Source organism: Athene cunicularia (genome assembly GCF_003259725.1).
Source record: "Athene cunicularia isolate RWA chromosome 2 unlocalized genomic scaffold, athCun1 chr2_part2, whole genome shotgun sequence".
NCBI classification, from domain to species: domain Eukaryota; kingdom Metazoa; phylum Chordata; class Aves; order Strigiformes; family Strigidae; genus Athene; species Athene cunicularia.
The window spans coordinates 4,730,728-4,797,309 of NW_020799096.1; the positions used below are offsets into that span (position 1 = coordinate 4,730,728).

A 66,582-nucleotide genomic window follows, 5' to 3' on the forward strand; every position below is an offset into this window, starting at 1 on the left:
GGGGGGGGGGGGGGGAAAGTGTATTCATCTTCCATGTCAAATTATCTCTAAAATATGAATATTGCATATTTTACCGTCATCCCTCAGCACTAGCCGATTAGATTAACAGAGCGGGGGTATATCAGTCATCATTCCTGTAACCTCTATGGAGACTGCTGGGTAAGTTTTGCTCCTAGATGTGAGAATTACCACATGGAACACTGGAAAATCCAGGAAACAGAATAAAACTCCTGTGAATGGCAGCTACATGACAACTATTTAGACCAAGACATGCAGAGAAAATTGGATACAGACGAAACTCCAGTGGATGTTAAATATGGATGGGGTACCTTGAAAGAGAAGAAACAAGATGATGTGTCACAGTCTTAGAAAATACACTAGGTTGAAAGATTCACTGCTAGAAAAGAACGTGTGGTCCAGTACAATCAGACACTTGCTGCATTATCTTGTGAAACATAACTTGACGGTCCTTTGACAGATTTCAGGCAAGACCTATTCATTCCAAAAGGGTGAGGCCAAAAAAGGGAATAAAAAAACCCCCAACCTGGAGAGCTTTTTTTAGTGCTTGCCATTTCAGAATGATGACAGCTAATTATAGCAACTTCTCTCTTTATAGGTGACCTCTGCTCACAATGAGTGGTACCTTGTTATTGGAGTAAGTCAGGGAAATGAATTAAATCACTCAGTGTAACACCTCACCTCTTCAAAGCATAGCAGAATCTGGACCCTGCTCAGCTGTGCAGCCATCCTGTCTGCCCCCCCAGTTTCCTCTAGAAAGGACTTACTGCTGTAATGGAGAACACTGCAGCAGTACATCTCTGTGTGGGCTATATGTGACCTATCTGAGCCTAGAAAACTAAAAAAAAAAAAAAAAAAAAAAAAAAAAAAGACAAGACATAATCAACACACCTATAGTCTTATTTCACGTTACTCTCAGGGGTACACTCATAGCTGGTTTTCTACTAATGTGCTAATGCTTAAAGGAACGCCTGTATTCCTGACTTGTTTTCATCTCCATGAATTAATTCATGTCACAAACAGCTCTGTTAGCTGACTACTCAGACATCAAAGGAGACATGAAACTTTGAAGAAGGTGGGGAGGCAAGACATCAGGTGCGCAAGAGATATTTCTCTTGCATCTCTGCTAAATGGTCATGGAAATAAAATTAAATCAAGTTATCTCTTTTCTGGACAGAGGAGGAAAGTTTTTCCTCCCTTTCACTGAGTTACAGAATCAGAACCTTTCTATCATAGTGCCGTTTGCATATTCAAACACTTCTAAGAAAAAAAATTTCTTTTAAAGCCCAAAATATATTTTTTCTGAAGAAATGTTAAAAAGGTTATTTAGATGATGTGACATTTCTTTCTTGATTTTCTTCTATATAGAAATTTTTCATCTCTGACGCAATTTTTCTCCAGTTCATTTTGGCCTCCATTTTTTTACCCTAAGAATCTCCATTGAGCTCCAGGATTTACTTTCTTATTCTAAGCCAAACATTAATTGAATCACTGTAGCTCTTCTTCAGTATGGCAAAAGAACTATGATAAAGCTAAAGTAATTTGAATCCCATGCTACTGTACATCAAATTACTTTGCTAGAAGAGAGAGGAGTTGAAAGGCTGTTTTTTTTTTTTTTTTTTTTACAATTCATGAAATTGCTAAGAAGCTTTGTGCCATGCTCAATATCTGTATTCAGTGATAAAATAGTCAAATATGATGAGCACACATGAACTTTAAAGTAGTTTCAAAGCTTTCTCACTTAAAAGACCTTGTGGGCAAGCAAAGAGAAGGGTTAAAAACTCTGCTACTTTGACCAAAATGGGGAACAAGAATGCTTTTTTATTTATTGTGCTACACAACAAAGCAACGTGTTTTCTCTTCTAGAAAGGCTGAGAGCAATATGTTCAGAAAATATTAGCAATACTATCACCCTAAAAGGTTAAGAGAAGGATTTACTTATCTGTAATGATTTATGGAACTGACAAGTCAGTGTACAAATGGGTCTAGGAAACACAGGGGCAGAAAATCTTAGAAGGAAGTCATTGTGTCAGGGCACTGAGCAGATAGATCCTTTCAGTAATGAAACAAGTGTTCTAATGCATAAATCATGTTTGTCAGGAATAAATAAAAACAGAGTCAAAGTTGGTACCTTCTGTCTTTACCACACACTGAACAAATGGTTCTCTCCATGAAGCATAAGAGAAGAAGGAAGCATTATTTGTTGATCTGCTCCAGCAAGGCATGTCTGAGTGATGTTTTCCACCCTTCAAGTGTTGTTTGTGTGGTATATTATCAATATTGGCTGCTGATGCCAAGGTCCCAGTTGTCAGCTAAGTGCTCCGATGTGACCTGGGTTTTAAGCAGCAAATTGTGATTGTCCCTCCCAGAGATGGACACTGCAGTAAAACCTGTCATTTACTTTAATGGCCCAGATATCAAAGATAAGTATTTTCATGGCAGATGAAGCTGTTTGTTAATCTTCCCCCTCCGGACTGAGACCACTGGGATTGCCATGATTACCCATGTAACAGAACTCCCCACATAAATTAACCCAAGCAATTTCCCCAAGTGTAATAAATAAGCATCAACCTTTCACTGACGTTCACTGGAGGGCATTACAGATGAGACGTACCCAAGGACATATCATTTTGATTCAGCAAATTTCAGCCTTGGGGCAAGAGCAATACTTGACACAATGCAAGAACTGACAAAAAAATCTTCCCAGATACACCACTATTTGAGTGGCATACTCTTTATTGTAAGCTATAGCATTGATACAGTTTAAATCTTGGACAAGTGCTAGATATTCCCCTGCCATTAAAAGAGAGCAGCTGATAAATGACACTCCAAAAAGGTATCATCTCTCCTAACTTTTATGATCTAACATTTAGGCACCTACATTAAGGCAGTTATCTTGTTGCCCTCAATAACTGACACAGTTATCTCCACAGAACAGTTCATGTCGCCTGTTTTAGATACTTATCCCAGAATGTTCTTCAAAGGTGCCTCCCTTTTACCTTTAAGGAGGAAAAAAATTCACCCACGCTGTTTGAGGTGATTTAACATATCAATGTAACTGTGCACTTCAGTAACAGACACATTTTGTTTGCCTGAGACTGATAGTACTCTACAAGTCTTCAAACCAGAAGTGCAAACAACTATGCTGATGTTATTAAAAGTGAAAGAACCAAGATACTGGGTCAGACAGAAAGTGTAGCTAACATAATACCCTGAATCTAACAATGCCCCCAGGAGATGGTCAGGGAGACATGTAAAAAACCAGGACATAGTCTGATATTTCTCTGATTTCTCTAGCTAGCAACTAGCATAATTTTATCCTAAGTACAATCTTACCTCTCCAGATATTCTTTGTGTCACCAGAATTAAAGCAGTGACGTTTTAATCAAAGCATGTGCAGATTTTATGTATATCTAATTTATCAACAATATAATTTCTTGTCTATACAGGCCAGACCCTCAGTGCAGTTACACATTCAGGTAGGATCAAATGTGGTGTAGACATTTCTAAAGGGCCTTGCTTATGGAATAGGATTTTATTCATCTCCATGTCCTGACACAATGTAAAGGTTAAACAGATTAAGTATACACTAGACCTTAGGACAGTACCATGATCTCCTTACATTCAACATAATCAGCAGTGTGTAAATGGGAAACCAGTCCTGACAGAAAACATTAAAAAATGCAACTATCCTGCAGTGGACCTTGGTTTGGATGTAGACTCAAAGGTATTTTCACTCAAAGGATATTCACTGTGCATCAGTCTCACATGGGCTCACCTATTACAGGGAATTAAAAAAATAAGTCATTCAATGTGAATCTCAGCTTCCAACTGGGAAAATAATTGCATATCATGTGAGCCATAAGTAACAGGGGAGAGAGAGGTTTGCGCCATCAAGAATGACCCATTTTTGTAAACCTTGTGCCTTCACTGGATTTGTCACTCTAACTAGGGTTATACCTTTAAAGCCATAACTCTGCGGGTTTGTGCATGTATTGCATGCATTTCTGTGTAAGACAAAACTGAAGCAATGTTCCCCTTCATTGAAGGAAAACTTCACATTGACTCCTGTTAGCTTTGGGACAGGTCTGTCTGAGAAGTCACAGAAAATCCTGTGAACACATATAGATGTACACCTACCTTGAGCTGAAGGAGACAGTGCACCCTGACTTTGCTCAGAACATGCATATGTAGAAAAAGGGCCCACAGTTTGCTGCACCACAGGGACAGAAATAAATGTAAGGGGCTTAACAACGAGAGCTACTAGGGACTGACACTTTTACAGGCAAGAGACAGTAGGCAGAAGAGAAACCGGATCTTTGTAGAAGTATAGGCGTCCTTGGCCTAGACAGAGGAGACATTTGTAAATCAGGGCACCGTCTGCATGTTGTTTCAGCTTGCTTCCTCCAGTAGTGGTGACCCAGTTCACAGACCCCCTGATGCTCCCACGGATGATTTACTGAGCTGTTAGCAGACGGTGTCAACGCACACGCATTACACTAGTCGGTGCAGGACCAGCAGAGCCATTACAGAGAGCCATATCTGTCATCCTTCTGCTAGGCACAGAGCTGTGTGCTGCTCTTGCAGAGAGCAGGTGAGAGAAGTGAGGCTTTTATTCCCTTCCCTCTCTTCCTTAGGAGCTTCCAAGATTTACCAAAGTTTTTTATTTATTTATTTATTTATTTATTTATTACTGACTAATGCAAAGAAGCAGAAGTGCTTTTGGTTGACAGTGTGCAGGAATGCTCTTTATTAGTTCTGCTAATATGTCAGTTCCATTTTTTTCAGCTAAGAGAACTTTTTTTTTCCCACTTTTAAACTATTCTAAAAACCATTCCTTTCCCCAGGGCCACCAACACCACATTGGTCCATACCATACATCACTGCCTCTCAGTGGCCATTCCATTCCAAAGAACACAGGCCAGTTGCAAGGGTGACAGCTCAGTTAAAAATTCAACTCACGCTTAAAGTTATTACAATACTACACATTTCATTGGCATTTCAGAGCAAACTAAGTTGATTGATGGGGGAAAAGAAAGATTTGCCTGATGTATAATAGCATCTCTTTTCTACATTTCTTACATTTCCTACAATACTTTGTGTCTAGAGAACCCAAACTGCTTTTCAGATGTTAATAAATTATCTTTATTCATCCTAAATAATGTATCTTTCCCCATTTCGTAGAAACATGAAAACATCAAATGAGCTTGACTGATTTCCACTTCTGAAACAGCTAAGAACAAACTTGGACTATTCCAATTCTCAATCCCATCCTTGGGCCACATGGAAATATTTTTGAATAAAAATGCAATATAGGTTTAAACCCCTTTATATTACACCAGATCAAAATGAATCCTTCCTTGCATGTCAGGAGTAGGCTGAAAAATTCCTTTGTTCCTTCCTATCTATCTCACATGAAAGAACAAAGGAAGGATAGAAATTGCTTTGTCTAGGCTCAAGAAAATAGTTCCAGTTCCTCAGGCTCAACTGCACACTGACAACAATGGAGACAAAAAACTCTCTAGGTCCAAGATATTTGTTTTATTTCACTAATTTCGCTCCTATCCATGCATGTTATATATACAAGCAGAAAAGGGGAAAAAAAGGAATAAAACTGTTAAAGAAAAAAAAAACAACTCTTTTCAATCTAAGGAATGGAAAGCTTTAGAATTCAGTTCATAATGTTAAATTTACGCTGGTTTTTAGTACAGGCATGGTGGTTCATCCATTTCTAATCCTGCCTTGTGAACTAGCAGTGACAGAACTTCCTAGTTTTCCATCAATGGAAAGCAGGAATCAAATTAACAGCTGACAGTTTACATCTTATATGTGCTCTCCTTCCATTTTGTACTTGAACAATGGTAAATATATGATCTTTATGCGTGGTTCATCAGATAGAATCTATCTGTTTACCTCCTTCTGAATTAATTGAATAATTGGTTTTCCAATTTAAAAGCCAGTTCTGTCAGATACAAAAAAAAAGTACAGACTGCAAAAACATTAAGATGCCTCCAAATCTCCCCTTTTGGCAAGTGAATGAGGACCCTCTTCCTTCTTCAGAGGTTTCCAAAGACTTCACAGAGGAAAATTATATTGAATCAGGAAAGAAGATACTCATAGCCCATTTTTCCCTGATATCTTTTTCATCATTTGGCAAACACAAAGTTCTAGATGTGTATTTTTATGACTCAATCAAGGTAGTTCTCCACCAATACCTCCATATAAAAACCCATCCATAGTGCTGGAATAAAATAACAAACCCACTAACTGCACTGAAAAAACCCCCACAAAACAAAACACACGCACAAAAAAAAGGGCCAGAAAAAGCCCCTAAAAAATGTAAAAAGCAAACACGTTGTACTATTTGCATCTCTTTGTGGACAGCTCTAAGAAATTATGCTCTGTCCATCTTAAAGCTCACACAACTCTAGTATCATTGCAAAATACTAAGGAAACTATCATTTCTGTCAGAGATTCAGTTACTCCACTTACAGCCAGATGCCTTTATAGTTTTATATGTGATTTTACTTCCCAACCTGCTGGGACCAGTCAGTAATTGTCTCTGTCTATTGTCAAACTTAAGAGTCAACAGTATGAATTTGTCTAATTAAAGAGGACAAATGCTCAAAGGATATATACCCTTCAAAAGACCTCACATCTGTAAGTACCTTGAGAGTTGCTTTTTTAGATAAACTATGATGAATTGTCCTTGGTGACGAATGCTTTAAACGTTCCTCTAGTCCAATAGATTTCACCCCCACCTCATCTCAAAGCTTTCTCTTTCCTTTGGGCACCCTCCACCGGCAAACCCACAAAAAGGAAAGAAGGTAAGGAGCAGCCATATTAGACCCTCAATACACATTGTTCTGATTGGTGATGCACACATGTTGACAAAAACACAGCTGGAAGATAAATAACCTCCATGAGGGCTGCTAGTGTGGGGGAGTGCAGGGCAGCAGCTACTGGGGACAGCTGTTTGGGAAGGCTGAGCGACTGCATAGCTCCAAGGTTTGCACCTCCTCCTGGGAAATAAAGAGCCCAATGTGCAACAACCTCCTATAGCCTCACAGTCCCAAGGAGACTTGACTGCAAGCAAGGTGCATATGTAATCCATACATGTGTCAAACCCTAAAACAACACTGTGTGAAATGCCAGAGGTGATTAACCTCTACATTTGGCCATTGCTCGTGGATCCTCAATTTCCTGAAACCTTCACTTGCACCAGCTGTAACTGCAGCACCTCCCCAGCAATTCTCACTGCTCTAGAGTCCTTTCGTGCTAGTGCCAGGCATAGGGGAGGGTGGGCTTTAACCCTTCACATCACCAGCTGCAACCTGAGAGCCTCACATCTGTCAGTGAAGCATCCCTGCTAGTCGAGATAGTGAATTTTACCTGCTTCCCACACAAGGACTCCCAGATCAGAGATTCGGAAAGTGTTGGGTTCCTGTGTGGGAAGAGCAAGTTTCCACTATAAGAAAATGTTAAAAAAGTATTTATATTAAAGCTGGGGGAGGTGGGGGGTAGGCTGTGAGTTTCGGTTTTGGTTTTGTGTTTTTTAAACCTACTGAAATGTCACATGATGCCTGGGAGAAGCCGGACTTTGGATGCCTTGATCCTTATTATCTCCCAGAACTTGTGCTGTCTGGATCAAGCTACACTCCTATGGTTCCCTACAGTAGGTGAACTATGTCTGGTCAAGAGGGACTTGAGATCATAGCAATTATACAGCAGCTTTGGGAGACAGAGAACAACGGTGGTGCTGGAGAGGAGCTTGGAATGATGATGGCTCTAGTGTAGTGGTGTTCGAGACATGCTTTGACTTTAGGCTGAAGCATTTCAGTTTGGAAACAAAAAGTGCATGTGCATGGTTTTTAACTTTCAGTTACTCCATTTTCTGAGTGACATACATGGAACATTTCAGTCCAGAAGAGAGAAATATGTGCAACAAATCAATATTTTTTAAAAAAATGTACTTTTAAAAAAAAAAAAAAAAAAAAAAAAAAAAGAGAGATGACAGGGCAAGGCTACCTTGTAGCACCCTTTCACAAAGTGGATCATGCTCTTCCTCCTCCCTACTGCATCCAATTGCACCAGGAAATCATATCTGTTGTCGGAGTTAGAGTGACACAGCTATCATGCTTAAGAAACCAAAAGAGGAGGATATTTTCCTCAGCCTGATCCCTTCAGAGCTACTGCTGTGACTGAGCAAACATGCAGTGCTCCCACAGCTAATCCCTGGGAACACTAATCCTGGCTGCGAAGTTTTACCCAAGGAGTCTGTTGGTGAGTGATGGTGCCCCTTCATTACGGCTGGACAGGTAGTGTCATCCTGCTCTGCCCTCCACACAGCCCACTGCCTCCACCCATGGGGACCACTGGGTTTTTCAGGGGTATTGCTCACAACAATTTAAGAACCACACACTATGAAGCTTCATCATTGCTGATACATGAGTGCAATTACCTTGTTTGGTGTTTACACAACAGATCAGTGCTAAATCTGTCATTAAAACCTTGGAGTCCTGATGCTTGGCTCCCAGTCACCTGTGGTAGTGCTGCTCATTCCTATTGCAGAGCTCACCCATTAAAATGACACAATACTCTTTATTCCCCGTAGTTTTCATGACACAGAATGCAGTAAGATTACATTTAACACCAAACTTCCATTAGTAAATTGTTAAAATCACCTACAGATCTTCTAAAGACATGCTGTATCAGTAACATATCTGTTATTACTGCACAGTTATAAGGCAAGTTTACAAGCAACCCATTGAGCTACTAACTTTCATGCCAACTGACAATCTTATTAAATTATCACTTACTGACACTTCAGCAATGGGGCTTTCTGTGATGAAAAATTACCTGTTGGACACATGATTTATCGGGAAGAATTCTGGAAAATTTGTTAGCACAAAAGGAACAATAAAAGTTTAGAAAGGGTGATAAAAAAATTCTGGTTTAATGAAAATGATGTTGCCATCTGAAGGTTTCAATACTCAAAAATAATAGTTTCAATGAATATTTCATTGAAACTGGGCTTATTTTAGACAATCTAAAGGCCCTTCTGGCCTTCTAATCTGTGAATCAGAACTGATATTAACAAAGAAACTCACTGGAAAATCAGGAAAAATTTCAAATAAATGAAATTGTACAGCAGATTAGAAAGCACTATTCTCAGTTAAGGTTTTGAACAGTGATGCCATCATCTCCCATTTTTCCAACTAGCTAGGAAGCTAAAGTTTCAAAATATTAATACACACAGTAAAATTAAAACTGAACTGTCAGAAAATATCCAGGACACTGAAGGGAAGATTGTGATTGAAGCAAGTGGCTGAGCTCCCCCTGTGATTCCTGTGAAGGTACAGAAGCCACCAGAGAAAACCAAGACTAAAAATAATCACAGAATCAGATAGGTTGGAAAGGACCTTGAAGATCATCTAGTCCAGCTGTTAACCTAACACTGACAGTTCCCAACTACACCAGATCCCTCAGCACTATGTCAGCCCTACTCTTAAACCCCTCCAGGGATGTGGACTCCACCACTGCCCTGGGCAGCCCATTCCAACGCCCAACAATCCCTTCTGGAAAGAAATGCTTCCTAAGAGCCAGTCTAAACCTTCCCTGGTGCAACTTGAGGCCATTCCCTCTTGTCCTGTCACTTGTTACTTGATTCAAGAGACTCATCCCCAGCTCTCTGCACCCTCCTTTCAGGGAGCTGTAGAGGGCGATGAGGTCTCCCCTCAGCCTCCTCTTCTCCAGACTAAACACCCCCAGTTCCCTCAGCCGCTCCCCATCAGACCTGTGCTCCAGATCCTGCACCAGCTCCGTTGCCCTTCTCTGGACACGCTCGAGTCATTCAATGTCCTTTTTGTAGTGAGGGGCCCAAAACTGAACACAGGAATCGAGGGGCAGCCTCACCAGTGCCCAGTACAGGGGTCAGATCCCTTCCCTGTCCCTGCTGGCCACGCTATTGCTGACACAAGCCAGGATGCCATTGGCCTTCTTGGCCACCTGGGCACACTGCTGGCTCCTGTTCAGCCGGATGTCAATCAACACCCCGAGGTCCCTCTCTGACTGGCAGCTCTCCAGCCACTCCTCCCCAAGCCTGTAGCGCTGCTGGGGGTTGTTGTGGCCCAAGGTCAGCCCCCGGCATTTGGCCTTACGGAAACTCCTCCAGTTGGGCTCAGCCCATGGCTCCAGCCTGTCCAGGTCTCTCTGCAGAGCCTCCCTGCCCTCGAGCAGATCAACACTCCCACCCAACTTGGGGTCATCTGCAAACTGACTGAGGGTGAGCAGATCAACACTCCCACCCAACTGGGTGTCATCTGCAAACTGACTGAGGGTGCACTCGATCCCCTCGTCTAGATCATCAATAAAGATGTTAAACAGGAGTGGCCCCAACACCGAGCCCTGGGGGACACCACTCCTGACCGGCCACCAACTGGATTTAACTCCACTCACCACAACTCTCTGGGCCGGCCATCCAGAGAGTTTTTTACCCAGCAAAGTGTGTGATTGTCCAAACCTTGAGCAGCCAGTTTCGCCAGGAGAATGCTGTGGGAAATGGTGTCAAAAGCCTTGCTAAAGTCAAGGTAAACAACATCCACAGCCTTTCCCTCATCCAGTAAGAGGGTCACTCTGTTATAGAAGGAGATCAGGTTTGTCAGGCAGGACCTGCCTTTCATAAACCCATGTTGACTGGGCCTGAGCATCTGGTTGTCCCACATGTGTTGTATGATGGTGTTTAGGATGAGCTGCTCCATCAGCTTCCCAGGCACCGAAGTCAAGCTGACAGGCCTGTAATTTCCTGTATCATCCTTCTGACCTTTCTTATAGATGGGCATCACATTGGCCAATTTCCAATCAGTCGGGACCTCCCTGGTCAGCCAGGACTGCTGGTAAATGATGGAAAGCGGCTTGGTGAGCACCCAGCCAGCTCCTTCAACACCCTCGGGTGTATCCCATCTAGTCCCATAGACTTGTGTGTGTCTGTGTGACGCAGCAGGTCACTGACTGTCTCCTGGATTGTGGGGGGGTCGTTCTCCCAGTCTCTGTCTTCTGGCTGAGGAGGCTGGATTCCCTCAGTACAACTAGTCTTGTTATTAAAGACTGAGGCAAAGAAGGCATTAAGCACCTCAGCCTTTTCCTCATCACTTGTTACCAAATTTCCTCCTGCATCTAGCAGGGGATGGAGACTCTCCCTGGTCTTTATTTTGCTGCTCGCATACTTATAGAAACATTTATTGTTGTCATTGATTGCTGAAGCCAGATTAATTTCCAGCTGGATTACCTCTCCTGATTTCCACCCTGTACAGCCTCACAGCATCTTTGTAATTATTGTGAGTGGCTAGCCCCTTCTTCCAAAGGCTGTAAACTCTCTTTTTTCTCCTCGAGTTGCAGCCAAAGCTCCTTGTTCAGCCAGGGTGGTCTTCTCTGGCATCGGCTTCTCTTAGAGCACCTGGGGACCACCTGCTCCTGAGCCATTAACACTTCCTTATTAAAGAGCGACCAGCCTTCCTGGGCCCCTGTACCCTTCAGGAGAGTCTGCCAGGGGATTCTTTCAAGCAGGTGCCCAAACAAGACAAAGTCAATCCTTTGGAAGTCCAGGATGGCAGTTCTGCTGCCCCTTCTCCTGGCTTCTCTAAGAATAGAGAACTCTATTATTTCATGATCGCTGTGCCCTAGTCATCCTCCAACTGCCACACTGCACACCAGCCCTTCTCTGTTCACAAAGAGGAGATCCAGCAGGGCACCTTCTCTGGTTGGTTCTCTCACCAGCTGCATCATGAAGTTTTCTGCCACACATTTCATGAATCTCCGGGACTGGTCTCACTCTGCTGTGTTGTATTTCCAGCAGATGTCTGGGAAGTTAAAGTCACCCACAGAACAAGTGTCGTGAGATTTCACCTAAATACCTGTAGAATATTTCATCCACCTCCCTGTCCTCGTTAGATGGCCTATAGTAGACTCCTACTACAACATCTGCCCTGTTGGCCTTCACCCTGATTCTAACACAAAGACACTCCACCCTGTCTTCACTACACTTGTACTCAAAGCAATCATAACTGTCCTTAACATACAGCACCACACCGCCACCTCTCCTTCCTTGTCTGTCCCTCCTAAAGAGCTTGTAGCCATCAACTGGCACATTCCAGTCATGGGAGACATCCCACCATGTTTCTGTAAGAGCCACAACATCATAATTTTCCTGTTTCATCACAGCTTCAAGCTCCTTTTGTTTGTTACCCATGCTGTGTGAACTTCAGATGGGCCAATGTTTTTCCCCCTTCCCCCTTCAAATCTAGTTTAAAGCTCTGTCAATGATCCCAGCTAACTCCTGCCCCAAGATCTTCTTCCCCCTCTGGGACAGGTGCATCCCTTCTAATGCCAAAAGGTCTGGTGCCCTGTATATCAACCCATCAATGAAAAATCCGAAGCCCTGACGGTAACACCAGTCTTGGAGCCACAAGTTTATCTGCTGAGTTCTCCGGTATTCTTCTTCATCCATCCCCCCAAATGAAGGGATGGAGAACAACACAATTTGTGCCCCTGACCCCTTAATCATTTTCCCCAGAGGCTCAGCTCAGATTTAACAGAGCAGAGATTATTTTCTTGCTGAGCCCAGATACTACCAGCTGAGCAAACCATCCTGCTTTAAATGATCACACTTCTCTGGGGCCATGGGTATCATCACTGGACCTTGCATCATCTTGCACCTCAAGATCTTTGGATGCACCACACTGCACCAAGGATGGTGAAAGAGGTATGCAGCAGACTCAGTTGTAAAAACTACTTTACTCTTCTTGCTTGACCCACTTTTCCCCCCTTCTCTCTTTTGTGTGTGGTCAGTCCCTTTTTACTCCCCCCTCCCACACAGACCGCAGGGCGATGCCAGCCCCTCCCCACTCACAGTTTTCAGGGTAACACACCACCACTGCCTTCCACAGGGCAAACCTTTACTCTCGGGACTGAAGAACAAGGTAGGGAAAAACTACAGAAACTAAACACAAATTCTGATGGTCAAGGGTTGGAGCAGCCCTCAGACTTGTCTCGGTGGTTTTACTGTCTTGGTCCATTCAGATGAGTCTACCAGAGCCAAGGAAACCCAGGGCTGAACAAACACGAGCAAGGAAGCAATGACTGGAAATTTTCCCAAACATCAACAGAAATGCTTCAGCTTCTTAGGGAGAGAGACTTTGTTGCTCTGCAACCCATGAAGTAAATATGATTTTGCTGTTTAACACATGTGTAGAGAGCTTGCTGAGCACAGCACCTCTTTTGCTGGGCATGAATTAGGTCCTTCCAGAGTTTTTCTTTGTAATGTTTTGTGTTTGTTCAAATAATGAAAAAGGTTATAGCCTTCATAATAATTACCTCAAACAGAGGCATTAATGAATCATTCATCAAATGAAAGGGAACAAGTGTTATATAAAATGCTTTAGAAAACTTGCCTTTGTTCCAGTAATTCAGCAGCTGGCAGCTGCCTCATCTTCACGCGTACACACACACGGGGATTAAAACAACAAGAGAAAAATTGGGCTTAAAACTACCACAGCCAAAGGCTAGAGGGTAAAATTTTCAAAAGATTCAGTGTGGTTTATGTATTCATATCCTACCCCAGAGCACAAGTTTTAAATTTCCATGACACTTCTCCTCTTGCAAAACCATCATGCTGAAATCCAGTTCCCCTGCTGATGCTGCAGCCCCAAGGCACAAAGGCAAATGCACATCCCCACCCATAACCATACCACACTGGCACCTAGATGTGCTCCCCAGAAGGCTGGGCTCTTCTCAGGGACTGGTCTCTAGAGAGAGAAACCAGTACAACCAGAACAAATGCACTGTTATACCCTGTTCCCACTGCTGTTTCTCAAGGCTGAGGGTGGGAGCTCTCTTTTGTACACTCCATTCAAATACTGCAACTGAATCGTTCCTTCTGCCAAAGGGTCAAACCTGCCCACTTGGGCAGTCATATCTGCTTGCTTAATACATGTGCTTTATCATCTTTAGCTGCTTAAACAGAAGACAGATGGCTGCCACTGGGCAGGTTGGGGGATTTTCCATTTCCCTCCTTAGTGTGATGGGCAGTGTGTTATTGAATAAACAGACAAGACAGATCCTGGGAAAGGTCAGGATTCATTATGAGTAAGAGGAAACAACTTACCCCCATATGCATATAATTGGGCCTGATTTCCATTAACACGAGGCAAACAGACAGCTTCCGACTGGGCATCTCAAGGGACTGTTATAAAAATAGCTGCAGGCTCAACCAAGTTTAGCCAGATGGGAGTGAAGACTAACACAGTAGCCAACAGGGAATCACAAAGGAGATTAGAAAGAGACGCAGGTGACTACTTATCCCCCCGGACAAGTATGTTTCTCCATTAATTGTGAAGTTCCCCAAGTTAGTCTGGAAGGGACAAAACATGGAACCTTTCCAAGTATTTTCACTGCATCTTTTGTGGAGATCTGATACTAAAGCAACCCTTCTTCTTCTGGCTAATACTCACATGTTTTTGACATTATTCTTTCCCTGCTGCTAGTTTTCAGCCAGACAGAGTCTAACTTAGTAGTCATTATCTCAGGAGGATCGGCTGGTTGGATACCCGTTGGCTTTAGGAAGACAGGAGTATCAGCATGGTTGATGCTACAGCCAGCCTTCCACTCTGGTCAGATTGAATGCAATTGTAACCGATGTCTCAAAAAAGTTAACTGAAGTCTCGTGACAACCATGGAGAAGAAAGACAAGAGCACTGTTTCACCAGCACGTTTCTACTTTGAACTGAGACAACATACAGAGAAACTCGGGCACAAACTGTCACAGAGAGCCTGCACTGACATGCCCAAATCTGGTTCAGGTCAGGCTAATTGCACTGTTGTAACTCCCAGGACAAACAGCTGCCCCTGTTTAAGACGGCTAAATTTAAGTTTTCGTCTCAGCAGATGTTTCAACACAGTGCAAGCGCTCGGTGTAGGTCTTTGCACACAATCTGGCTCTGCAGCAACGCATCAGAACCGTTCTCGCACACAGAAGGTACGTCAGGCAGTGCAACCTGCCAGCCTTACTCTGCTGCTTCAGGAGCCACCACCAAGTGCTTGAAAACCAGGTGAGCAACCACCTCCTGTGCACAGCCACACTGGGCCTTCACCTCCCTGCAGCCACAGGGGCGGGGAAACCCAGCTAACCATCTGTCACCTCTCTGCACTTACGGGATGGAGCTATCTTTTGCCTTAAAGTGTCCTGAGATGTAGCTATCTTCAGTTTGCATCACCACATTTTTAAAAAGTAGATCAGACGTTTCAGTGAAGACCCACACCCAGATTTACTCGCATCTTGTGTAGTTTTTCATCCCTGTGCGAGGTGTAGGCCCTAGCACAGAAGCTAAAGACTGACTTAAGAAAAAAATAAAAACCCCTAATGTATGCAGTTTCACAAAATTCCATTTAAGAAAAAAGTGGAAGACAGACATGCTTAATGAAAAAACTCTAAACTCATTTCAGATGAGATGAATGAATAGAAATCAGTACTGAATGTAAAAAAACAGTGGCAATGCAGAGCAAGAAGTGGAAGTTCAACACACACTTGAATGGGGCACGGTGCAATTTTCAAATATGTAGAGGTTGCATCCCTCATTCAAACGTCACAAGGGGTAAGACCCTCCTGTCTTGCAAAATTAATGTTTTAATCTTCATTTAACCTTTACTATGAAAGAAAATATAAGGTCTTTGGAATATAGGTATATGATAATACACAATATTTCTCAGCAACTGCATGGTTAAAGCCCAGTAGACTCACTTCTTTCTTTTTTTTTTTTTTGCCACCCCAGGAGAGTTTAAATTTTTAGAACTTGATCTGGTGAGTCTGCAGATAACAGTCCCAAGTTTTAGCAATCCACATCTAATTGGAAGAATAGCAATGCAAAGCAACATAATTGATGTAACCTGCCTGTGTTGGACAGTGAAGAATCTGCCCGAAGAAATGAAAAATGTCTGCAGTAGTCACTCCCTTTGCTGACAGCTAGAATTTTTCAGATGGAAAATGCTTCCTTTTTGCTATTCCATACCCCTGAAATTATCATAGCCTATTAATATAAAAGCAGAAAATGGCACCATTCAGGAATGTATTCTTGTTACATAAAATGCCATAAATACACCATTAAAGTTAGGCTGTGCTTAAGCGTCATCTGTTTCAGTGCAGATTTGGGTGCTCTTTTGAATGGACACCTAAATATACTGTAAGTTTTGCAGGACACCTGTGTCCCCAGAGGAGGTCTGAGGTGGCCAGAAAAGCACAGCCTTCCTGCAGAGGGGCGGCTGCTTTCTCGCTTAGCCTGCGCACACTCTCAGGATGCTGCAGACATGACCCACGGGTCCAGCCTCAGCTGCCTGAGCCAGCATGCTCCATTAGGTACTAAACCACAGGCATCTAAGCAAGCCTGGCTTGTAGAGCCATGACGCCAGGAAAGAGCACAGCAGGCCAAACATCAGGTGTGGTTAATGAGGACGGCATGCAGATGCTCTCCACTGGTGGAAGGGGATGGAAATGGCAGTGACGTGTGACAAGGAAAATTAAGAGCTGCCTTTGATACATGATCATTAACTAGCACCTCCATGCAAGGTGCTAGTCTTTGACTTCCCTCCCAGGCATGTTACAAAGAAATTAAGGAGAACGTGCTACTGGTGCCTGGTGCTCCCGGGCACCGCTGTCATAGGAGGACAGGGGAACTCAGAGTCAAAGGCCTGGGCTTTTGCTGACGTTCTCCAAGGTTTTGTCTCTCCATTGACTTAATCTGGACAACGACAAATGAAGAAGGTTGGCTTTTACTCTGTGTGGGTCAGAGGCACTGCAGCCATAGTAGGATATTGTGGGAATTGCAGGTACTCCGAGCCTACCTGCTTCCCTGAGCATAGATGTGGCACCAAGGGAGAGCAGAGGCACTAATTAACTGGCAAGACTGGTTTGATAAAATGGGTGATAAAATGATGGAACTAAAGAACATCACTAGCAGTACTAGCACTTGTAACTGAGGTGAGCAATGTCATCCTAAATGATGATGGGTATGACTAGTCTGGTTTGGACAGGGAGGAAACATCATTTGCTCATTAAAGGGATTTCTGTATCTTTTCTGTAGTTCCTTGTGAACAATGTTGCTGATGTTTTCAAATGGATGGGAGCACCCCTAAAACACAGTAAAACTGACTGTTGGCTTAGCTACTACAGGGAATGTTCTCAACACTGAGAAACCCAGGTAAGAGTTTCCTGCAGGTCTCTCACTGACAACAAAACTGGTAGGAAAAAAAAAAAAAAAAAAAAAAAAAAAAAAGTATTTTTATATATATATATATCTGTCTTGAAAAACTGTCATAAGAAATGCAGCACAGTATTTTGCCAATGACAATTGATTAGAGACATTGCTCTACCCTCCAAAACACTTTGGCAACTTTCCCAAAAGAGATGTGATTTATTTTTTTTAATCTTTAATGACTCTCAAGTCATGTAACAGGCAGTTCACGTAATTCATTAAGCTACATTGCTGTTTTCCTTGCCAGCAGCAAGCAGAAAATCACAGACTTGCCCTTGCACCATTTCTGTGCCTATCGATTATATCATTAGGTAAGCAAATTGGTTACCTCACTTCAGACTCAGCGCTAAATTACAGTCACTAAGGTTTGTCATCACCTTAATAGGGTATCGACTGCCATGAAAAGAATATGTTGAAAATCTCTGTATCCCAAGAGAAGCAATCATGAAGGAACATTCCCAGCTCAGCTATAGTCGCAAGCATGACACACATTGTAATAAATTCTAATTTATAGCAAGGTCAAAATTCAAGCCATTGTATGCGCTGCAGGCACTCATTTTAACAGATCATATAGGCTACCCATCAAACACAGATTTCCCTAATAGTTAAATTGCTTTGTCAATGGACAGCAAACTGTCCTCCATGCAGACAGGATGTGTTAATGAAGGCTGAACTTCTTAGGGAACAGAAATGGGGCAGATTTACAGGATCTTCCCACGGCAGGGACGCTCATCTGGTCCTGTGGGTCCAACTCTTGCATTTCATCTCTGGCTTTGCCACTCCCTTTACTGAGGGTTTTGGGCTCTGCTCACCTTCTTCCTGGTGAGAAAAGGAGATTGTACTGCTTTTATCCGCCTGCAAAACAGTCCAGATGAGGGGAAAAATTGGTCAAAGAAGTGATGAAACCTCACGACATATAGGAGTAGCCTAATCCCTTGTCTGACTCTTTTTACTCACAGAGTGCATACTTTGAACAGGAACTACAGCCAGCAAATAACCTCCTCTTGCCTGCTCTCAGACCCACTTTATAGCGCAGACATAGTGAGAGCATTTTTTTTCTAGGCAGGTCAGCTTAAAATCCTCTAAGAGCCCCAGAAGGATATACCAGGACATATATCAGGGTTGACAGCACATCCTGACTTCAGCTGCAGGGAAAGCACATTATCACCGCTCTGAAAAATACCCCAGCCTGCATTAAAGGGGTAAAGTCAGAAGGCAAGTTTGTTTACGTCCTGAAAGCAGAAAGATGGTCAGAGATGGCTCTTGATGTGGTCAGGGAAGATATCAGATACCCCAGTGATAAGGTCTCCATTCCGCAGCAGCCCGTGAAAAGGTAGACCCTATTTCATCTGGGCTACTGACAAGTGAAAAAGTAGATAGAGTCTTCTGGAAGGACCCCTCTGTTAGTCACAGAAAATGTTCATTGATTTCCATCGGCTTTTAGATTAGGCTCTTAATTACTGTTAATTTAGGCTGGGGATTGCAAAGTAATTTAGCAGCAAAAAGGCTGGCAAATACCTGAACTGCTCAGTCACTCTGCCAAACACTGTGTTTAGGTTCACTTCAGGTTTGGGGTGGACATACAGGTTCTCACCTACTTAATCTAGAGAAAACAGTCTGCCTGGTTTTTGGTTTTATTCTGTAGCTCACGCATATCAGTATTCCTTCTGCACATCCATGTACACTTTTCATGGGGTTTTGCTAGAAAAGAGAGTTAGCCAGCAAGTTATTTGTGTTTCCTAAGAAGCACCATTAACAGTGTGTGACAACCCTGCCTGCAGCAGTATGATTAAAGTGCACCCCAGAAAGCTACGTAAGCAAATCACACAACATGAACCCCACAGCGGAAGGAGAGCAAGACACGGGAGGAGAGGAGGAGATAGAGAAGGATTCTGCACTGCTGCAGTGCTAGAGTTGGAGGAAAACAGCCCCTTTGCTGTTCACTAGGATCTCAGCTGTCATTTTACCTAAGAAATAAGTAGAGTTGTGCATTTTCCTCTGCAATGGAAAAAAATAGTGGAGGACAAAGCACAGGAGCTCCTGTCATGGGAGAGGCCACTGGTCCAAGTCAGGACAATGAAACATTGAGACCAGGGAGGTTTCTCATCCTCTGCAGGTTCCCTCTGAGCTCTGAACAGACATTATGAAAAACCATCATGAGGAAGGGCCTTATCACACCTACATAACACCCTTATAGTGCCAGAACAGTTCATTGAAGGATAAATATAGCCTTGGTGTACAGCTCTCTGGACCACAGCAGCTGGGTGATTTTAGTTAGGTTTCTTTGTAAAGATACTAAGGAAGCTTATCATCATCTCAGGCATTGAATTCAATGAAAGATTCACTCGAGCACACACAAAAGTCTAAGCAGTTCTGCGAAAAATAGATAACTTGGAAGGCCTGACCTGTACCACAGGAATTAAAGTTTGAGGCACATTTATTCATTAAATATATACTCCCTTAACAACAGCCTGGTGTTTATTGAACTGGTGTCTAAACAGCTTTATCAATACTGGGTCTATTTTATGTGTATCTTTTATGATTTCTCTAGAGCAGAAACATTAGTCTTCCATGCAAGGACCCATGGATACTCCGAGAGAACAGTGCTGTCTGGCGAGGTGACACATTCCCTGTCCTTTGAAATTGAAAGGAAATTCGGTTTTTATGCTACTCATTTTATTTGCTTCCATATTCCCAAGAAGTTGAAAAGTTTGGTGCTTTTTCTGGCAGGGCTTCCTCACCCCAGAGCAGGAAGAGCCTCCTGCACTCTCTTTAAAAAATAAAATGCAAACAAGCACACCTGCACAGGCAATCTGTAAACACTAACTCACTAACTTCTCTCTCAAAAATACACCAGGAGAGAGAAATTGTAAGAACAGCATTGCTGCCTGGCAACCTGATTATTTCTCGGGGTTCTTCATCCCTGAGCGTATGGTTTTGTAAGGAAGCCATCTAACTCACAGGTCTTTGCTGCATTGGAGTCGATGCAAGGACAGTCAACCCACTAACTGGGCACCAGCACAAGGAATCGATCCCAGCTGGGACATGGGTCAAGGCTCCTCCCTGTGTCCATGAGTGGTCGTTCCGCCACCTGAAAGGCCAGCGTTTGCCACGAGACATTGCTTGCAGCAAGACAACCCTTTCCCCAGCTCCAGCCACAGGACAATGCACATGGACACTATATAACTCTGCTAAGCCAAAACCAGCAGCAGAAGCAGCAGTGATCTGGCCATGCTGAGCTGTTCATCTTCTGAGGGGAACATACCTCTTCACACCCTATTGTAGGATGCTCTAGGATCCTATGTGTAGTACAGATGGATGGTCCTCTAGCTGAGACTATGAAACCTGAAACTGCACATTCCGCACAGACACTGGAGAGCTCACAGCATTTTTCACTCAAGGTGCTCTTTGCTGCAAGGGTCCTTAGAAAAAATCATAAGGCAGTTTTTCAATAGCACATTGGGAACCTCAGTCCCAGTTTCACAAAGTGACATGATTTGGTGTGTCTAAGCCATTCAGGTGCTTTAAAATACTCCATCAACAGATTATTTTTTTTTTTTTAAACTTCCAATTCCAGGAAGAAGCAGAATTTACAGCAACATGGGAGTACCTGCACCTGGAAAACAAGGCATGGTATGAGAGGGATACAGGAGTCAACAGTGCTTACAAATAAATACCTGAGACATCTGTGCTGAGAGGGTGCCTGTCCCAAAACTCACCTTGTCAGAAAGAAATTAACAATGACAAAATTAACCTAAAACAACAATTGGATGGATTAAGCAGAAACAGGTGGGGAATGCCCAAGAGATTTGAGAAAAGGCATCAGCTTGGAAACAAGTGTGAAAGATGCATAAAAATTTGCAGCAGGGGGGAGAAAAGTGGTAAGAGCAGCAAGGCAAACCCCGGTCCAGCACTGCCATAAGGTTAGGAAGGTTAGTTGTAAGAGGGAATTTAGGCATTTATAGGCATTAATTAACATTTTGTATCTAGTCCCATGGTTTATTGCTAATACTAATAAAACTGATATACAGTTCATCAATTGCCTGTTTATTAGATGCCCATAATGAATCATCAAAGTGCTTTGATCCTGGCTTGATTTAAAGCATGCTAGTCAAGAAGTTTTCCCTGCAACACACCAGAAAATTTCCTGCCTGCAGGGGAGAACATAAGAGGAGGATCAGGTTTAAGGATCCAAATCCCAAATCCTTCACTCACCTCTGAAAATATGACTCACCCAGCAGTAATGGTCCCCATCATCTGGAAGTTTAGAGCACCATTTCAGCTCTTCACGGAGTGCTCTGAGATACAAGATGCTATATAAAAATATTTTATGTTTAATACTTTTGCAGATGTGACATTCCATTTCATAAAGGATAATCAGAGATATATACAGGATAACACATTACAATTTTATCTTACGAATCAACCCCAACAGAGCTTAAGTGCTTATCCAGCAAATCAGAGAGAGAAAAACCAGAAATCACACCGAGGATTATTTTTTAAAACGTTATATTTGATTCCCTTTCAAACCCATTTTGTTGTATTATTTTAAGAGCTGAAAGAAGTCAGATTAGATATTTAAACTCAGGTGCCTTTTCAAATGGGAATAGATAAACTCAGAGCTCAACATTTAAAGTCTACATAAACCTTAGGGGTTTCTGTAGCTTCAAGCAGAACCATATTGCCATTTATGCTCCATTCAAGGCAAGATAGATGCAGTCCCTAACCTAAATATGCCTGGATAATAAAGACTGTTATAAGCCAGGCATTTTCTGAACTTGTGCAATCAGTTGATTCTCTAACACAGACTACTTGGCAGCCTTTATCTTTTCCCCCACAAGAGTTTTATATATACAGATTAAAGGACCCGATCCTGAGTTTTTATTCCTGTAAACTTCTGAGTATGGCTGATTTCAACCCTCATAATTATGTGCTGAGATTTTTTTTTCCCCTTCAGTAAGTTTCTTACACCCACTGTTTTTTGGGGGTTCTTTTTGGTTTTTTGGGTTGGTGGTTTGTTGGTTTGTTGGTTTGTTTGTTTGTTTTTTTCCCAGGGGATTTATAAAGCTAACATTAAAAAAAAAAGCGCAGAAAGAGAGAAATTTGTACACATAGGCCAGTGTATCAACTGAGTATCAACCAAGATTTGAAATATGATGGGAATCAGTAAGATTTGGTTGGGTTTCTTCTACATAGGAAATAAACTGCAGGAGAAACCTAGCTCAAAGCAGTGCCTGTGGCACAGGAACAGGGAGAGAGGAAGCAGAGTCATCTCTGGTTTATCTTATGAAACTTGTCTATGGTCTCCAGCAAAATTTGTTTATTCCCAAGGTTCTTTATTAGGCTAAGGAAAACTGTATAATCCCCAAAGCTCCTCAGTCTTGGAGGCACTTTTATAAAAAAAAAACAAACTGCCTCTCCAAAAGGCTTCCCTCATAAATACACTCCCTGTAAGCCTTTCAGTGCTGCACGTGGTCTATAAAGCAGGCTATCAAATCCACCTTTCAGTGGCCAACAAAAGGAGCAGACCACCTACTCTTCACAGATGATGTATGCACACAGATGCTCAACAAATCCCCATTTTTTATACAAAATCAAAACCCTGTGCCTTGTCCCTGAAACCTCAGCCCTGTCACAGGGATGTGCCTGACACCTGGCAGATACTAATGAACTTTCAGGTGCTGCAGTGACCTACTTTTAAATAAAATCTGCACAGCAGGTCTAGGAAATTCACCTTCCTCATTCTCTTGGCCTGAACATCCAAGACCAGGTAGCAACTGCCTGTAGCACAAACAAATATTTTCTTCATGGGTTCATGGAGTTCTGGCCACTTTTGCCTCAAGGTGTGCAAAGCAAATTCCATTTCATATGTAGCTTTTTTTCCTTAAGCTATGCATGTGAACAGCTCCCGTAACTCTTTCAAGAGCGTCAGCAGAACATCAGTTCTTATTAAAAGTATGTTCTAGACAGGAAATTTCTTTTAAAGCAAACTACTTACTAATGACTCGAATCAGCCCATTTAGTTTCCAGGCCATCAAATCAATGCAATTATGATTCTTTTCAGTACCCAAATGTCCTTTTACTTATGTCAGTACTACACTGATGTACCCCTCACCTGTGCTCATGTAGGTTTCTCAGACAACACCCTGTTTAGAAACCCCAAGACTTAAATCTTGTGCTTTTTACCAAGAAACAGTCAGCAATGACAAAGAGACAGAAAAGATGCTGTAGGACTCGCACCAGGGAAGACAAAGCAGTGCTAGCCCTGAACAAACCCCCCTGCCAGGTCAATGCCCACCTCCAGTGGGGGAAGCAGGGTCACCCCAAGGGTCTGGGGCATGAGCCCTCCCCAGTGTTACATTCACAGAATATCTTTTCCTCTTGTCTACATCTTATTTTTGTGATGAGCATTTTCACAAGAACAAGGACTACCTGCGAGGAGTTCATCAAGCCTTATGGCTCATGGTCCACCTCAGGTCACAAATCCCCACCTCTGACTTCATCACTCCCACAACAGCCCTGTGCAGGGTCTCCACCAGAAATGTTGATGGTTCAGGCTCTTGGGTCCTGCTTCCAGGCACCTGCTACAACTAGTAGCAAAGCACAAGGCAGAGATGCACAGAAAGAGCAAGCAGTATATGCAGAACTGTTTACAATCCAAACTAGTTTCAGCTGCCATGGAGCCAGCAACACTGTCGTTTTGATACTTCAAGATTTTAGGAATAAGACAAATATTTAAAATTAAATTTTTCGGTGCAACTGAACAGTACATTCAATCTCAAGAACTGGAAAGTCTTGATCTGCTAGAAGAGGATAGGGTCTACTAGATCCCACAACCTATTTGCTTTCCAAGCATTATCACTTTAATTTCATTTGATTTTAAAGTCTAAAAATTCTAATATATGTTGCTAAAAGGGATTGTGTATGAAAAGACCAGAGAGTGTACCAAACATGTTCTGTCTCACTCTGGTACCATTTTAGGTATCCAAAAATAAAATAAAAAATCTGCAGAGGGCCTCCCTCATAGCTGGGCTTTTTATCAGTAAATTCAGCTTGCTCGAGCTTTGGAAGATGACAGAGAGACCTCTTGTGAAAGAATGATGGACTGCAAGCACACATATCACACCACCTTCTTACTACCTTCCTTTGTCTTTTCCCTCTTTCCATACTCCCAGACTCCTTAGTGAACATACCCATTTCCTCTTCCCCATCAATTTCATCTCAGCCACCAGCATCTTGGTGGGAAGAATACACCCGGGTCCCGCAGCTGTCCCGCGGGCCCTCTGCATCTTTGGGAAACCCAGAAGGGTTTGGGCTGTGACCAATGTTCTGTGCCCAAATAACAGAGGGACCCTCACTCTCAGAGAACTTGCTCCTCCCTGTCTTGTCCATGCCATAGGACAGTCCTAGAGGAGGGTCAGTCTAACCCAAGAGGGAGAATGGATTTTCATGTATCAGAAAAATTTCCATTTATTTCAACAGACTTGAAATCAGATCCATATACCTTTCGGAGTGCTTTACAAGCACGTGAAAGTTTATCTTCTCTATTTTCTGGCTCTTAAAGAAGGAAGGATGTAAGAATATGAGAAAGTCAGAGCCAGCAGAGGAAAACAAATCTACTGTGACAAGTAATAGACACCAAAAAAGCCAAAGATGATGGATGGAAGTTCATTTTCTCTGAAATGAGAAGTCTTTCTGCATCTTACAGAGCTTTGTCTGCATTTGGGTGGTTGAAGAGCTGCATGTATTACACACTAGCAGTAAAAGTCGTTGACACAGAGTGCAAGTATATCTGTAAATCTGGCTTCAGTGAGGGATCTCTACACACACATCATTAGTAAACAGAATATTGTGATAGCATCAGGTGAGTTATCTGTGTATCAGTGCTCAAAGAGCTTGTACAGCCTAACTCAGCTCTAAGAAGAGCTTCATTGTCGTCACAGCCTTCCTTATCAGACAGCTTTTTATACAGCACAAGGCTAATTCAACAAGCCTTGCAAAACAAACACACTCCGCCAAGCTCAGTGATGGCCCTTTCTTCCACAGGCTCAAACCCCAGATTCAAGTGTGTACCCCTCACAGTCAGCATGGGACAGGGACCTGCAGCCAGTACCCCAGTGCTGTCTCGCTGATGGCAGCAGCAGTGGGATGGCTTATATGCATGACATGAGAGATCAAGTCTCAAAACTTGGGCAAAAAAAACACCCAGCAGAATACCTGGCATGGCCCAAAGAATCAGGAACCAGAGGTGGCTGCGATTGGTTTACTGGCCATTACAGAGGAAATAGAAATAGCTGAGGCTCCCCAAGTACAGTCTGAAAATAAAGGAAGACAAAATTTGCTGTCAGACACTGGCTGTTTGTCAGTTAAGGGCAGTGATGAACCATTAAAGGTTGACTGCACACAGGCACTCCAGTGTTTTCTTCTGGTGACTGTTCATTTTTTACATAACCTGCTACAATAATAGCACCAGTGGTCAATGTTTTCTATATCAGGGCAGCTGCTTCCAGGCTGTAATTTGGAAATGAAAGCTAGTGACCACCTACAGGGCTGCCAATTCCTGCAGTGGGGACACAATTACTCACCAGCACCTCAAAGGCCTTTTCTCTGCCAGGTGCCTCATCTTCTCATGACAATGCTGGAGGCTGGGGAGCGGGGGGGGTGAGGGGGAAGCTGAGTGCACGAACTTCAAGGAGCAGAGTGCAATAAAATCACGTATTTGCTTCTAGAAGAAGAAAACCATTGGAAAAAAAAAAAAAAAAGCTGGGGATAAGGAGGTTGTTGAGATCCTAAGTCCCCCTCTGATCCCCTGCCTGGTGATAAACTACCCCCCTTTCAGCTGCCTCCTGGCTATCCCAGCAGTTTCAGCTGCTTGGAAATGGCTGGTCCCTGCAGGACCACAGTGTCTAAGCTCCATCAGCCCAGGTCAGCCTTAGCACAGCACAGGAACAAAGCTCCTCAGCTCTGACTCAGAGGGAAGAAAACAGCCCACAGAGCTTAGTAAGATACAGAACAAAATAACACGTTTTATCTCCAGCATCTCCATACACCCTCAGTCTATTTATCACTCAGGGACAAGACTTTCAAGACCATCCCCTGTTCACCTCTGTCTGGATCCTCCTTGGTATCTGATGGTGTCAGATGGCATGTGACTGACAACTTCTCTGCTCATCTCTGAAATGGGAGCAAATCTTGGTGTTTATCTCCATAACAGACAAGCTGAACACAGTGTGAGGGCAAAACAGTAGCCAAAACGGTCAAGCCTTCCAATTGTAAAAAAAAAAAAAAAAGAAAAACCAAACCACAAGGTGTTGCTTGCTGCTGAAGGGCATTTGCTACAGGCACCATTTACACCAGTGAAACAATGCCAGGAAAAAAAACGGGTGTAAGCGTTCCCTCCAGGGAAAGCTGAAGGGATATCAGTGGGAGAAGGAGAGAAGACTGACTTTGCAACCACCTTCAAGGTGTCAGCCGTGTTCCCACAGGGACAGCCGAGGGGTCTCACTGGGTGCTGACCCACGCTGTTGGGACATCCCTGCTGGGACCTTCCTATGGGACAGGCACCGTGTGAGCTCCACCGGGGCAGTCCCTCGGGGCCAGCAACGTGAGGGAGGCTTCCCAGGGAAGCAGGAAGAGGGAAGGTGCCTCCTCGGCATGTTTCCCTGGGGAGATTCAGAATAAAAATACCAAATCTCCACACCTGCTGCCCACGGCACCTATGACGTGTGTCCCAAAAGCTACGCCAGTTCACCCAGTCACCCGGTCCTCTCTCGTGCAGAAGTAGGGACATCATCAGAGCTGTCCTCTGGATCGCACTCCCTGCCGAGGGGCTGTCAAGAAGATTCCCAGTTTAAAAACAGTCTTTTTGTTCCCCTCTGGAGACACTGTGAGAAGACGCCTATATTTAAAATGCTTTTTTTCTGGACTTATTTCAAAGTCAGGGGACTTTTCTGCACCCTGAAGAGAAACAGCTGTTCGTGTCAAAGTTCATTTGCCAATTATTGCTGCAGCCAAACCAAAACCTTTACGTGGATCCAATTCCCCTGCAGAGAGGAGCCCCCTGCAGAGCCCGAGTCTCCCCGTTTCTGTGCCAAGAGCACCACCCGGTGGCCTCCCCGGCCACATCTCTCTCTCTCTGTCAGAAACCGTAATAAAGCTAAAACATTTGAAGGGGAAGGAAAATCAGAAGCATAGGGTTGTGTAAAGAGCTCTATGGGTAAGATGGGAAAAATCTCTGTGTGTTTATTCTACGAAACCCAGCCAGTAAATGAGCAATGATCAAAGTCCTGTATTACGGACATCTTCGTGGAAGAGGGAAGAGTCACAGGGTGAGTCTTGCTGGGACGGCTGAACGTGGAGAACTGCAGAAGCTGTGAGAGAGCAAGCTCTGGTCCCACTCATGTCAGGCACTCACCTCTTCCTCCTCCGGCACCTCACCTCCCAGGAGAGCAGCTCTGCTGTTCGTGGGGGGCAAGTACTGAGATGGGGAGTCTAAACAATCTTAGATTGACGGTGCAAGGCCTGCGCAAAAACAAGGGAAGGCGTAAGGGACTGTTCGAAAAAGACATACCAGGTGCTGATAACATTACTAGGCGACTATCTCCTAGCCCAAAGAGAAGTTTCTTATGGTCCTTGAAGTTGTATGTTCCAGCAACAAATCATCCTAGATTCTAGCACAAACTGGCCTGGAGGTTTGGCCAGGGCCCAGGGAAACAACTGAGGCTGCGCAGAACAACGAGGTGAAAAGTTCATCAGCGAGGAAGAGGAAATACTTCATCTATGCGACCCCCGCCTGTAAATCTGCAACCACCGAACAAGGCCAAAGGAGCTCAATACGCAGGCGCAAGGGGAGGAGACCTGATTACCATGAGAAGCGAGGGGAGGGGGGGTAGACTATGTATATGTATAGGCGTTCTATGAATATGCACTATTTTGTAATATATAAGCCGGACAGGAGCTGCAAACGATGCACATACTTGTGGAGGAGCGATCCCCCATGCGCCCAGCGCTGAATAAACATACCCACTTTATAACCCCAAAAGTTATAGAGTGATTTCTCCGCAAAACAAGTACCACCATCCCAGAGGTGTTGCACCGCACAGCAGCGTGCCCCTGCTCCATTGCACAGCTCCCTGGGCCACCAGCGAGCCGAGGCAGGCCCAGTACCACTGGCCTGGGCAGCGATGGGCACTCATTTCCTCTTTTCTACCCACCCTTTACTATCAGTTCACTTCTACACAGGGTGTTTCACAGGCTTACTGCATGTTTCTTGGAAGCTTTGAAGATCTTGGGACCTAAAACTGAGCATTTAAGATGTGCTCATGGGTAGTTTTTCACATATGGCTCCCAGGCTGTGCCTGGAGTTGGGCACTCACTGGGTTCCCTGGAGCACGCTCACCAGAGGAGACCTTCCTGAGCATGGTGGGGTTTCTGTGTGTATCCTCCAGCTGCCCGAAGCAGAAATACATTAAATAATTCAGTCCTGGCAAGGGAGACAGCCTCTTGGGAAATAATTTATACAAGCGTTTTTGTCTGTTAATTGAAATTGTTGGGAAGAAAACAAAAATTCACACTTCTATTAAGATGAAAAAGGAGAGTCTCCACCTAACAAATAATTTCCAGTAGCTATGCCTCAAGACCTATGTGCAAAAGATAAGAAGACTCCAGTACTTTTAATATACTGCTCTAAGGAGTTTTTATAAGAGCTGAATGGATGCAAGGGAAAAATGAAAGAGGTGCAAGAAAGCCACGCTCTGCCTGGCACAGGAGACCTTATCAAGCAGGCAAGAGAACTCACCAGTTACCTGAAGTACTAATAAAAAGACCTCAAAACAGTATGAGCTTGAGGGAAGAAAGGGTCAGGCAGGTCTAATTTGAGAGTGAGCAGCCTACACCAAACACCCGCAAGCTCAGCCTGGCAGCGTGGCACTGGCTGATGTGCAAGCTTGGGTCACCCGACACACCTTTAGCGTGCTAGGTTGTGGCAACCGTGGCAAAAGCATTCAGCCAACTTATGCAGTTCTTCACCTCTTTTTTCTCCTCTCATTTCTCTTTCCTTTCCTGTCCTTTCCATTTTCATTTTCCTGGTGAGTTGAGAAGGAAAGGTTTCTATCATCTGTAACCAGACCAGCTGGCAGGTCATGCAGCCCTAGGTGTGACAAATACTACCAATGTGTGATAAATATATTCAGCATATACTTCTCATGTTTATTTTCTGGATGTCACTTTGCCTAAAAACAGCCACATCATGAGAGGCGGTTTTTTTGCTAAAATACCAAAAGTGCTTTAGTAAAGATAGAATTACCTAAAAGGCTCTTCACTTCAAGAGACACTTCAAGACACTGCAGCACTGTAAACCTTTATCATTTTAGTTAATAGAAATATTCTCTCAAGTGTTTTGTACTGCGAGCAGTATCATTTCTGGGACAAGTCAGCATCACTGGAGAAAATAAATACAAATGCATACAATCATTAGAGTCAACACACGCATGCACATGTTGTGAAACAAAATGTAGTGTCAGGCTTTAGATTCTTAAAATAGCAAGGCCCAATTTTACAGGAAGACACTGAAAAGACGAGCCCACACTAATTTAAAACAGGTAATATTACCTGAGTACACGTTTTTTCCAGGTGTTAGCAGCCATTTGATGAATATCATCATAGATATTTAATCAGAATACAAAAAAAAAATTAAAAAAAAAAATAGGAAGAACCCAAAATTATGTCTCACGCTTAAAGATCTTTGAGAATTTATTCAGATTTTTGTTTTAAGCCACCATTCGTTTGTTCATAAGCAATGGGTGATCACAAAAGTGTTTGCTTTTAAACCATAGTAACATTATTGGATTTTACTTTCACATAAATGTTCTTGATGCCACAATATGTAAAGCCACATTTTCAACAGGTTAATACAGTTTCCTAAGCTGTATCCTTTCCTAAACATACGTTTTCATTTCATGCTGTAACACTTGTCAGCTTGAATCTACAGATACATCTATCTTTCAAAGCCAAATTTGCAGATTCTCACAAAGGATGCAGGTGAGAAGATGGTTTCTCTGCAGCAACTGCAAAAATTTTCCTTGCCACTCACATTCACTGTGTATTTCTGCAAGGACTGTTTTCAGTAGAGAAATTTTGAAGAAAGGCATTGGATTGGTTTTGTTTGTAAGCTGCTGTTTACACCCAGCTTGTACCTCCCCTAGCATTAGAAGAGTCCATCCTGGAGGGTCTCTGGATGCTGTCCCACAGAGGGTATTCTAAACAGTCTTTGTAAACCTCCTTTTTCCTAAAGATCATAGCACTGATCTAAATACTTAGAATCTCATATAAAGTGCCACTAAATCTCAGTTCTCAAAAGTATTTCTCCACCAGCAATGTCCCAAATTATAGAGGTTTGTATGTGCTGCAGCCACACATAAAGGAATGAGACTGGTGCAAATGGGGATGGGCAGGACCCAACCTGGAAAGTGCTTGTATGTTACACATAGCACTGAAATGAGGTGTAGACAGTGAAATAAAATGAAACATGCAATTGAGCTTAGATAGCGATCCCACTGTGGGGGGATCAGCTCAAGCCATTGTTAATAACTGAGAAAATGACAGTAAGTCTACTGGAGACCAGGCCCGGATGCGTATGTCAAAAATATCTCCCAAGCATTTTCTAATTGAAAGCATGAGCCAGCCCCGTCACATCTCTAGAGAACTAACTGTGGAGGGAACAACCTTCAGGTGCAGAAGAAGGGAGTAACCTGTTCTCCAAACCCATTCTGGCCATGAGCAGAAGCAATGAGTTTAGGTTTGGCAAGAGAGGAATTAGGAAACACTTTCTGACACTAAGAAGAGCAAAATACTATTACAGATTGACTGAAAAACATATGGGATCATCTTCTTCAAGCTTGGGATCTTTTTCTTCAAGCTTCTAAAGAACAAGCTAACCAGTTCCCATCAGGAATGCCCACAGGCATCTTACCTTGGAAGTAAATGGTGACCTTCTGAAATGCCTTCTAGTCCCCTGAGAGTCATAGAAAATGTCTCAGGGAAATCACAGCAGATAAGCAACTCTTAGCTACCCCTTTGAGCCTGGGGTTTTCCCTTGGCCACACTTGTCAGCTCAGGTCTCCCATTTGTGACCTTTTTCCCCCTCTCCAGACCTCCACGGCAGACAGCCTGGCCCTGTGGCACAGGGGCTCACAGTGCTGCCTTGTGCAGGCGTGCAGTGTACAGCCCAGGCTGCGGGAAGGGCAAAGGAGGGACCTGAGCACACGAGTCCCATGAGCATCGCACGAAGTCTGGTGGATGTGTTCCAGACTTTATAAAGTCTTCTGATATGAGCTCACCACTGTACCTGGCTGGCTAGGAAAAGCGAGTAATTTTATCTGTTTGTTGTATCCATCGTACATATAATGCTTATAATATGCATTATTAAATGTAGTTATAATTAAAAATTGCCACTTATCATTCAATCTCCAGCTGCCCTTAAACTCATGTGTCCCAGACAGAAAACATTTAATCTTTTGAGTACCACCTACTGGCACTTTAGGGACGAACTACCATTCAACACCACATTAAGAAATGTTTATGCTGGCACATATCAGCCTCATGCAGGTTACACGCTGGCCTCCTGCAACTTGTGAAGCTGTCATTCTCTAGCAAAACAAAAGTCCAGAATAGAGAGTCTGCACAGAGCAGCCTCCCTCAGTCCCTTGCTGCTACTACAGCTCCTTGCTATCACTAGGGGTTTTCTCTTCGCATTTCTGTTGCTGAAATAAACCCAGTTGCAAAAACTGACTTTTTAACTCCAGGTTAATTTAATCCTCTTTGAAGATACTTTGCAACAATGACAGAATAGCTTCTGTCTCCCTGGCTGCTTTTCAAACCACCACCAACAGCTGTCCTTGATGTTCCTTGACAGAGGATTTCCTCTTGCACTCTGTTTCTCTCCACTGTAGAATTCCCCTCCTCAGGCTAACCTTTTTAAAACCAAACTTACTTGGGAGAACCCACCCAATTAGACGTTTAAGTCAATTAGGCTGATTGACAGCAGAATTATGTCTAGCATATTCTTAATTGTGAATGCAAACACTCAGTTGGAATAAATACCTACCTCGTGAGGACTTGCTGAGGCTTAATTAGTTAATGTTTGAGAAGAGCTTTGAACACATGAAGCACTGTACAAGCATTAAATGCTATTCTCACCGTTCCTAGTAGCAGAGGCTTCAAAGTTGGACATGGCAAAGTTGAAGTGGAAGGATTTCAAGGACAGAAGGTGACTCTGACCCAGGGTCACTGGGGACCACTGCTGCGGGAGTGGGAGGACAGGCTGACACCAGGCAAGGCTTTGCTCTAACTAAACGTTGCTGCTGTTCTGTGCTCATGAAGCCTCTCTTGTTCCACAGCAGGATGGCAGCAGCCCCTGACCTCCAGGTCTCCACACCAGAACCTGCCCGAAATCAGTTCAGCTGGCAGGGCAGGTGTGCATCCTGGATCCCATCTGTCCTGCACCCTGTGTTCCATCATTCCTCCCGGGGAGGAATTCAGGTTACTGTGCTCTTATAGAAGGCTTATTGCAAAGCCATTCACTGAGGCATCAAGACACTAATGCCTAATAAACAAACAAGAGCTAAAGTTCATTAAGGCCTTTGAGGATCCCCAGAAGCATCACTGTTATTATTACTAGGTAATACAGATGTAGAAAAGCTTCATGTTAACAAAAAACATCCACACACCTCCGCGATGCAAAGGATCTCTTTCCAAAGAACCATATATAAAGTAAGCATCGCCTTGAAAACCTGAATATAGATACTGTTTAGCAAGTTGTATTTTTCACCAAAAAAGACCACACCCGAGAAGCAGTAAAATAACTAAGTATAATAGCTAATATACCAATGAAAAATATGAATGCTTTTTCAGCATTCATAATTTCACTCAAAACTAATTGAATGACAGTAAATCTGGGTTCCTTGCCAGAATGAAGCTGCTGAATTCTTTGTCTATTCTCTTCCCAGAATCCCTCATACAGGATCTGTCCAGGAGGATACTCTGGATAAATGTTGTTTAACTGTTGGTAAAATCCATAGCAGTCCCATCACTGATTCATTAAAATAATGATCTGATAGTGTTATTTTTGATAGTACATTTTGAATAACATATTTCTTTTTCTGCTACATGGAAATGTAGTAACACTAGCAGATAGCTCCAAGAACTAACACTACAGAAGAGCCAGCACAGAATATAACATTTAGATTGTTAAAACACGTGCATGGAAGCTGCTAAGTGGAAAAGCCTCAAGCAGTAGGTTTGTGCAACTAAAGGGCAAGAGTCTCCATCGTGTACACCATCTCAAAACCATTGAAACACACAGAAACATCAGCAGATCTTTTAATTTCAAAACATACATTTTGGAAACTGCTCATGAAGGAATCTCTGCTGATGGCAAGTACATAGGAGCCAAGATTAATGTCATAAAAATCTGTTTCAATTTTCCTTAAAAATTGGATTAATAACCAGGAGAAAATATTTTAAATGGAGGATGGAATTTTCAAATCTAATTACTGCAAAAGCATAAATCACAGAATTGTCTATGTTGGAAAAGACCTTGAAGATCATCCAGTCCAACCATCCACCCAACATTAACAGTTCCCAACTACATGATACCACTCAGAGCTAAGTCGACCCCACTTACCATTATTTCACAGAAAGTGACAATATAAAACCTTTCTTGGTGGTTTTTAAGATACCACTCTCAGAACTTAAAATAAATAAAAGAAATATTTCACCATAAAAGAAATACAGGATCATTTTCAGTGACCATCACATTCAGTGGTCTGTTTTGGCAATTAGAGAACCAGTTTATTTTCCCTGGTTAAGAGTCTTATCTGCATATCTTTGATCAAGTTTTCCTCATATTTCCTGCAACTGTTCCCCAGGTGAACTGTGTACCTAAACACACGTTTTGAAATATTCTAATTTTACAACCTTAACAGTCATTTGCCATTAATTTATGTGAGGCTTCATCTGTCAGGAGGGGTTTATTATTGTCACATTCTAACATCCAGCTCTATTTGTCCCTTGAACATTAACTGCCTATGAAAGCATTTAAAAATAAGCTTCTTTAAAATTGTGTGGCTGAATAATTGCTCAGAGTTATTTACATGGCGGAGAAATTCTGCTTTTATTTCTTTTAAGGGATTCTCTTCCTGTCCCATTGTTAGGGGTTGTCCATTGTCCAGCTAGTGGTTGTTATAGTGTCTGTTTGGAATCAGTTATCCCCAGACACACAGAAAGAACTGGGGAACCATCACAGGAATGTTGGTCACCAGCATGGGAAAAGACAATTTTTATTTCACTCATAAAGCTTTGTAGACTTGTCCACAGCACTGATTGACTTAAGAAAATAAAGCGTTTTGAAAAAAGTTACATTTTTTTCTTCAGCTTTTTCTCCTCTTGTTTTTCCCCACTTTTTTTTTTTTTCATAATCTTTTTTCTTTCAAATGGTGAGGGGCCACTTTACATTCTCTCTCTCTTTAAGGCACATAGAAATAATACCTTACCAGGACATGTGCTGGCCTTTAGCCAAACAGCCAACATGCTCGCAATTTTAAGGACACAACATAACACTTCCATTCAAAATACTGGTCAGCAATACACCTTTCAACTCATCAGTCATTCTGTGAATATTTTTTTGGCCAGTATGTTATCAGACATGCTGAAATGAATAAAATGTATTTGAACTATTTATTTCCATCCAACAATAGGCACACAGGTTTCTTCTGGGCCTGTTGAATATTAACTTCATATGTTGAAGCATTACAATGTCATTAAAACTGTCAACATTGCAAGTTGGGTAGTTGCAAATGCTTAGGATCACAAAATTGTGCTCTTTTTTAAAATCCAGCAATAAGGTTTGCTTGACAACTGACCATGGTAGTTAATGACCATAGGCTTCCGTTTTTTAGAAAAACAGCCTTCACTGCTGAAATCCTTGACATTAAACATTATCTAAAATGTTTTATGCTGAAATTCTTCATGAGAAATGCCTTCTTACAAGACTGTGGTTGTCAATGACACCTTGAAGGCTTTACCAACTAACACAGCAACAACGATGAAGGAATAACCTTTTGTTTATGATGCACCACATTTTTCCAGTGATTAGAAGGAACACCCCTTATTCAGTCCTGCATCCCTTATCCAATAACACAATCTCAAACACTTTCGGAAGTTGACTGTTGTAGCACCTGCTGCTCCCTAGCAAGGTACTACATGGCTCAGTGTTCTCACAAGGTCAAATATTCTTATTGCTTGAATTGCTGAAACACTTACTATGGGAATAATCCGGAATTCCTCTAAATTTTTAGATAGTCCCAGCAATTTGTTTCAGTTTCTGAATTCAGAAAACAAAATACATTTCCAGTGACAGTTTATCAGAGGTTATCAGAGTTACTTTTTCTGGTTTTCCAATTGCTATGACTATCAAAACAGCTCAAATTTCAAAAGATAAAATTCTGCAAGAATACACCATCTGTTTATAACTCAAGGCAACAGAATGAATCAGTAAATTGGATGATATAAGGGGTCATCTCTTCTTTCCAAAGAAATAGCATGGCAGTGACAACTTTAATGGCCCATTTTTTTAAAAAAAATATTGCTGCACTCTTGACCTCAACTTCTACTGACACAGGAAACACATTTGAATCCCACTCCTAACAGTAAATCATTAAATCAGATTTAATTGTGATTATCATAAAAGTCATTCATTCCTAACAGTCTATACTTATTCTAAGAGCAGTGAGGAGGCTGTGGTCTCTAAGTACCAATATGTAATAAATGAGAGCCTGTACTGATTCTCACTGGCAGCCACTTTATCACATATGCTCACACCCAGAAAATCTATCTCCTTCAAAAACACCATCAATATTAGATGCATTTTTATTTCCATTGCTTCAGCTGATACTGCAGGCCTGCAGGAAAATACCATTTTTAATAACAGAATTGAAATATACACAAGCTACTAAGAAAATGTGTCCTTTGAAAAAGCCACTTTTGCAACCAACTCAACTTCAACTAGAAGGCCTGTTTCAACAAACAAAGCAAATCTTTTTCTAAACAAACTTGAATTTTACAGAGTATGAATTAATGATGGGAGAATTCACTTCTGTGTGCATTAAGCTGCCATGAAGCTAGTTCTGCTTGTCGTGATCACTCTAACATCATAGTAGACATGATTAATGCAGTACAGGGACAAAAATGGTGTTTGAATCTCACCTCCAGTTTTGCAAAGAATTGTGTTGGGTTTGATGGGATTACGTATAGCAGCAAAGAAAAACACACCTGTAAGCAAAGGACTGCAGCATTACAATGGGTCCTTCTAAGTGTAAATGAAGGTGCACACAATACTTAATGAAATTGCAAACCTTTTAAAACAAGCATTTCCCAAATAGAGAAACTGTCAGAAGAAAAAAAAATAAATCTCAAAATACTTGGCCACACAATTGCTTCCCAATTTATTGGAAAGAATACTGACATATAACATCCACGATAGAGTTAACCTTTATTGCAGGGGGAGGCGGGTGGGGAGTAACAACCATTTTTCTGCTGAAGTCTAGAATGTATTTTAATTTAGAAAATTACACCTTCAGCCTAGTTGCAAATAAACCATATTGTAAAACAAACAGTGCCAATATACACTGTCAGCCCAGTTAAAGTGTCCATATTCCTTTTAGGAGCAAGAATGTCAACAGTAGAGAATTGTACAGGTGGAATCAGAGAACGCAGAAAAATGCATGCCCAGCTACATAAAAAGCATTTTCCATATGTTGCTCAAATTAAGAGAAATCTAGGTGACAGAAGAAATGGTAGGAGAGAGATTTCGGATTGATACTTACTTGGGCCTTTTGGGAAGATCAGTTTATAAGCAAATTTTACTATATTCTCAAGCAGACTGAATACTACCTCAAATCTGGATACCTGCAGAAAAGCAAGCAGTCAACTCCACAATTTTCACTCTCACAGTAAGACCATAACCCAAAAGGCCCAAGCTCAGAAAATAACATCCCACTATCCCTCTTTTCACACCACAGATAAAAATTCCAGTAACAAAGATATGGCAAATTGACCTATAATGCCAGTCAGAACAGAGACGGCAGATTTAACGGGGTTTGAGTTCAGCTATTCCACAGAGTAGCTAAACAATCTTAGATTAAGAGGGGTCCCTGAATAAAAGAAGTTAAAGTGTCTCTGCTGTGCTGTCAAGTTTCAATCACAAGTCTCTTGGTCACACATTTTTATATATTAGGCGACTAAAGATACAAGCATGGACCAAATTCCCATTGCTCATTTTAAGGCAGATACGCACTATGCAATGTGAAATGCGAGTATCTTTTACACGCTTTCAGATGCCTAAATACTTTCAAAAATTTTTGTTCAGTTCTTGCACTGGCCCCATTCCTATTTCCCATTTCTAAGGCCAGAATTTCCTGAAGAGATAGATATTAATAATGTGAAAATTTTGTCATCTTTCAGTAATGGGAGTCATCTGAGGGGAGAAGTTAGATGACAGGCAGATAACAGAGGTGAGGTCTAGGATCAATGAAATGTAATAGCATACACGAAAGTGAAGATGTTGATCTTGGTAGACAAATGGAGGGGGATATCCAGAGATCACTTCATCTTTAGACAGTGGAAAGTGTACCACTGGAGAGTTACTACTTGGTTTGTCAGTCACAGGCAGTCACTAAAAGCTTGAACTTTAGGTTCAGAAACACCTAACAGTCACAAAGCTATGAACATTGTTTTTCAAGGATGCTTGAAATGAATGATCAAAATGCTCAGTAGGACTCTTCGGCTGATCTCTGGAAGAAGCACATCCTTACATAGACCCCAACTATCCTACAGTGACCACTTCTGTCACTACTGTAGTTGGAAAGCCTTGACTGTGATTTTAAGTGCTGACCCAGCAATGAAATAATAAAAAAACCCCAACAACTCTAACTATGAGACATGCGTGTCACTAGGAAATTAAATATTGATGGCCCAATTCTATGTTTGGTGCCTCAAAAATCTGAGAAGTCTTACAGTTAGGGCATGAAAATCTGAGAGTATGATTAAAAACTGTAACCAGTTAGAGAATAGCCATGTTTATGGTTAAAGATAACAGAGAATCAGGGTCTCTGATTTCTAAAGAGAGAAAAAATTGGAATAGTCAATACCTGATACTAATGAAATAATCCTGGGATGAAAAGAACCCAGTCAGGATCTTTGGTTGTGAGACAGGAATCAACCAACACCTTTAAGAGGCATGAAAGGATTCCTACCCAGCTGATTTGCAAAAGCTTGCAGGAAAAAAACAAGTTCTTCCCTTCTCTTGCCTTAGACCTAGCAAATCTTCTGTAAGTGGATATTTTCTATTGAGGTCTGCAATATGAATTCCACATTTTGCACTTTGTTTGTTTGTTTGTTTGTTTGTTTTTTGGGGGGGTGTTGTTTGAGGTTTTTTTGGTATATTCTGACTTTCTTCATTGTAATTATCTAAAGAGCTAGGAACACCATAGCTTGTTTTACTTTCAGTGGAATATATGGCCATGTGAGAGTCTAAACCACAAAAATTTAATGAAGGGCAAGGAGGGATATTTCTTCTTCCTAGCAAATCAGCAAGAACCTGCTCTCTGTGAGACTTTAATCTTCCACAACTTTGAGCTTCTTCAGACCTCCTGTAGACAATGGAAGCAATCAAGAAATGAAAGCATAAGGGGAAGATGACTCCAGAACCCAGGGAAGACAGTAATCACTAGAAAAATCTCAGGAAAGGAAATAAGAACAGCAAAAATCCTCACCTCTAGAGTATGAATTTTGTTTAGAAACTGTCTAACAGAGGGATAAAGATCAGGTCTGTGTTGGAATATCATACACTGGGAAAAGATCGAGAAAAGACAGTAAGAGATGAGGGAACCTCTTTGAGACCAATAAGGGGTTTTCACCATTTTTTTTGTCTGAGACCTCTCTAATCCTTTAACCTTCAGCATCAGCATCAATGCTTGAGGCTGAGCTCTCCAGAATTGTATGTGTTCTCACTGCTTCAAGCAACTTAAACCATAAAAGACTAGAGACATGGACCCCTTAAGAGTAGCATGGGGGCAGAGCAAGAACACTGGAAGCAATGGGAGAAAAGAAGCAGTATCTAAATAGGAGAGAAAAAGAAAGAAGCAAAAACCCTGAGAAGCACCTGGAAGCTTTCACAGCCTCCAACCTGAAGGAGGGCATAATGCCACATGTCTATTAACAACACCAACAAACCAGTCCCTCAGCGCTGCCACAGCAGTGTCTGTACTTACAGATGCAATGCAGTGACAGTACACAGCACAGCCATGTTTAGTCTGTCTGGGACCCAGAGAACTTGAGAGAAAAATGAAATATTTGAAAAAACTCTACATTTATATTCATTACAAGCAAATTCTCTTATCTTCTGCACTATGAATAAGGCTGTAGACAGGTTCTTAAAGGTGAAAAAGGCAACTTGTAGCACAATCTCCAAACTGTCAGATTCATTGCTGATAAAATATTATTTTTGCCACTTCAAACTTTATTCCTAAATGGCTATATTAAAAATAAAATAATTACAAAATATAATATTGCAAGTCAGAAACTATTTTTCCACAGTTTCCTATCCAAAATAGACTTAAATTAACAGAGAAGTTATTACTAGTACTCAAAGACCACATAATGCTTTTTAGAATATTAGGTTACACATAGCCTTAACTCAGGAAAGCACTTAAAAAGGGAAAAAAGAAAGTCTTCCTGACTCAGGGCCTCTAAAGCAGAGGTATAACATATCATATATCTACTATTTGGGCATACAGTAAAGATTTGACTGGTTTGTTTCACAAATTCTTGAACTCCACAGAAAGTCTTATTCCAGCATATATTAAAAATAAGCCAGTTCAAATGAAAGTGCAATTCTTCTTTAAAAGTCAAGTTGTCTCTACTTTCATATATCATTCTTGTAGCAAAACAGTCACAAGTTGAAACAGAAACATGATGACAATACTCCATACTTTTTGGTAATTCAGTAAGTTCACAGAAAATACTAGCACTCACCAAAAATAATATTCTGGTTCATATAGCGATTAAAATGCTCTATCGATTCTGAAATGCTTCTGACATTTCTCATTATGAAATACACAGGCAGAGCAGCAGCTCTGCAATTTAAAATACCCTCATTCATTTCTAAAAGCTAAGAATTCAATGCTAATACCACTGATGTTTTAACATCAATATTATTTGCTAGTACATGTAACTCATGAATAAAGCATTATAAAACAGACAACTCAAGTGCTTTCTGGATTTGGTTAGTTAACCAAAAATTCTGAGATTCAAATGTTGTTCTAGGTCATGGCCCTTCTCAGGACTGTATTTTTTCCCCTCAGGATTTCTTTAAAACTGCATCCAATCAAATTATAAAAAAACCATGCAATGAAGCATCTGACACTTCCCCTGGGAGACCTTTCCATTGCAAACAAGTTGTTTTTCCTCAAGTTGAATTTTAATGTAATTTCATCCCATTGCCCATTCTCATGGAAGCAAGGCGAGAGTCCCCAGGGAAGGCAACAAGGAAAAAAACCCCAAACAATTGTTAAACTACACTGCAAAAGCATATAAAAGCAATTTAGCTATGAAGTGTGTTGATGAAAGGGGAACCGAGGATTAACTGAAGTCACAGAAGCAGCCTCCCAGCTTTCTATTTTCCATCAGCATGGAAGAGTCACAGATGTATGTGGATGGCTTCTAAGAAAAAATCAGTATGAAAAAAAGCTTATCATTCCATAAATACACCTTTGGGAAAAGAACTGAAGTTGCCTTAGAATTGTTTAACTTCTGCTTCCCAGAGTAGGAAAAAGAGCTCTTTGAAAGTTATTATTACAGTCTTGAAAAGGTATCAGCCATGATATCTTCCCACTTCTTCTCATAAACAAATGAAACTACCATACTACACGGCACCACCGTTGTTTAACAGAAACATTGTACCATCTACTACCCTGTCCCTGAAAACATCCAAAGAAAGATGTTGCCAAGGGAGTTATCATAAAATATCTGATTTAGTCTATAAGGATTTTTATTCCCTCACAATTTAATAAATAGTATCTTGCTGTTTAACATATCCTACAGTTAAAGAATATATTTACTTTTTTTTTTATTATTATTCCTTCACCTTCTCCACTGCTAGCAGGAATTGGTGAAAAAACAGTTTAGAGAATTAGTGCAGGATGTGTATGCAGACAGCTATTTTGAAAACATTATAAATACAAAACATTATAAACAAAAAACTCCTGGAAGATATCATACAAAACAAGACAAGAGTCATCACTAGGGTCAGCCACAGAAGCAAACATTTGTCATCTAAATCAGATAAATGTTTTGTAATGTAAAAATCCAAATCAGTATTTAACGAAAAATAATAGATACCCTCCAGGAAATATCTAGTCCCCACTGCTGTCAACATAGAGACTCCTAAGAAACATCAGAGGGAAGTGGATATGAACTTAATCTCTGTCCTTCAGAATCTCAGAATAAAAAAAAAAAAAAAAGGGCATGGCGATAGCCAGCAACAGCTATACACTAAAGGACCAATTCATTTGGAAAAGAAAACATAAACTTGGTTAAACAAGAAAAGGAAGACTAAACAAGCTTGAAGAGATTTCATGAGCCCTCATCAGCAACTTCCTTTCGGCGCTGGGCCCGGAAATGACGCTCAATGTTTATTGTCACTTCTCTCTGCAAATTTCTGCTGTTAGTTTTTCCAGCTGTTCTGATCCAAGGGTGCTGAAGTACTTGTCGTGCTGTGTAGCGCTTATGGGGATCCACTATCAACAGCCTGGTTATGAGGTCTTTTGCTGCTATTATAAAAGAAAGAAAAGGAGAAAAGGATAAAGGGGAAAAGAACAGTGACATGATGCTGCTGACAGTTATACCTACATAAAATGCCCTTCTTATTTTTTCTTATTAGTTTTACCATAATGACTTTTGTGACAATCCCCAGGAGATATTCTAACAACTGGATTTAGAACTAGTGATAGGAGATGTTAAATCTCCAAGCATATCTTTTACTGATACCATTCTCCCATTCAGAAAGAGAGAAGAAAGTGAAGGGAATTTTATCTTGAAAGCAGGCTGAAGGCATCAGGCTAGGTGTTCAGTTTCACAGGAATTAACATTGGGTATCTCATCCCTCAAGGAGTATGTTGTTGAGCATGTTCTTTAAAAGATGGTATAAAGGAGAGAGAGGTTTTAGGATTTCTGATTTTGAAGAGTGCACAAAAGACACTGTACTAATCTGTGAGAAGGAAAAAATTACCCAGTGCAGAACCCATCTGTGTTCTGCAGAGCAAGGATTTCTTTCTCAGCTTTTGAGATTTCTGCATACATCTTTACCACCTAACATAACCCTGGAGATTATTTTGGTACCTTTTTCTACAGAGGCAATTCATATAAGCAAGGTAAAGAAAACCTTGCTCTTCCCTCAGAAAGGAAACAACCAATTAAATCAATCAAACCTAATAGGCAGATTCACAGCCATTGATGCTACCAGAGGACCAAATTCACATTGAAAGAAAACACAGGATCAGAGAAAAGAAATCTTAAGTTCATTGAGCTTGCTGTCCCAAACAAAATAGAATTCCTCTCACTCCAGGGAAGAAGTCTGTCACTTCTCAGATCTGCCACATATACTGAATCTTACCTGCAGAAATATTATCCCAATATGGAGAAAGGAATTCATAGTGACCCAGCTGTATGATCTGAAACAGTTCTTCCTGATCACGTTCCTGACTGCGAAAAGGGGGAAAACCGCAGAGCAGAATATAAAGGATCACACCGGCTGCCCACATATCTACTTCGAGCCCATAGCCTAAGGAAGAAAAGACAAACCAACAGTCCTGTTTTAGAAAGAAAACTCACAACTGGTAAGGAACTTTTGGGGTTTTTTTCATTCTATTTTCCAAGAAACACAGAAGCTCTGCTCAGTTTCTCAAAAAGTTGAGGTCAGCAAAAGAATACGTGTCTGGTACACCACACTTAGAAGCTGAGCTGCTCTGCCTGTTAATAACTACAGCTCTCACAAAGTGCCTCTCTTCTTCGACATGTTTCTAAAATACTGTCTCACAAGGCCAGCGTCAATTGGAGACTAATTGAGAAAACACAGCATATATTTCTAAAATAGCTCTCCTCAGATTCCCTTCAAAAAATCACTAAGAGAGTGCCAAGTTTCCATTGAAATTGGAAATAACTGGAGATGTGCAACCCAGCTCCACAGAACAAAAACCAGAAATAGCTTTGCTTGAGTCATCAACAGAACTGACTCCTTTCCAGGTCTGAATCTTTTTGGATGTGAAATCTCTAAAATTTCTTCTGATGCAAAACATGTTTTGGCTTGTTATGTAAGTTTAATGCACATGTTTACAATGTTTTTGCATTGTTAGGGGCCTTGGAAAGTTGTTTGAGTTACAGTCATGAAATGGGGCTGACTACCCTCAGGTTGTCACATGAACTTTTGCTCATTTCCCCACTTTGTTACCATCTATGATATTTTATGGCTTGTCTGCTTGGAAATCAGTGTTCTATTACCATAGACATTAATAATGCAGACATGATGGATGTCATGCTTGTGTTTGTCAAAATCTTAAAGGTTTCCTTTCCTTTCACAGATTGCACTGCTAGCCAACCTCCTACCCTGCAAAGACATCAGTAGGTTGAAACATTCTGGAATATTTCCATGATTAGAAAGTTCAGGGTAATTGTATGATTTATGACAAATTATAAGTATATACACTCACCCTTCTCAGCAAGTATTTCAGGGGCAACATACGTTGGTGTTCCACACACAGTAAATATGGGCTTCGTAACCTGCTTTGCAAGGCCAAAATCTGCTAGTTTCAGTGTAGTAGATTTATCTGCATTATGCTGAACCTATACTCAATGAAAAATAAATATATTTAATCCTGATGCATTTTAAAAGAGCAAAACATAAAGGAAGTAGTTAACAATAAACAGGAAAAAGCTCTAAAAAAAGTGCCTTCAAGTAAAGCAACATCAAATGGAAACAGCATTTTGATAAACAGTATTCAGAAAGTGTTTTTTTCCCCCCATATACTAAGAGAGTGCAGATATTTAAGAGGACAAGCAATAACAGAAAAAGAAAACTTTGTTGTACAAACTCTGGTACACTGTACTTTCCAAGAAATGAAAAGAAGGAAGAAAAAAATAACCAAGAGTCAATGAAATATTATTTCCTCTTGGCAAAGTAAACTCTCCTTTTCCCCTAGGAAAGCAAAGAATGCTAATGCTGTGGGTGCCTTTATGCTTAAATGCAATATTCCCAGATAAACTACTGACTTTACAGCATTACTTGAAAAGCACATCTCCATCATACTGGCTTAATAAAAAACCCAACCAACCAACCAACAGCTTTACTTCCTTTGCAAATTGCTTTGCTACTCTACCTGTTGCCCTGAAAATAAATGAGTCACAGTCATAACATAGTAAGAGTTGGAGAAACGGATCCATGCAGAATGTCTTCCTAAATGGGTCTTTTCAGCAGTTCTCATCTCCTACATCCACCTGGCAAAGGATTAAATCACTTCTTCCTATTCTAATTTTGTAAGCATGGGTCTACATTTGTTATGAATTAGTTAATGAAACATTAAGAAACAAAATACGTCAATGCCATAGACAGCGGGATCAAGTGCACCCTCAGCAAGTTTGCAGACAACACCATGCTGAGTGGTGCAGTTGACACACCTGAGGGATGGGATGTCATCCAGAGGGACCTGGATAATCTCTAGAAGTGGGCCCATGTGAACCTTCTGAGGTTCAACTGGGCAATCCCCAGTACCAATACAGACTGGGAAATGAAGAGATTGAGAGCAGCCCTCAGGAGAAAGACCTGGGGATACTAGTGGACAAAAAATTGGACATGACCTGACAATGTGTACTTCTAACCCAGAAATCCAACCATATCCTGGGCTGCATAAAAAGAAGTGTGGTCAGAAGCTCAAAGGAGATGATTCTGCCCCTCTGCTCTGCTCTGCTCTCATGACACCCCACCTGCAGTACTGCGTCCAGCTCTGGGATCATCAGTTCAGGAAACACATGGGCCTGTTGGAGCAGATCCAGAGGAGAAACACAAAAAATGAGCAGAGGGATGGAACACCTCTTCTACGAGAAAAGGCTGAGCTAGTAGAGGTTGTTCAGCTGGGGAGACTTTCACTGCAGCCTTTCAATGCTTAAAGGGACAGGCTTTTTAGTAGGGCCTGTACCAATAAGACAAGGGATAATGGTTTTAAACTGAAGGAGGTAGATTCAGACTAGATACAAGGAAGAAATTTTTTATGATGAGGCTTGTGAAACACTGGAACAGCTTTCTTTCCCAGAGAGGTGGTTGGTGCCCCATCCCTGGAAACATTCAAGGCCAGGTTGGATGGGGCTCTGAATAACCTGATCGAGTTAAAGATGTCCCTGTTCATTTCAAGGGGGGTTGGACTAGATGATGCTTAAAAATCCTTTCCAACCCAAGTTAGTGTATGATTCATTTTTCAAAGGCTAAATCGTGAAGAATGTAGTATTCTTAATACAGGTGACTGATACTCAAATATTCTTTAAAAGGTAAAAAAATGTCATGAATTTGCTTTAGATTAAATGGTCTGTCTCTGGAACTATGGGGAACACACTGGCAGCTAAAATGTCTACAAGAATGCCAAGGAAATCTGGACTCCAGTTTTCAATGGACAAACTGTAGTATAATGGGACAGGTATCCTCCATCTTTAACACCTCATGCTTTGCCATCAGACAGTGCTTAAGAAAGCCAAATTTAAGATGGTCTTTCTTACAAGACAACCAAGGGCACAGAGGAGACAAAATTTGCTCTCTTACATTTCAGCTGACTAATCCCTGTTTACAATCATTATAGAAACTATAAGCACTCACACAATTTTGATTAAGCAAAAAGGTTTTGATTATTTTATTTTTTTAAGAAAAAAATGAATTTCAAAATAATACATTATAACCTACTAATCCATTTTTATCTTCTTATAGAAAATATAAGCACTTGTCTAACTTTAAGTAATACATTTTGGGGTTTTTTTTGTTTTTCTAAGAAAAAATATTTTAGTATGAAACTGAAAATAAAGTTTACAACAACCATGTAGTCATAACTTCTGCAGAAGAAAGCTGAAATGCCTTAGCTATTTTCTCTTATTACATTAATCAACCTCATGATGATTTTTTGCCATGATGCACTGTGGACACAGCTGACGAAACTGAAAAATAAATTACAATGGTAACACATTCTAGAGCTGCATCTATTCACAGGAATTATATTCTAACAATAGAAGTAATAGTGGTAGAAGGCCACAAAAACTCACAACTGAAATATTCAATTTTATACGTACTATGAAAATATGAGCAGGAGCTTTTAAAATCATATAAGAAACTTATGTCATGCAGAATTTCAACTAATATCTTGCATGCTACTGTACTAAGACAATAATACTGAACTGTCTATATAAATTTTTAGAAACCAGCAGGGGGGTGGGGAGGGTGGAGAACACACCGGTCTTAATCCCAATCCCAAAATCAGCAGGAAATGTATTGCTTTGTAAAATAAACTGTTGCACATTTTCTTTTATCAGGACACCAGACTCCTAATCTCTCATCGCAGCACAAGGTGGCAACACTGCACCATCTGTTCTTCCAGGACAAAACCACTGAGCTTTTATTTTACTTAACAATGGAACAGGTAGGAACAGCATGCACCATGTGTATATTTTGACAGCTTTGTGACAGTCATTTCAAAGACAGCATGTAACCTGTCAGCATGCATGAACACCTCAGCATCTTCACTGGCACTATGCTCAGAACAAATCAAAGTCAGCTCGGGCAGAGTGAGCATTCCCTTCATCACCAAATTTGTACTCTCCAGTCTACCTTCCGTCACCTGGTACGACCTGGAGCATGCAAATATGCTTCACTCTAAAAACAAAAGCTTCTCAGGTTGCTTTTATTCCTTCCTGAGGCCAGACTACTCAGCAGTATCACAGAAACATATAACCTGTACAAGAGAAACCTAGCCTCTGACATCTACAGTATGTCCTCTGTGAAATGGTGAGAACAAAGCAAAAATGGTTACGTTAAATTAATATATTAATATTACTGTGACACCTAAGAGACAGCTATTACTGTTTCTGCATTTAAGACTACAAAGAGTGGTTCCAAAAGTCCATTTAAAAGTGTTGCCTTGTCTTACCTGCCTATAGAGACGAGATATGGAAGACCAATATTCAGTACGTTTTCTATAGACGGACATTTTAGGCCATACAACTACTTTGGTAGTTCAACTGCAAGGGAAGCCAGTATCTAGTAGTCTTCAACTGAAGATAGTCAGAATTGCTCACTACTCTCAAATACAGATGCCATAGCAGGGTATTAGAATACTATCTGGAGATTTCTAGGTATCCCAGCCATACATCCAGAAGATAATAATACACAAATACAAAGCCAAGTTCATCTTCAAAGAAGGGAGAAATTGATCTTTTCCTTTTCTCCTGTCTGTTGATGACTCCCAGAACTTCATGCTCTTGTTTGTTTACACATCTATTCATAACTACCTTGTGAAATCCATCAGTGTGTTTAAGATGATGATTTATAGCATTAATATTTCTCTGTATGCTATTATATATATGGCAGCAAACACTTTTCTTATAGACATCATGAAAGCAAGCTAGCCCATGGGACGTTTTGTATGTTAGAAATAGATAGATCTAAAGAAAAAATACTGCTTACATGTTTGAGTTTCAGACAACCCTTGCTGCTAGCTAGAAGAATCTCTATGAAAAGTCTTACAGAAAATTCCCTGTCTAGGTTTATCGTACTGAAAGCTCTATAGACAACTAATTGGTGAAATAGGATTTTAGCTCAAATGCACTCCAAAATCTCTGACAGTGCTTTGTGTATATGTAAATAGTGTCATAAAAGGAAAGTTAAAGGACAGAAAGGCTATACTTGAAATTCTCATATATATGAAAACTTGAGAAAGAGGGCAGGAAAAAAGCTCAAACACATAAGCAGCTATAACACTTCTCTTATTTATGAAGCTGAATGCTAAATAATTACCCTGTTAGTATGTTTGGGAAGCATATGAGAAGATGAGTATAGAATCAGAAACACAACCCTCCCTCTTCCTTCCCCCTAAAAGAGAGCAAGGAGGTCACTTTGTGTCTTTTACAGCTATAACCTGGAAAAACACCGTCTACACTTTGAAATTAATTTCTCACTCACAAGTCAAGAAATGCCAGCACCTGTAGAATTAATCAGTCCCTTAGCCAAAAACCTTGCCAGGCAATTCTGCTGGTAGCATTAAAGAAGTGACTGGCTTATTTTGTGGGACCAAACACACCATATTGCTCATCCTTGGTAGCAAAGGTTTTCTTGCTGAACACCTAGTCCTAAATGAGGTGATTCTGTTAGCAGATGGGAGGGAGTCAGAGCAGCTGTCTTCACACCAGCTGTCAAGCAGATTTTGTTTCTGTAGCGCAAGTCACCACCCTTCTGCCTCACAGCTATGCTGCAAGGAGTCTGATCATTGTGGGCACACACAGTAGTGAAAGAGGGAGGGGGAAACAGAAAAGGATGGTAGTGAACTGTTATAGAAGATTATAACTAGAGGACAGTTCCATAAGAGGAACAGTTGTGCAGTGAACTAATAATTAAACTAGGTTTCCTACTCTGTCCTGTGTCAATGATTTTAAACTATACTAGACATCAAAGTGTATTTCCACCTTTTCCTCTGTAAGGACAGAAACAGCTTTCCTTCTTTCCCCAGCTGCTTATTTTTGTGAAACATATGGAAATTTTTTTTTTCCCCCAGTTTGCTGCTTCTCTGTCAACTCTGATGGAAATTAGCCAGTACATTCAAAAGTCATTAGATTCTCACACAAAGCAGGTTTACAGTAAATAAACGTATTTCCTTTGTAAAACAGACCGAGGATCTTTTCTCTTCCATCTCCCATTTGCTGAAAAGGGTTAGAGAAAAAACTCTTGACAAGAAAAAGAAAGGACAAGATTCACCTGACCAAAGGAAGACCCCAAGGTAGGACAAACAAGTCAACACCTAAAAGTACATACCTATTTCTGTCCTCTGTGTACAAAGTCTAGGGAGACTAAATCAGACTTAAACACCTGCTGTGCAGGAATCTGAAGTGAAGCAAGATGTATCCCACAGCCAGGATGCCAGCACTATGCTTCCTCTCCTGAAGGATTCCCCCAGCCCCTGACCCACCAACAGGAAGATGAACCCATGAAATTAGCTTCAATCCTGTTTGTTATTGTTCAGCACTGACTGATGTTAAGAGGAGTGGTTAGCTCTCCTTCCTGCTCTGCTGCTACTGCTCCAGTCACTCTGAGGAGACAGACTCAGCACATTAAAAAGTTAGAAAAGTCAGAATCTTGCTTAAATGGCCTGTATTTATAGGGTTGTTTATTAGATAGCACATGAGCTATCCAGCGCTATCAAGTGCTTATAAACTCATCTGGTTTGTTGAACAGACTTAACTTTTCAACAGGATGCTTTACGTAAACAATATCTAATACAGGTGTTCACAGCCAATTAGCAGCAAGGTGAAAACGGAACAGGTACAATCTGCTTTCCCTTAGGGTTTGGGTAACACTGATCTCATATGACAAAATACCTACAAGCTGGGGGCCAGTCTGTCCTTGAAAAATATTTTCTGTCAGAATGGGCAACATGATTATTTCAGTGCTACACAACTATGTCACTGCCCGGCAATCTCTGGGCATTTTTCAGTGCTGTGAACTAAATGTGGAAACAACCTGAACAGACCTGTATCTTGCCTCTCTTTACTTACCTGCATCACTGTGATGATTACATATTATAGAGGGAAATGAAACATCTGGTCTCAGGTGTTTCACACGCACTAGCTTATTTTCAACAAATAAGAAGGAGTGGAGGCTGGGTCATAACTGAAAACCAGCTTCTGGAAAACGCTCTGCAGTTCTAAGTGGAGCTTTGTTCTAATGGCAAAACAAAGCATGAAGGCAGGGCCTACAAGCCTACTTCTTGCAAACAAGCCACTTGCACTCACCGTCATTTATTTACACACAAGTGTTTTCATCGAACTGAGCAGGATACATAGCAAGACCCAGTATAGATGTTATTGGTTAGTCAAAAGGTTTGGGAGCAAACTGTTCAGGCCCAGCCTTGTTCAACCTCTGCAACAGGCTACACCTGATGCTTTTCTCCAGAAATACACACTGATTTCTTCCCAAAATTAATTCCCTTAAAGAACTGAATGGCACATAGGACTAAATCATCTACTACCTTTTTTTTCTCGCTATGATCTTCCACCAGCAGATCAAATCTGATTTGTTAGAGACTGGCAAATATTTGGTATCTCTCTATTAGGAAATGTGGAACCCTAGTACAAGACAATTAGCAAGGGAAAGTTGCTTACTGTTACTGTTCTACAATGGGTGTCTTGTCAAGTGTCAATACTGTAAACATTTCTATGCACATTCACACATGTGAGTAACTCTGTTGACTTCCGTGCTGGATGCAAAGAATGTAGCCTCAGAAATGTGATGGAAAAAAGAACTATTCTCTTTGGCATGAAGTTAGTATTTGAGCTGACTTTAGAGCTGTGTTTCACCGAAACACTCATATTTTGCTGTCAGATTATTTCAAACAACTGCATCATACTTCTGCTCCTAAGAAAATAAATTGTCACAAGACAGCAATCACTACAGTAGAGGACTAGCACAGCAGTCTGCAGGATGTGTGACTGCAGTAGACAAGAAGTCCACTAAATAAATAAGATAAATTAGCAATTTTAATAAATTTTGGTCTGCAGGAGATGCTTTATGATTCAGTTCATTCTTTTGGAAAAAAAAAAAAAATCATTCTTGCATACCTAAAAGTCAGATGCTAAGTAACAGACCTGTTTTCCAGAAAACATACAAATGCTCACTACCCCTGAAAGACAGGTCATTTTTGTCTGAATTTCTACCTGCAAGCACTGCTATCTGCAATGCACAGCAGATCTACGTGAAGTAAACTCTAATGGTAATTTCACTTGTAAAATTGTACCCATTTTTCCAAACAGTCCTGCCACAGTGCAATATCTCTGCATAGTATTTGCTTAAAAATATTCAAGGATCAATAACTAAAAGGAAAATAAACTCAACTCCTGCACATGTGCAATGTGTTTGCCCATACTTACCAAAAGATTCTCTGGTTTGAGGTCCCTGTGGACGATGTTCTTGCTGTGAATATAAACCAGTGCTTCACACAGGTCAGTGATCATGACAGCAGCATCATGCTCTGTGAACTTCACACTTTCTATGATTGCATCAAATAAGTCCCCTCCTGGGACATACTCTAGGATAAGGTAGATCTCAGCTTCTGTCTCATACACTTCAATTAAGCTTACTATATTGGGATGAGAGAGACTCCTGATGATCAGAATTTCACTTTCCATCATGTCCTCTTTCCCCTTCAGCTTGGATTTATCAACAATTTTCATGGCATAGATCTGATTGGTATCACAGTGGCGACATTCCTTCACCACTGCAAAGTTCCCATCCCCAATAGTTCTGCCAATCTCATAGTGTTTTTCCACATCGGTCCTGTTTTTAATGGCATACCTACGACTTGTGTTTTCCAATCCCTGAGCCTTGTTTTCTTCTTTATTCACTCTGCGGTCCCCTGTTTTTTCTCGTCGTGTCATGTCACTCTCTCTACATGTGATATTCCCCTCTCTTCTGGCACTCTCTTCTTTAGACCTTTGCCCCTCTCTGCCCTCCCTATGTGTTTTAGATGGTTTCTCAGCATCCCTTGGAGTGTCCTTCTTTAGCCAACCACTTTGGTTCATTACACAGCTACTTCCATTCTCTTCCTTTGCTTCATGAGTCAGCTGCAGCCCCTCTACAGCATTCTTCTTGATTTTTATTACTTCCTTCCCATGGTTTTCATGTTTCTCCACATCCCTTTCCTTCTCAATGCTCCTTTTATGCTTCTCCAGCCCTTCATTAACATTCCTGTGTAGGGGCTTCCACGTCCTCCTACAGCCACTATCTTTCCAACCAACTTCCTCGCCTTCCAGACAAGTTTCTGAGGATTTTCGGCAATTCCTGATTTTTGCATTTCTTTCTACATGGTACCTCTGACATGCGCCTGAGTTCAGATCTCTGTTCTCAAATGAGGCCTCAGCCTGCCTTTCCCTTTGTAACTTTTGCCTGGCCTGCCTTTCCTGTTCACACTTCTCACACCTCACCACCTCCTCTGAACTCTCTTCTAATCCATCCTCAGAACTCCTCTCATGGTTAAGGTATCTCTCGCTTTCTCGGGTTTTTCTAGAAGTCTTCACTCCTTGCTCGCTACCCCAGCTCTCTCTAGTCCACTTTTTTTTGGTTCTCATTTTTTCCTCATGCTTTGTTTTGGCTTGACTTTTTCCTTCATGTCCAGCTACCAGTTTGGGAGACATGCTATTGCTGCAGTTCTTGGTAATTTCGGTCTCATCAAAGCCACTGTCCACTTTTGAAGCCTTGTCATACAGCCTGCTCTTCAGTTTTTGGGACTGCTCCTCATTCTGCTGAATGGCAGCACTGGCAGCATAAGGATTTTCAGGATAAAGTTCTTGTAACACCACTTCCAGGTTCTTCAAAGTGAGGGGCTCCCTGCCCATAGCTATGAATGCATCACCTTCCCTGAAGAAGTCAGAAACACTTCGGATTTCTCTCCCTCTCAGATTATAAAGCTTTCTCACACGGTCATTCTTCCAGCGTGGAAATCCCAGAGCTTCCGAAATGTCAGCCATCAGCTGTTCAAAGGTCTGGACTGATCTCCTGTTGAGAAGCAATGTTATCCTTCTGAGTGTGCGCCCACCAGGTTTCACCACTGTAATAATCCTTGGCTTCACAGGACTGTGATCTGAATGTATTGTGTGAAAACCATTGCGGGGATTAAAAAATGGGGACCTATGACTGCTTTCACTCAAACATGGTTTTCCATAGTTTCCATGACCAATGGGAGGACAAGTCCCTTGTAGCTTCCTTTCTTTTACTTTTGAGCTTGAATTGTGTGATGAATGGTCAAACAATCCTCGGCATCCTAAGGCGAACAAAGAGCAGGCATATTATTAATTTTGCACCATCAGATCTTTCCAAGTAACAGTTTTTCTACATGTCAGCGTATGTAAGGGTAGGTCAATTCAATGCTTATAAAGAACTCTAACTGTCACTAAAGAAGTAACTTCACATACACGCAACTACAAACATTTTCAAGCTTGTGAGAAAATGTAAATACACTTTGTGACAGAGAAATGCTTTTTAAAAAGGAAAAACATTGGAAGCAAATAGATCCTTATTCTAAATTCTCCCATCTCCCAGAAAGTGTCAAAAAATGGGGTTACTTCTGCCAGGATTGCATCCAGATTGTTTAGCATTCTCTTATGTACCTGCCGTGAACTCACTCAATTCCTTTCTGAACCCAATTACAGTTTTGGCCTCTGTAAAGGCTGTGGCAATAAGTTCCACAATTACATTGTATAAAGTAAAAGAAACTAATTACTTCTGTTTCAAAATTGCTACCAGATGGCTATGGGTGCTCAACCTTATATTCTTATAATTACCTCCTCTTCACTTTCCCTGGACCGTTCATTTAGTTTCTAGACTTCTATAATAAATTAATGAGATTCTTTTTTAAAAGAATTACTTTTGCTGTAATTTTACAGCAATTTTATAGTACATTTAATAGTAATGTAGCGTAAATTTTTCCCTAACTGAAAGGCCATCTTAGTTTTGTTTGATAACTGGAGTTCTCGTTTTCCAGTATTTTGGTTTGACTTTTTAATTTCAAAAGTTATGTAAAAATCACACAAAGTTCTGAATATCCTCTAGGATAACAGTTAATTCGCTAGGATTAACAGTTTTTCCTCTGATACTTCATCTTAGAAGACCAACCAAAGAAAACAGCACCACCCATTACACGTAACTCTGAAAAGGAAGAACTGAAAAGATAACACATGGTTATGGACAAACCAACCTAGAACATAACTGACTGTTTATAAACACAGCAATAAGCTAAGTATAAAAAATATCCACTTATAATACTCTGATTTCTTGTACTTATTAAGATTAAAACTTGATTATAATGCAATTCTTTTCAGCCTCAAGAAATAAACTTTCAGAATGAGATCACAGAGTGCTTCCAACTCCATTTAACAGTCTTGCATTTCAATTGGGAACAAACGTTCAATATGTATAACAAGACCAAACCAAAAGAAAGCAACCAGAATGATTACTGAACCATTACAAGGAATTTCCCATATACAAATGGCTTATCTCCCAGAAAATCACAACCATTTTCATACGTTACTACAATGACATAGTCACAGTGCATGGGCAAATCCACAAAGGAAGATCTGCGCATATGAGCATTCCTCTTGGTGTCAGGGTTCACACACATGTGTTCAAGAGTTCTGGCAAGCTTAAGCCTACTACATTTTGGTTTTCAGCTGCTGAAAAGCCATTTTCAGTATTCCGAGCTATGTATTTTTATTTGTCCTTTTCATCAAGGCATAATAGAGTGAAGAGGAAATACGCCTCCTCACCTAGAACAACAAACAAAAGGGAAAACTACAACAACTGCTGCAGCACTGATTTGCTCTGCCTCAAAAATAGCACATTCAAAAGGCCAGGGTTTGAGTAGGGAAAGCACACGAGGAGGCACTACTGCAGACCTCTGCTCCACTGTTGGCATTGTTCGATGTACGATAACGGACACTGCTTAGTTGTTAATAGTCTCACCAGCTCAGTGCTGTGTGGCCCCCCGCATGCCCCTTAACTCTTGGCTTCATTTTCTTCCTCTGCCAAATGAGACAGATCCTTCTTCTCCAGATAAATATCACAAAGAAGCCCAGCTGCCAGCATGCTAGTTGAAGACGTAAGCATTATATAAGAGCTACGTGTGACTAATGCTTGGTGGTTGTACAAGTTATTTCTGTCTTCATTTTGCTTTTTAAGGATGATCTCTTGTTATCAAGAGATGACTACATATGTGCTAGTGATTTTTCAGCGATCAGATATTTACATTCTACCCAGAATAAAGCCTACTGTGAATGGGGAAAAAACAAAACAAAACATTCAGATGCAATAATAGTTCTCTGAAATCTAAATCAACTCCAGAACATGTTGGTTACCAGGAACTGCCGAAGCTCTGAATTTAATCAACATTTCCAGATTCTTTCGTACCCACTGTCATCAAAGCATTATCTTGTTTATGGGAACAGTGCATGACATTTTGCCTGTTTATAATCTTGGCACAACAAAAAAATGCTGCACTAATAATGACATTTCCCACAGATTATGTTTCTCCCAGCTATGCCACTATTATCACACCTTTCTATAAACCATTCATTTTGAGTGCCTGGCTGCACTGTTGATTGTTTCAATTACCCAAACATCAATTATGTTTCCTTTCTTCACTCAATCAGCTAAGCTTTAAGCAGGAACCAAGTTTCTTTTTTCATTCTATAACTAATGGAATAAGAGCAGTTTCGTGTAATTATTAAGAACAATCCAGGAATGTGTTTTTGTGCTTTTTAAACTGGCAATATTTTTTCTAAGATGAAAAGGGAAGTTACATGAATGCTTAAATCAATGCATAAAGGAATCTCCTAATGTTTTCTGAGAAAAAGGAAAGTGTCAAATTTTGTTAAAGTGGTGGTCACAATGACTATATATTACATAAAATAACAAATTAATTTCAATAGCCTGTTACAACTATTTCAGTCATAATTTCTGTTATTTTCCAGTTATGCTATATTTAACTGATACATATGAAACAAGCCTCAATCTGTCAGGAAAGTGCACACACTTAAAGCAGCATTTCGAGAAAGCCTTCAAAGGTCACACACGTACACAAATCCTATAGCTACAATTTTTATTGCCTCAAAATCTTGTTTCCATATTTATATACAAGTGGGAGAGGGAGGAAGAGGGAGGTGGGATCAGAAACATACTTCAATGAGTCTGAGTACTGGCAAATTATACATCAGAGAATAAAATGTGGTTTTTCTTTTACTGTCTTACTGAGAACTAATGATTATTAAAGATATATATTTCTTATAAATGTTAGTATGGATGGATGGATGCATGTATCTGTCTTCTTATCTGTATACACATTCATCTATATATGCCTTTGTATCATGAGTATCAATATATAGGATGATGCAAAAAGATTAAGAAAGCAGAAGACTGTAGGGGAGCAGCATGGCTGAGGCGGCTGCTGAGGACTGTTGCTGTGGAAGGGCAGGGGTAATGCAGCACAGCTGGTCAAGGGAACCATGCGTGCCACCTAAGCTGTGCACGTGGGCACAGAAGAAAGAAAACTGGGACTCGCAGAGTGATACAGAGCTCCAGATGATGAAGACATGGTGGTCTTGTAGGGTTAACAATCACACCAAGTCTCTAGAGAAGCAGGGAGGATGGAACAAACAAAAATTTGAGGACTCAAACACGTAGCAGGAACAAGAAATGTAGCACCTATTGATCAGAGCACAAGTGCTCCCTGGAGAAAAAATGCTTGCTGCAGGGAGCACAGCTTCTGTGGCTCATTTTTAAAAGCCATTTTGAAAACCATTTGTGATAGTCATAGTCAATCCCACTGAGCAGGGTGGGGGGAGGCATGGGGGGAAACTGCAAGAATTCCTCGTGAAGACCCTTCCTTGTAGGGTTTTGACTCATACTCTGGACCTGCAGTCAAATAAAGCGAATTCAGAAGACTTAAGCTCTGAATAAGGTGTGTATACAGAGCTTCTACCAATCTATACCTTAAGGAATTGCCTGGCTACACCCTCTACAATGGTAGAGTAATGGGGTTTGCCAGAGGTTACCTATTCTTGCAATTAAAAATGCACTGCTGCCATTTGTCCTTCAAAACTTATCTCTTCCCTTGACCCGTCTAAGTTTTTGTTCATTAATTTAAAAATTGCCACTCATCTTGCATTCCTTCTTGGTTCTCCTGCTTGAGATCACAGTTTCAGTAATTAAACGAATAGTTTACTCAGCAGCTAATTCTGCTACCAAGTCACAGGTTGAAGTGGAATTAAATTTTTACAAAGAGTTTTACAACACAATTTAAAACAGAAGACAACACTGAAAGAGAATCTAGCTATGGCATTGCTTTCTGTGAATAAAATGGTATTATTTAAGCCCTGCAATTTCTTTAGAGGGCCTTGGATTAATGTGAAAGCCTCCACTTTCCATGAAAACTCCCCAAAACATTAGCAGCATTAGTAAATGTTGTACATGACAGAAAATAAAAGTAAAGGTGTACATGACAGAAACTGTGTATCTAGGCATTATTTTAATATATTAGTCCAAATATAGCATAAACAAAATACTGTTTCAAACAGGATGGGAAAGAATATCACTAAAAATGTCTGTTTCTTCTTTAAGCCCCAGCAATTCCTGCTGAGGGCATGCAAAACAAAGACCATAGAAAAAAAAAATCCTATCTTAACTGGAACCCAGAACATTCCATTTATGTCAAAGCATCAAGTATCTTAAAGTACTTAAGGGTGAAGAATGCTCTAGCCTTTAACTCAGAGCAGCCAAGTACGGAGTTCACGCAGGTTACCAGTGTGCATCAGCAGTCAGCTCCAGGATGCAGTCTGAGTCCTCTAGAAGTATGTCATCCTGATCTCCTCTTCCTGCTGTTAATTATTAAATGTTGCAACTTTCAGGGCTAGGGCACATTGTTAGTGCCCAAGACTGAAGCAGTAGTGTGACAAGACTCAACGAACTAAATTAGTTATAGGGAAACAAAATATGATCACAGGCATCCTTTTACAGCAAATAAATTTTACATGGGCATTATTTACATTCCTACTGTTGGAAACACTACAGGTGAATTTTTCTCTAAAGACCCATAGCTGTAGCACCCTCTCTTTCTTCCCCTCCCTGCCACGCATTTTAGGGCGGCAATTTTGTTTGAGGCAGGACTGATGGTTATTTCAGCAGCAAGGAAAGGCAGTCCCACTGTGTCAGTTTTGATCACATAAAATGCTGAGTAGAAAGTCAAATTTCACAAGGACTGGATTGAGACAGTGCCAAACGTAGCAGGACAGTCCCTGCTAGTTCCAGCCTGAGCAAGCTCCAAAGGTTCACAAAGCTCAGAGGTATGGCAGACCTTGAGGACACCAGCATGCTTCAAGCCAAGCTTCAAAATGTCTTTTCCACTGTAACAGCTTTAGTAACTGCTAGAGGAGGGTCAAGCACCAGAACCGAGAAGGCAGCTTGTGTCTCCGTCTTCTTGGCAATCCCAGAGCTGTTTAATTCAGACAAAAGTAGACAGAGCAGACCATGAAGGAAAGGAAAATCTGAAAATGGGGCATTCGGAGGTATTATGCAAGCCATTTCAGTGGGAGGTCAATGTCTGGGTTCTTTCAAAAACCCCACCAGCTGTCAGGACGAGAGAATGAAGTTAGTAAGAAAAAGTGGAAGGTGAGCAGTTGAATCGAAAGTCTGGGATTCAGTAAAGGCGGATAGGCTTCTCACACGGAGACTGAGAGTCACGAACGGAAACAGAGGAGATTGGAAATGGCTTGTCAGAAGGGAGACTGGAAGAAAACATGGAACACAGGGATTTTGCTACCAAAGGAAACACTGTACAGAGACAAACAATCTGGGGGATTGGGAGAAGGGGGTCACTCTGTCCTCCCATGTGTTATGGAAGACAAATTGGCCCAGCAAAGAGACAGAATTAGAAATTTCTTATAAAACAGGCTATGGTAAAGGGATTAAAAATGGAAGTTGATTGGGGAAATTCCAAGGAAAGACACAATATAGCAGGAGCTGGGAGAGGGAGCTGGAAATTTCAGGGAGAGAAGAGGAGGGCTGGCAATAGGAGAGGGAACTGAAAGGGGCATTGCCTTGCTGGTATCACGGTCCAGAATCCAGCCAGCACATAGCAGGGCCAGACACTGACACTGAAAAAGGAAACCTAGTGAAGAATTGACAAGGAGGGTAAGAGAAAAGAATTTATAAGAGGGTCTGGGACAGACTGCAAGAAATGGAGCAAACAGGCCCATAGTTAGACACTGTCTGATAGCAGTTCCTATGAACTTTGATACTGACTGATAGCAATTTCTATGAACTTTGCTGACACAGCGGCCAGCAGCAGATGGAGACTGTAATAGGGTAGCAGTAAAATGTGAGGGTGAGAAAAAGAGCAGGTTGGGAAGTCAGGTTGGATGCTGAACTTGGGCAAAGGGATGGGATTGGGAGCTAGCAACAGAACTGTCCTCACATGGTCTGTTTCTTTGCAGCTCTTCATATCTACCTGCTTTTGCTGTCACTTAACCATATTAGTTCACCTTGATTTTTCCTTTTTTGAGGAACAGGAAAAACTACATGCACAAACAGGTGACAACATTATGAGAACATTACCAAGGTCATCATTAAGACAAGACAAAATTAAAGTTATCAGCATGACTTGAATTCACTTCCTCCTTGCATACAAGGTCAGAAAAACTGCATGGACTTCTAAACTCTGTCTACTCCAGGGTACAGTAGATCCTCTTTTCAGCATCAGGACTGTGCCGTAAAAAAACCCTGTAATTAGAAGAACTGAAAAGTGTGTGGTGAAAGAACACAGGAAGAAGAATAGTTTCTCTGAGTAAGGCAGTACAGCTCCGAAGAACTGGATTTTCTCTCAACCAATTCCATAGAATTTCAAAGCAATCAATTTAATCTAGATTTCTCAGAGAGGATTACATTCTGGTGGCCAAAATGAGACCTGATCCACAAACCTGCTCAGTGCTCACAGCTGCAAGAGAATATACTGGAAGAGGTACTTCAGACAGAACACACAGAAAATGCTAGGTCATCCCAAAATTCAGGACCTGGACATCTCAAGTTGCATTCTTCCCCAAATTGAAGTGCTTTTGACTTTATTTTTTTTTCACCTTCATGGGGGGAGCTGGACAAGAGAGAGCTAGGACAGGCTGCAAAGGGGTATGCAGTTCATGCCCTCCCTTTACAGGTGTCACAGAGATGCTAATCCATGTTTGTTAGTATAGCAATAACCATGATGGAAAAGCCCACTAGTTAATAAGCCTGCATTAACAGCAGGGTTCAAAACGCATGCAGTGAAAGGCACGAACAGCCAGGGTAAAGAGTAAGGAGATGCTCATTAGGTAAGCTTTGTCTATCGTATGCACTGATGGAGCCACCACAGACCCTGGGGGGAAAAAGCAGCATTTGATAGTGTAATGTTTATATCTTAATGCACAGCAGCACAGGCTGGGGAGACAGCACTGCTAATAAATAGTCATAAAGGCTTGACTTTGTAACGTGAATAATGTGAGATTATAAGTACCTGGCCTTGTAGAATACATTTTTTTATATACATTGAACAGATACATTGAACAAATCATATCTGTTCAGAATACATTTGATGGTAAGTCAGTAAATGGTATAAACATGGTTTACTAAAACTAAGTACAGTCTAAGTATTTTTAGAAGACCAAAGTGTATTTTATCCAATTACATTAAAAAAAACCAACTCATCATGGTATTTACACTAATTCTTATTTGCATTAGCTACTGGTGCAGAAGGAAAACAAAAGCCATGTTCATATTACAGACGTGAACAGCTTAAATCTCCCCGGAACAGTTTTAATACTGTCACAATGAACAAAAATAAAAGATTTTTTTTTTTCATTATTAATTTCTATAACATCATTTCTGCTACCTTAATGGGCATCTCCAGTCATACTTATGCCAGCACATCCCATGTCCAATTTGCACTAGTGTAATTGAGATCAATCACTGACCCAATCTAACCCAATTTGTAGAAATCAAAAATCAACTCAGCAGCTTAGGCAGTATTCTAAGTCCACAAAAGAAAACCTAATTTGGGCTCATCTACCAAAAGGAAGAAAAATCACCACAACAATATCTCTATCTCATAAATGTACAGTTTTAGCCCTAAAACATCCTGTAAAATTAGTATGACAAGATTCTAAGTTAATTATCTTTCATAATTTCACATCAAGCATGCTTAAATTCACAGGCAATATTATTTTTCCTTTCACTGTCAGCCCTGCAAACTCAGCTGTGTGTCAAGTTGTGTTCCTTCTGTCCCATACGTCACCAACAGAACTAAAGTTTCTCCCGGCCAAATATGTCTGGTACCATTAAGTGCGTGCCAGTGTCAGCTGCGAGGAAAGAAAACGTCCTTAGTGGCTTGTCCTAGAGTACAAGAGTACGGGAGATGCACACCTTTGTACCCACTCCCTGACTTCATAAGGACGGACAAGACCACATCAAAACTTTGCATCGTGCACCATATCTTCAATATCTACGCTTTTTATTTTAAGAATAAACATCCATTATGTCATGCAAACTGGAAACTAAAGATCTCCAAATCCTTCAATCCCATGAATGCCCATCCTCAGTCTTCCCCAGTCTTTCACTCTAGACAGAAAGAAGGGACTCTACTTCCTTTTCCCTGCTGGTTTTGGGACACAGACCTCTGAGTTTATGGGAGATCCTAGAAGGCAAAGAGTACCAGAGCAGCTAAAAAGCAGGAAGATGTAGTAGCAAAGGTGTTCCCAAGATGGGAAGGCCTGTCTGGAGGGAGAGCCTAGGTAGAAAACCATGCAGCTGGCTGGACTTTAGCAGAGGGAGGGAGCGAGCCTGAGGGATGCCCTCACTGGATCCCTCGCTATGGCTAGATAAGCTCTGGATTTTTCCATTCTGAGGATGGGTGGTGCCTCTGTGTCACCCCCAGCCGCACTGTGGGTGCCATCCTGCAGATAAATGCATGTAGGAGGCTCAGCGTGCAGCAACATGTGACCATATTTACTGTATGAGAACCACAAGGGATAAATAACATTTAGCAGCCACCTTTCCTTCTTTCTCCTCAAAGCAGATAAACTCAGGGTTTTCCTTGCTTCTATCCCACTCCCCTCTCCACTTTGTTAAGTGTTCAGAGCCCCTTTGCAGCCTGCCCTGGCCCTCAATTGTCCAACTTCCCCCAGGAAGGAGCAGCTGGGTCCAGATTGCTGCAGGGCAGCCTGGTTTGCTCTCCGAGTGTTATGGTCCCTTTTCCAACCTTGCAACAGAGGTTGGACAAAACTTACCTTCCCAGGCGCTCACCTCCTTCCCTTGCAGGCCCACGGCCACCCCACTGTACAGTTTAGGATTTTCTAAATCAAGCCATTTGTAATAAAAAAATTAAAATATTTACAGCAAACACAGATGGCTATTGCCATGTGTTAGTGTTAAACTGAGCTGAATCACCCCCAGAGTAGCAGATGAAGGTAAAGATTTCATGTAGTCTGGTAATGAGTCACAAGTGCCATAATTTTTTTTTAATTTTTTTTTTTTTTGAGCAGAACCCCACTTTCATTATCTTCTGACATTTTAAGGGTAGCAAATTAAAAAGCAAGCATAAAGAAAGCCCTTTAAAGAAGTATACAGATGCATAATCTGTAAAGACTAAGTAAAATGTAAGACTGCACGTGAAATGAATCAGTGCCTTTGGAGGTGTGAGGCTCAGTTTAAGTTGTTACCCTGCATAAAACCAAAAAAAGAGTATTATGAAACTGCTCATTTATTTAATTTCTTTCAAAGATGACAGGCTGTGTATTTTATTGGGAACAGCCATGTCTGTGTTACGCAGTTTGACAGCTTTAGGGTCTGCCCCAGAAACCAGGGCAGTGAGCTCTGCAGTCCAGAACCTTCCATCAAGAGTCTTTCAGGAGAGGGATAGAACTGGCATAGGGAAACAAAACCATCTTACACAACTGTGATATTTGCCAGGATCCATCTGGCAAAGCCCTCCATGTGTTTGTCAGTGCTCAGTGTACAGGGAGTTTCACTTTCACGTTGATGCTCATGACTCCTGAACTACCCTATTTTTCAAATTAATTATTCATGTTTCATCACAAAGTAAGCTTTCACTGCTTTTAAATCCTGTTAGCCAATGTTGCCTCAGTCAAAGGAGCAGGATTATGTTTCTTCTTGTGGGAGATTTTATTTGCATTGCTTCCTAAATCTCAACTTGATGACTAATCAGTTGCAATTGAGCAAACCCAGTGAAAATAAAGAGAGCTTGCAGAGGTGTCACTGAGGGTTTAATTAGGCTTCTAGATCCTTTATTACCAATAACCTTGTTGCATAACCAAAGCAAAGACCCAGCCATAGTCTGATTCTCCATCTGGTTTGCAAAAGGGTCAATTACCCAAAAGTTTTCCTTGGAAATTTGGCACATTTAGAAGAGGTCAACTTGCATATAAGTGTAGGATTCCAAACCCCATTATTACAGAACCACTTTTTCAGAAGAGACTCGTGTATTAAAGTGAACATTGCAAAACAAAATGTTTTGCAGAACTTAGAAAATGGGTTTCTCAGGGAAAACTCTAAGCTAATGCTAATTAGACTTAAAAGCATGATGACAAGCAGAAAGACCAGGATTTTTCACACCAGACAGTTCTCAGCATTTCCATTAACTACATTACTTGGGGTAACAAGAAAACTAAAAAATTGGAGTATATGTGCAGGCTAGCAATACTGATTGAGTGGGAGATGGTGTTTTCAGAATGATTACTGAGAGTTTCTTCTAAGAATATATGACATAAATAATTGTTTTGCATTCTTACAATAACTTGACTGAGTAAACTAGGCTAATAACAAAATGAAGATAGTAAACACGCCTGACTTTCATTTGCAGTGAAGGCAAATTAATGAATGCTAAGATGAACGATTTGCAAGCATTATCAAAACTCCAAATTTACATTAGATCAAACTGAGGCAGTAACTCCCCCTCCTTTTTTCATTCTTTCCAGTATCTGGCTAACACTCCAAAAGGACAGACCCAGTACCTTGAAAATTAGAAAAACCTGGAAAATAATATACTGTTAAGAAGGGAAGCGTCACATTCACCTCTTTCAACTACTACATATTCAGCTCTGATCCAAGTTGCACTGAAGATAATGAAAAGATTCACATTACTTTCAGCGAGATCTGGATCAGATTTAACTGAGGCTCTAAAGTCACCATAATGTTCTGATGCTAATTATATTTATAAGAAAAATCTATCTAATGCTTACTTCAAATGTTGTTAAATGTTTAGGAATCATCTTGTCAAAGGAAAAAAGGAAAAGCACTGACAGATACCAACTCAATTTGACCTAGAGCTGTTGGAAAAGAAGGAAGGACCACCAGCTTCCCTGATAACTACAAAACTATAGATCTTTCTGCAGAAAACAAACTAAGCTAAGTAATCTTAGAAATGGGGAAATGAATCCCACACAACTTCCCTTAGTCACCACATGCTGAAAGTCCCTCAGATGCCAAAATTGTGAAGCTCTGCAGAACACCACTAGAAAAAGCAGCAGTGCAGACAGATACAAAGCATATAGTGACACTACCAGGTAAAGATACATTCAAAACTCAGGTTAGCATGACCAAGGTAATTAACTAGAGTATTAAAAAAAAAAAAAAAAAAAAAAAAAAAAAAAAAAAAAAAAAAAAAAACAACCCAAGCACAAAACAACGAAGACAAAGTAACTTTAGCACAGCTCAAATTCACAGGCTTGAACAGCTGCCAACATCTTGAATTAAAACCAAGTTATCTTATCTTTGCTGACAGTTTAAGTCCAATTAACCAATTCAGGTTAATGAACAACAGATGGAGATTTATCAGAAGCTAGCTCTCAGCTAATGTCTCCCAACATCCTACAAAAATTTTCATGGAAAGAATAATGCCACTTCAGGAGATCCACACCCCGTTACACTACAAGAAAGAGACTCTAACTCTGCAGAATCAGTTTTATCCACAGAGCCGCAGGATGGCTTCCTGAGATATAAAATGCAGCCACCTCTTGAGAAGAGCATGACAGAAATGAAATATGGTTATTATTGCAATAACAACCATATTTCTACTGCATAAAGTAGCTGTAATATGTTTTGTAAGCTTGGTTTCACTTGCTGACTGTTTTGGGACTCTGATGGTTTTCAACATTTCAGAGTCAAGACTGTATTTAGACCATATTAAAAACACAAGTGTCAAGAAGGAAAAGGGGGGGGGGAGGCTAAAGAAAAAGTAGACAAGGAGGTGAGAAGACAAACTTGCATGCAAACATGCATATACATACATTTTTATTTCTATATAAAGCCAGTAGCAAAAGCATGCATGATGATTTGGTTTGGTGATAAACTCTTAGGTTATCCCCTCGAACAATATAGGCTGCAATCCAAATGTTCAGAGGAAGAAGCCAGAATTTTGTTATGCTGTTGAGAGGTTTGTTTTGTTTTGTTTTGTTTAAAAAAAAATGTTTCAGTACACAGTGTAGCAAAAGTTTCAGTTTACCGGGTTGTTTCCAAACACAACCTGAAAGCTAGTCCATTGGCTCAAACCAGTGGCCCAGCCAGTCCTGCTGACATTGGGTACTGAATGTCCCCCGAGGAAGGCAGAAAACAACGCTGTGCAGTGAAAAGTTATGGAGCAGTTTTCCTATAAATATCTGTTCTGTTATTAAACAGGAGCAAACATAACTGATGCAACTACAGAAGCCAGGGGATACAAGGGCACAAGCGGCATTCTTTGCCCGGGAGGTTTGGCTACCGCATGTCACAGCACCCCCACCTGACACCACAGCCCTCCCCACGCTTTGAGCCTGTAACCCGCGTAGCTCCAGCTGTAGTAATTTCCCAGCCGAGGGAAAATTCACCACCTTTAAGTGCGTTTGAGCACGCAGTTGTGCAACATCTTAAAAAAAATCGCCACATCGCGTGGGGTTTTTTTGTTTGTTTGTGGTTTTTGGGTTTTTTTTCAGCGCATCGGTGCTCTCTGAGCAGCCCGCGAGTGTTCACGCCAAGCGAACGGCACCCACAGCGGCTACTAAGAGCGCAAGTTACTTCCAGTCTTCAATTTTGATGGGAGCGCGGGGTAACGCCGCGGAACAGCAAGCGCCGGCTCCACGCTCGGCCCCCGAGGCTGGCTCCTGCCCCTCGCCCGGCTGCTGGGGGGTGTCTCGGCCTGGCAGAGGGAGCACAGAGACCCTGACACACCACCCCACCCCCCGGTGGAAGCAGCTGGGACCCTCTCCCCGGCTGGCAGCAGCCTCGCGTTCCGCTTCCCACGGGCTGTGCGACGAAACCGTTTCATTAGTTTCCACCACGATACAAAGCGGAGTG

General features: G+C 41.2%; 1 protein-coding gene and 1 long non-coding RNA gene across 2 annotated transcripts; one reads left to right on the forward strand and one right to left on the reverse strand.

Moving 5' to 3' along the window:
* Positions 1–31,335: 31,335 nt before the first annotated feature.
* Positions 31,336–41,916, forward strand: LOC113477543. The gene is made up of 3 exons (XR_003397918.1): positions 31,336–31,347; positions 37,518–37,521; positions 37,884–41,916. It is a non-coding gene; the product is annotated as an uncharacterized LOC113477543 (long non-coding RNA).
* On the reverse strand, positions 38,785–53,477 carry DCLK3 (doublecortin like kinase 3). The gene is made up of 4 exons (XM_026843898.1): positions 51,594–53,477; positions 44,138–44,270; positions 43,045–43,212; positions 38,785–42,202 (listed from the first exon to the last, which is right to left on the reverse strand). The coding sequence occupies exons 1-4, from the start codon at positions 53,187–53,189 to the stop codon at positions 42,006–42,008; spliced, it is 2,094 nt and encodes a 697-aa protein (XP_026699699.1). The 5' UTR covers positions 53,190–53,477; the 3' UTR covers positions 38,785–42,005.
* Between the last annotated feature and the right edge of the window lie 13,105 nt (positions 53,478–66,582).

What these genes read in the sequence shown, in the direction of transcription:
- DCLK3 (XM_026843898.1), bottom strand. Translation starts at nt 53,189, where the DNA reads ATGGCTGACATTTCGGAAGCTCTGGGATTTCCACGCTGGAAGAATGAC. An exon ending in TCAAACCAGAGAATCTTTTG is followed by an intron (nt 44,271 to 51,593) that starts GTAAGTATGGGC and finishes CATTGAGTATAG; the next exon opens with GTTCAGCATAATGCAGATAA. An exon ending in TGAAATACTTGCTGAGAAGG is followed by an intron (nt 43,213 to 44,137) that starts GTGAGTGTATAT and finishes TTTCTTCCTTAG; the next exon opens with GCTATGGGCTCGAAGTAGAT.